Source organism: Pelobates fuscus, chromosome 5, assembly GCF_036172605.1.
Source record: "Pelobates fuscus isolate aPelFus1 chromosome 5, aPelFus1.pri, whole genome shotgun sequence".
NCBI classification, from domain to species: domain Eukaryota; kingdom Metazoa; phylum Chordata; class Amphibia; order Anura; family Pelobatidae; genus Pelobates; species Pelobates fuscus.
Window position 1 is genome coordinate 155,327,974 of NC_086321.1, and position 72,089 is coordinate 155,400,062.

Genomic DNA, 72,089 nt, shown 5'->3' on the forward strand with positions numbered 1-72,089 from the left:
AGAGGCCGATGATCTCCTGGACAACAGACCAGTGGCGCCGAGACGAAGGGAGGTCCACGCAGAAGTTCAGGGGTGCAGCCGTAGAGAACGTGGGCAAAGATAGACCGTCTCACGCCTCTGCCTCTCAGCTACCGTTGAACGATGAGCTTCCCGGCCAATGCACCAAATGATACCGGAGAAACTGACGGAAGCCAAGCACAGAGAGATGGACACAGGTTTCTTCAGGAAGGAAGAGATTCTTTATTGGATCACCGATCGGGACTCAGAGGGACTAGCGTCACCAAAATACAGCAAAGTCTGAGTACTGAATACATAGAGTACATTCCTTATATAGCACTGTAGCTCCTCCCACAATTAACTACACCCACACATACCCTTAACCTATTTAATAAATAGAGTCTAAACTCATCCATCCGGTCTAACCACGTGGCTCATCTGATACAAAGGAGAGGGACGCGTAATTCCAGTTCTTACATTCCTGCACCTGGTCAGTACAGTGATAACAGTATCTTAGCTACGTGTACTACAAACACATATACATACATATGCCTTGTGGCAATCTTAGCCTGCTAAACTTGTATTTTACTGGAATTACATCACAGTTTCACATTGAAATTTTATACCTTGTAGTTTGTGACCTGTAACTTTCAAAATAAACTGAAATCCTACACATATTATGTACTTTGTAAATCAAGACACATAAATGAATTGATTTTGAATTACTTTTCCTAAGCTGTACATATTATGCACACATTATTATTGCCAAAACGTGGGGGGAAAAAGCGGTTTTTTCCCCACATTATTTTGCTTTTTTTTTTGTAATAAATGAGAATTTATACATGTATTAGTCACATCAAATTAAAGCCCTTTTTGTTGTCTAAAAAACGGTATATAATATGTGTTGGTACAATAAATGAGAGAGATGCAAATTGCAGTTGAACACAAACAGCAAAAAATTCAAAAATTGCTTGTGTCCTTAAGGGTATGTCCAGCTTCTGAAGCTGTGTCCTTAAGGGGTTAATTTACATGTTACTAAATCAGTGTTAATGCAGTCTGCATTCACTTGACTTTTTGCATACTTCATATCTCCCCATTATTTTACACACCTGCATCATATTCAGTGAAATAGATACCAGCAATACGTAATATTATTATTATTAAAGCAGCACTTACACTACTAATATCCAGGTACAGCATGGGCTGTAAGGCTTCTCCGCCTGGTAAGGAGTAAACACGTGTAAAATTCCCCTACCTCGTGAACATCCCCTACCCTCGTCACTTCCGGTGAGGGGAATCAGCTAGAGCAGGGGTAGGCAACCTTTTAGCAGCACTGTGCCGATACAGGATTGTGATGTCCCGTAGCGTGCCGGTCCTATTTTTTTTTTTTTTAATCAAGGGGTGTATGCTGCCGTATTCTGCTTGTGTTATTTTTACTGTAATTGCTTTGTATCGTTGTATTTGTGCGTATAAGCAGGGTCGTCTTTAATAGTGACTGGGCCCTGGGCAAAGCATTTGCTTGGGGCCCCCTGAACCATGTCCCCCCTCCTCAGGCATGCAATCACGTCCTCCATCTCAACACAGTGGCGGACCTAAAGTAGAGAGGTGCAAGAATTTTTTTGGGTCTCCCTGTTGCACGGGTGATTAAAAGGTAGATCCCCATCTGTCGTGCAACTCCAGAAATGCATTGACAGCTGGGGCTCTACCATTTACCCATGTTTGCAGGTCTGTATTTAGCACTAAGCAGTTTTTGTGTGTTTGAATGTTGTGTGTTTGAACACACACACACACACAGATCTATACACACTGAAATGCGCACACACACACAGATACACACACAGACATACTGACACACAGACACAGACATGCTGACATACAAACATACTGACACACAGATATACTGACACACACAGATATACTGACACACACAGACATACTGACACACACAGACACACAGACACACAGACAAGCTGACACACACACATATATACTGACACACAAAGACATACTGACACACACAGATGACACACACACACACACACACACTGACACAGACATACACTTTAAAACCCACCCTCCAGTTTCCTACCTTTCCTGCTGGTGGCTGAAGGTGTTGGGAGTTGGAGTCTAGAGCTCTCGGCCAGCCCCCCTCCAATCAGCCTACTCTTCTTTCCCGCGCGCTCCTCTCTTTGTGGGAGGAAATGATGCGCGGTCGTCACTTCCTCCCAGCCTGCTGCTGAAAAGCAAGGGGCCCGCTCGCGCTGTTAAAGCGCCTCAGCGTGCAACGGGGCCCCTGCTGACAGAAGCCCCCCGGGTGGTCCTTTGCGCATGGGCAACGCGGTGGGCCTCCTTAGTGTGCAGATTACCGGCCAGAGGGTAAGAAAGAGTTGAGGCCAGCAGGGCTCACGGTGCAGCTGGCCAGTTTTCCCCGCGTTAAAGACGGCCCTGCGTATACGAGCTATTATATTGTATATGTTCATGAGTAGTTTATGGTATTGTGTATGATACATATGAAGGTGGGCTGTGTATGGGAGCTGCTTGTGGAATTGTGTATGTGTGTGGATGGATATGTCACAGTGTGTGTTTGGTAGTGTGTGGGGGCTGTTTGGGGTATTGCATGTGGGGTTGTGTGCATGTATGTGGATTGTTAGTGGTGTTTCGTTTGTGCATTGTGTGCATGTTTGTGTGTGGGCTGTCCGTATTATTTGTATGAGGGGAGGGTTATTCTGCATTTCTGTGTATATCTAGCAGTGTGGGTGGCTTCCAGTGGGAACTAGGCCGGCCACGGGAATGTCAAGGATAGGAGCTGCAACAGCAACTGCGAGCTGCTCTACTACAGTGTGGATTCCTATTCAGAAGTGCTGGGAGGAAGTGATCTGAGATTACTTCCTCTACGTGCTGCAATGCATAAATTGAGGATTGTCCTTCACTACCTTTTCGGATTAGCAGATATCTGAAATTTTACTGGGACTCCTGATAGGTCAGAGCCTGTTTGGCTCTAGCAGCCTTGAGTGCCGTGCAAAGACACCTCGAGTGCCGTGCATGGCACTAGTGCCGTAGGTTGCCTACCCCTGAGCTAGAGCCTCCTGCTACTCCTCCACAGCCAGGCCCTGGATGGTAAGTAAAACTAGTTTTACACTTTCATTATAGTTAGTGCATTCAATAAGCTTAGGCACACGGGACATTTAGGGTTCAAATTAGGGTTAGGTAAGTGCTTCTAACCTCTCTCACACTCTATTCTTATCCTAACCCTTGGGGTAAGGGTTAAAATAAAGTGTGAGAAATCACTATTTAGAGATATTCCCCTAATGTGAAATATCACTAAATATGAACAAGTCCCTAATCCTAACCCTAATTTGAACCCCAACATTAACCCTAAATGTCCCATGTCCTAAGCTTAGTGAATGCACTAACTATAATGAAAGTGTAAAACTAGTTTTACTTACCTTCCAGGACCTGGCAGTGGAGGAGTAGCAGGAGTGCTAGCATGTACAGCACAGGATCCAGCTGATTCCCCTCACCGGAAGTGACGAGGGGAGTTTCACGGGTAGGGAATTTTGATGGTCATAGACATGTATGTCTATGGTTTGAGTCAGGTATGAGAGCAGTATGAGCATATAGAGCTGCAGCCCTTTACCGGATATTACGTCACATGCCAGTGAGTGCCAAACACTAGAGTCTGCAACTACAGTGCTGCACTAACGGAGACACAAACTTTGCCTTCTCTTGTGTTTCGAACTCCTTGCTCTGAGCTAGGTAGAGGTGCAGCTGGTCTCTAATGCTCGGTTACCATGCGGTTTAAGTATCGGTAAGCCCAATACACAGTGTGTGTGCACTGCATGCTGCCATTAGAGCTAGCCCCAGGCCATGTGAGTGGCAGTGGGCCGCCGGTTTGGAGTGCGGTTGCTCAGTAAGGTGTGATTTCCCTGCAGGTACTTACTGTGTGAGCTGGTCCTGGAGGATCCCCGGCTCAGGCAGAATATCTCCCAGGGCATGATCGTACATAACGTGAGGGAGGCTCTGACCAGGACACATGGCGACTATGGGGCTGCTGCCTGTGCTGTGTCCCTGTCTGGTAAGTGCTACAGACATCTCCTAGCCTGCATCACCAGGTACAGGGTGCTCCATCCCTGACTGATATGTAGGTGTCAAATCACTGGCTATGATAATGATATGCTGCTATAAATGTGTTTACAATTTGCCTCTGCTTCTGCACACAATAGCTTACAACTGCAGCAAATCATTTTGGTACAAGACCAGACTGCAGACAGAATGATTGGCTGACCCACTTCCTGGTCTAGAAAGAATTCTGTGCAAAACCCGGAAAAGCAGCAAGTAGACACAATTGCCATTTATTATTTAATGTGTAATCAGTATGTTGTTGTTTTAATAAATATATATATTTATTATACACCCAGCATGGAAAATGTTTGATTTTTATACCTTGCAGTATATGTGAGCTACATACTAAAGGGCCGGGATTTTCATAGTTTGAAGCTTGGATATATGGATATGTAAAGCAATGTATGGTGGATTTGGCGATCTTGGTGTGAGGCAGTGGGATATACATTACCCAGATGTAATGATAACCTGTCACTCTAGGGAGAGGATCGCCTGCTGTTGTGACATCATGAGAACAATCCACAAACTCTATTTAAATTAACTATCTATGCTATCGGTACAAAGTGCATGCTTTTCGTTTCCCTTGCAGTGAAATACCTGAATGCATACACTGGAATCATTCTGCTACGATGCACTAAAGATTTCTACCAGATCCTGTGGTCTGCTCTTCCATTTATCACTAGCCTAGAGAACAGAGGGCAGCGCTTCCCATGTTTCCTAAACACTTTACATGTTGGTGGTAAGAAACTTATATTTCTTTTATATAAATATATATTTTAATTGGTGGGATGACATGAACCACTTTAGCTCATTGAAGGGGTCTCGGTGTAGTGTCCTAGGTTCCTTAATCCAGCAAAGCTAATTATTGCAGTTTAAGAAACTGCAATAATTACCTTTCAGTGTTAACTCCACTTCTAGTGGCTGTCTACTTTTGGTCACCTAACTGATGCTGGACGTCCTCACACTATGCATGAAGACTTCCAGCGTCACCCACATCCCCATAGGAAAGCATTGTTTAATGCTTTCCTATGGGGAAATCCTAGTGCGAGCGCAGCCACTGAGGGACATCTGTGTCAGACCCAAGTAAGTGACAGACTTTTTTTTTTTTTTTTTTTTATAAAGGGACACTATAGTCACCAGAACAACTACAGCTTAACCCCTTAAGGACCAAACTTCTGGAATAAAAGGGAATCATGACATGTCACACATGTCACGTGTCCTTAAGGGGTTAATGTAGTTGTTCTGGTGAGTATAATAGCTCCATTCAGGCATTTTCATGTAAACAGAGAAAAGGCAGTGTTTACATTGCCCCTAGGGACCACCTCTGAGTGGCGACTGGATGGGCTTCCTGGCTCATTGCTGAACAGTAAGCAGCCACCCAAATGGTGGGTTTTCACTATAGGGTCAGGAATACATGTTTGTGTTCCTGACCCTATAGTGATCCTTTAACCCCTTAAGGACACATGACATGTCATGATTCCCTTTTATTCCAGAAGTTTGGTCCTTAAGGCGTTAACCACCACACAGGGGACGCTATATTGCCAGGAGAAAGTTCGTTTTACTGGCACTATAGTTTCATTTTAAGGATAACCACAATATATCAGAACTTAATGAAAACCTAAGGTTGCGCAAGAGAAGTAGTTTGCTTTTGTCAATGTGACTCTTGTAGAAGAGTTCTGTATCTTAGTGATCAGAATTTTTATTTTTTTTACACTCCTAAACTGGATCACAGGATTTCATGAGTGGGTTAGTCATTTTCTTAGAAAACTCCAGACACCTTTTATGTAGTGAGTTATTAAAGATCACTGGATCAATCAAGGAGGGCCTTATAGATGGCACACAAAGTAGCTTGTATATACCATGTGCAAATGTAAAATAAAAACATCTTACAAGTATTCTATGAGTGTATACTACAGCACTGTTAACAAAATGCTGCAAAGCATATAGAATGGGGCTGCCCAAAAGTTAGAGCTCCCAGATGTTTTAAAACTTCAACTCCCATGATGCGTTGCATGCCTTTAGAATGACAAAGCATCATGGAAGCTGTAGTTTTAAAACATCTGGGGACCTACCTTTTGGGCACCCCGATATAGAAAATCTCTCATCTTTCAGGAGTCTATTATATAACCATTTTTTGCTAGCATATATTATTGCATATGCATTAACGTTTTAGTGAACAGAACACCAGGCGTTAACTGTGCATATTGCATCTTTTTATATTACTGTCACATTAAGGGGAAAACAATACATTTACATGACATGCCCAAGCAATTGTGACGGTATGGTACATCCCTTTTTGTAAGTATCCTTTAATTGTCTTATTCCTGCTTACATCGCTTCAAGGAAGATGCAGATTCCTATTTGCAAACTATGGGTTAGCGCTAGCTGGATTCTTTTACAAGAAACATATGACTCTTGTAACACAGTAGTGGTTTTACAATTGAAATGTGTGAGGAAATTGCTATTAAGTTGCCATATGCTTCTCTCTTCACTAAAGTGTGATCTGTGGGGAATTCAAAGTGAATTTAAAATGTAATGACAAAGTAATCGAACTGGAAGCATAGCTGACTTGGAGAGTTTTTCCAGTTTGGCTACTCTGGCCTTAAACTTGAAATTCACATAGAATTTTTGACAATTCTTACTAATTAGTAAAGAACACTGATCGTTTTGGTTGTTTGACTTCTATGCTTCTGCAGACCAAAAAAAAATCACTTTTTCATTATAGGGACAATACGCACGTGTCAAAAATTCCTTATTCAATACAACAAGCAGCAGTTACATCTGTTATTAACGAAGTGCACCAGTGATGGTAAGAAACCTTTTCCCAACAATTCCTAACGGCACCATAAAAGGCGTACTAAGATGAAAATGGATTTTGAAGGCATTTATATTGATGACTCGTTACACAGATTCTAGTGCTATTGTGTTTAGCATACCTATACATAGCTTGTGCATCTTGGTGTTCTATCCATTCTGTGATTTTAACCCCTTAAGGACACATGACGTGTGACATGTCATGATTCCATTTTATTCCAGAAGTTTGGTCCTTAAGGGGTTAAAGTACCATAGCCCTAAAACTTTTGTTTTCAAACTGCTCAAACCGTTGTGATATAAGTTGACAACCAAACATTCATGAATCCATAATTAGCTTTAGTGTGCTTCGTTTCTCCCTTAAGAGTGCTATAAGGAACACAAATGTGTATTCCTGACACTATAGAGCTAAATAACCCTTTAGGCCCCCTAACCTCGAGTGAGAAAGTTGACTTACCTTTTTCCAGCACCACATGGGTCCGGCTGGCTCTGACCCCGTGGCTATGATTAATTGTGCTGCCCTCTGCCAAGCCAATGCTTTGGAGGCTATTGCACATGCACAGCAATCTGCATCTATATGGGGAAAGTTCAGTGTGTCCTTCCTGAGTTTACATTAAAATGCCTGCAGGGACAGGCTAGAGAGGTGGAGTTGTTCTGGTCACTATAGTGTCCCTTTAAATGCAAGATATATTGAGACCTTTATAATTAAACAAACGCATTGATATGGTGAAATTTAGTTGTGCCAGAAGTTTGACGTGGTCCTGTCCTATAGAGAACAGTTTACTAAAGGAAGTCTCCTTTATGTATCCGATATTGTCAGTACATCTAAAATACCACTAGCCATTAGAGCCTGCCCAGCCCTGCACAACAAGTTAAAGCGCTTGAGTGTCCTACTACTATTCAATGTTTAAGGAAAAAAAAACCTAATTCTAGTGTGCTTATGTTTTTTTTTTTTTGTCACAAAGCCGTTTATATTATTTAACCCCTTAAGGACACGTGACATGTCATGATTCCCTTTTATCCCAGAAGTTTGGTCCTTAAGGGGTTAAATGCATGGGATTTTCACTGAAGTGAGCTTACAGGTGAATTTGAAGGGTTACTTTAACCCCTTTTGAGTAGGAACCTTTCTGGTGTAAAAGGCCCTATTGGACACTGTGGGGAAGATTCCCCCTCTCAATTTGCAGTAAAACCTGATGAAGATGGAGGTTTACACACCTGGAATCCAGCACCTGGCAAAGCTCTGCACCTCCAATGTCACAGGCTTTTTCATGCACGTGGTCTAGGCTAGAGAATTAAAATAAATAAAGCAGCAGGAAATGGTGGGAGAGAGCTTCTACTTGCAGGCTCTCTGCCTGCAAGGGGAAAATGGCAAGTCATTCAGCAGGCAGTGTGTGTATTTTATGCACAGAATTGACATTGTCAGCCTTGAACAGAGTTCTGGGCTACCAATGTCACGGATGATAGTGTGTTGGGGGCTAGTTACACTAACAAATATTGCAGAATGTCAAGCTGAAACACTGTATACTGGCTCCTTCCACCATGAAGTGGTAATGGTGCTTGGAATAACTTTAAGGTCAATAACTAAACTGGAAAAATTATTTAAGGCAGCTATGCTTTCAATTACTCTGGCCTTAAGTTTGAAATTCACTTTTAGTAAATAGCCCTCCCTCTATTTTGTAGTTGGCAATCTGTTAAGTCTATTGATTGTGTTTTATACTTTTTCTTTTATACAACCTTTTCCATGGGAACTATGCTCTGTAATTTTCCAGCAGAGAGAAAAGAAATCCAACAGTCAATAGCCAGCTGCACCTTACATAATGTGGAAGAAGCGGAGTTTGTAATGGGCAGTGAAGACAACAGCATGGAGTGACTGTTGCCGCAATAGATTCCAACATTGCATGTCCTGGCAGTGACAGCATTTATCTATGAAGGTTCAATTCCCATTGAAAAAGCATACAGTGTTTATAGTAAATGCAATTTCCACACTGGTTGTGGCAAATAGCAATATATTTTGAATGTTTTGTTTAAGGTAAAGACTTGGATATAAACTTATTTTGTAATGCTCAGTTAAGTTTTGCTGTATTTGATCAATGTCGAAGTTTTAGGTTTAGTTATGGGGGTCTCCATATTTGGCACAGATGGCTTACTGGAGCAGTACTACGTGTAGTTAGAGACTGATACCCAGTGAATGTACTAAAATGTGGGAGAATAGTAAAATTGAAATTAAAGCAGGTTGTGATATTAAGTCGTGGTATTTGGACAATGTTCTACATATGATAGGTTACTAAACTCAATTCAGCAGGATATGCTTTTCTCTTGCACTGAAATGAGCTTGAATCACAAATGGAAAACAGGACTTAAAATAAGCTGTGTAACCAAACAGCCCAAGTATTGGTTATCTTCTAGGGCAGTGGTTCCCAAACCAGTCCAGGTTTTCTCCATTGTATTACAATAGGGAAATACATAGATTCAGGATTGTTAATAAGGTCATGAGGAATGGTTTGGGATCCGCTGCTTGAGGGAGAACCTTAAAGCAGACCTCCCTAAAAAGACGTACATATTAGGATGGTTGTAGTTTTATAGAAATAGCCGACATACTAATGTGACTAGTTGAGAATTTACACATTAGTAGCAATTTGCTGTAGAGTTCTGCAAAACACTACAAAGTTAACTTTGTGATTTAAAATCACATGTAAACATTTGCTACAAATAAGTATACTTTGCTCTGAGCCATCAGACCACCCCCTTCAACTTTCTATATAAAAGTACATAAGCATGCACCCCTATCAGAGCCAGTAAATGTTTGTTGCAACATGGCTTCAACAAATGTACTAGAGTGACTAGTCTCAGGTGCATGTGCCACTGTATATTTTACATAGTACACTTGCTGATGATGTAACTCATGTGGTCTGACAATGAGGGACTGCTCAAATTTCCAGGTAGCCTGATTATCACAGCCTTTTAATTGGGAATCCATTGAAGATAGATAAGAGTGTCAGCAACTGCTAACCCATCCTACTGCAGTGCAGAGTTGTGGGGAAACCCCAACCTTAGGGTTAAACTGTGGTCAGGCCCTTTTCACTTCCGAATGTAAACGTCTGGACACTACTGCTCCTATAACAAGAGTGCTTAACTTATAGGGGTGGCAGTGTTTCTTCATGGAAACCTCAATTCTCTAACTGCTTCTTTTCCCATTTAATGTAGCTATATGTTGCACTTACATTTTAAAATGGTTCAGAATGTGTGCTTTGCTGAGCAAACCATATAAAGGAGTCCACTTTTACATATGGCGCAAAGTAAATCCACATACAGCATTACTGTTAGATGCCTTTGCGCAGGCATAGGTCAGCAAATCGCAGTTTTATTTTTTCTAAATTTTCCTCTTCTGCATTATTCACACAAGTAAAAAGAACATTTACTAATATAGAAGAGTTCTGCTGTATGACAGTAGCAGAAATCTAGGGATCTTTTATAATTTACTCTAGAAGTCACTTAGCAGAATCACTCCAGATTAGTACTGGAAAAAAAAAAAACACACACATTCCTGACATTGTCAGTTTTAGAGTTAAAGGGGACACTATAGGCACCCAAACCACTTTGTATGAAGTGCTCTGGATGCAGTTCCCTGTTCCTTAACCCTGCAAAAAAACTAAAAAAAAAACCTTAAATTTAAGAAACTGCAATAATTTTATTGCATGATTAACTCTTTGGCTGTCCAGCCCTTAGACAGTTATGCAGTTTCAAAAGAGTTTGACGCTGGATGTCCTCATGCTTTTCATGAGGACATCCAACTTCCGATGGGAAAAAAAATAATGTAAAGCCATAGAAAAGCATTAATTCAGTACTTTCCTATAAGAAAGGCATAATGCGTGGCTTTTTTATTTCATAATTGCTGTGACCAAAGGCCATCATCACTGGATCAGGTAAGTTAAAAAAGGGGCTATTAACCCTTTGCATGGGGTCACCGCAGATGCACTATATATACACACACAAAACTGCATTCCCGACACCAGTGTTTCTTTAAGAGCATGCCTTTGTTAAAGTAGGCATAAACACTCCACTGTCGAGTAGATATACCCCCACTGAAAACATGCATGTATTTAATTATGCTTTTTATTCATTGGGGGCATATCTAAAAAAGTTGAACATCCAACGCCTAAAGCCTTTTCAAGCCCTCTCCAAACTCAGCCCAGACTTTCTTACAGCTGTTCAATTACAGATTTCCCAATGCAACTCAATGAGAAGTTTTCAAAGAAGGCACTCTAAGCAATTGCCTGCCTCTTGAATTTAGCTGCACCGAGCTGAACTACCATGAAGCAACCGTACAGCCGGTCTGATTAACAGCCATGGGTGTGTAACATTGTTCATTTATAAAAAGTGCCAATTTTTAATAAAATCTGTAAAACAAGGTGGACATAAGTTTCACACATACAGCACTTCCGTTTGCTTTAGGGGTCTGGAGTATCCCTTTAATGAATAATAATTAGCATGTCCCGCAAATAATGAAAGCAAGGCACATCAATAGGTAAAAAGTACAAGGCAAACTATAAATGAGTAGCTTGAAAGAAGTAAAAAAAAAAACACCAAACAGTTAGAATGTCATCTACAATTTATTTAGGGAGAAAAAGAAAAAGTCATACTGGACTTGGCCCTTTCCTGTCAAATCACATGGAACAGGAAATAAAGGTCCATTTAAAGAAAAACATGGGTTTCAGCAGCTTTTAAAAAAAAAAAAAATTTTGGTGCTCTGTAGCCCAACACGGTTTGCCTCCTTAAATCAGCTAAATGGCACTGCTCCACTCCAAGTCAGTCCAACTAAACGCTACAGTTCCAATTAGGGTTCTTCCCCTGAAAACATTAGCTTTGTTTAATAGTGTGTGTTGGCTCAACCCACACCAGACGACCCAAAAACAAAAAGAGGGAGGAAAAAAGTCAACCATAAATACTGCAGATAAAGTGATTGAAAGCAAAGTGTTAAGATACAATTAGAAGTTTGATTGGGTAGATGTGATAGAGGGCTGCTATGCTCATTTAGTGTGGACCATTGAGGTGCTGAACAGAAGTTTCTGCTGCTTCTTTTTCTTCTTCCCTCCTTTCTCAACTGCAACAAGAGATTCAGAATTAGCTTGCAATCAACTAGACTGCTCATCCCCTGTCCCAAAATAGCCATCTTACCTGAAGGTGAAGGAGTGGGCAATGCAGTATCCAGCTTTAGGAAAGCTGCCTCCATGGCCTGACTAAATGAGTTCTGAAAGCTAGGTACTGGGACTCTCTCAGAGCTGTCACTCTCCCCATCACTATCTGCAGGAGCTGGGTTTATCAGAGTATTTTCTGTGCAAAGTGAAAACTGGTTAGTATCCCGCACATACATTAATGTGCACATTATAGTAGAAACACTCAACTCACCTTTTTTTGGGACCACTTTGGGCCAAGACTCTGCTTTAGCTTTACCAACCATCAGCATCTATAAAACATAACAGAGGGTTGTAGGGGATGAAGTATGCAGTATGCAGAACATTGGCAGTTACATTCAGACAGTAAAGTCTTTATAAACAGCATTTCTCAAAGAGTTTAATTAGGATTCTCGCAATCCAAGATATTTTAAGCAGTAACTACAGCAACAGAGGCAATATAAAACCAGTTATGGTCAGAAATATTTTAATACACAAGAAAAGGGGACTAAACCCCTAAATAACTTCACTTAGGAAAATTTTCAAATTTGACAAAAGTTCTATTAACTTTAAAGTGACAAATACAGTTTGAGGAAATTCTTTATGGGTTAACTGCATGTCCATGCACTCTTATTTTAGAATAAATGCACATTTCATAGTTAATTGGCACTTTAAGATATCCCCCTCAGTAACAGCAGGGAGGGGTTTGTGCCTCACTCGCTTTAAACTGCTTTCTTCTAGAGAAGCATTGGTTTCAATTAAATTTACATCCACTGCAACATCCTGATCTGTACTTATAAATTTTAAAAATAAAATTGCAGTTCACTGAATTAATCTAACTGAAGCACAATGTGAAGTCCAGGCATTTTGCGCAATACATGTTAACTTTGGCTAAAATTAATTTGCTGAAGGCGTCAGCTGATACGCAACTTACAACCTAAAAAAGCTAAAGGAAGTAATCTATAGGTTTCTAGGCTAACCTGTGCAAAGGAAGGAGACTTGCAATCCTCCTCCAGGGTTAGCAGACGGTCAGCAGGAGACTCTGCACCTAGGCATGAAACAAGAGACAGGTTTCTTAGCTGCAGAAACAGAATTTAATTTCTCCTCTGTGTATGCTTACTCTACACAGATAGCAGGTGCAAAGGACGAGCTTACAACAATGATTGACAGGGAGATAATACAATGCACCCAATCACAGGATGTAGATTTCTAAGTTTTATTTTTCACATTTAAATACATATGTTATACAGGGAATAAGAAATTAAAAAGCTTGTAAAATTACATTCACCTTTAAAAAGGGTTATTCTAAGAGAAGTGTAATTAAGTCTTACTAAAAGGGATTAAAAAAAATAAACTGCAATATGTAAACACGGGTGCCATAACCAGACCTAAAACGTTAAATGAATTGTACACATACACAGTCCCTCACCTATCTGGGAGACTGGGCTGCTGCTTATAGGAGAAGGGGAGAATGAGCCATGTGTTTCTGCTATGGATATCTGGGTGCTTTCTCCTGGCACAGGGATCCCTGTTGTGGAACTGACTGCAGGAAACTGTTGCAGATTTTCTAATGCCATGTGAACCTCAGGATCTGTAAATACACAACAGCAGCAAAATTAAGAGTTCAGGTTACAAGAATGAAAACACAGAGCAGGACACAGACTGAAAAGACACACAAACACGGACGAAGCACACAGATAAGGAACAAGCAAACAGAATATAACTTATGTAAATGCTTCTCAATCTTATACTACAGATATAAGCAAATGTAACCCTAAAAGCGAATGTGTACCCTGCGATGGTACTCAAGCTTACTGAAATGCATTGAAACAATCCTTACCCACCCACCTCCCTCCTTTTCCTTCTGTACCCTCCTCCTCCCCCCTTACCTAATTTTATGCCAAACCAAACAAAGAATTAAATTAAAAAAAAAAAAAAAAGCTACAAGACTGAAAAAAATCATATGAAGCATAAAACAAGGCTATGGAAGAGCTTACACTTTCCCTGCTTCCTGTTCTCCTCAATCTCTATTCTTTTCTCCCTGCGTCTTTCATCACGTGCCTTCCGCTGACGCAGGCGTTTTCGCTTCTCCACTTCATCTAGATAATACAAAAAGTATGCAAGAATGGAGATTCCCACATGGGCCTTGAGAACATTACAATAAAGCAGGTTGAATGCAAAACATTTTAATACATAATATAAGATAATTTAAAGGACCACTATAGGCACCCAGACCACTTCAGCTCAATGAAGTGGTCTGAGTGCCAGGTCCCTCTAATTTTAACCCTGCAGTTGAAAACATACTTTCAGAGAAACTGAGGTGCTTCCGCGACTCACTGAAAATCACAGTGAGAAGACGCTGGACGTCCATAGGAAAGCATTGAGTAATGCTTTCCTATGGGCAGTTTCAATGCAAGCTCTTGCCGCACATGTGCATTCGGATCTGTTGTCGGCAGGGGGAGGACAGTTCACCGACGCTGGAGAAAGGTAAGTGGCTAAAGGGATTTTAACCCCTTCAGTCCAGCGGGAGGGGGGACCTAAGGACTACATAGTGCCAGGAAAAAGGAGTTTGTTTTCCTGGCACTATAGTGGTCCTTTAACCTTTGTTGAAGTAGTACAGGCTTTTTATAAAAAAGTTTAGGTAAAACCTGATGAAAATCACTTCAGTTTTTTTTTCCCCAACTAGAAAGATACTGCTGAAGGCAGCTGCAGACATTGTGGTATTTTCATGTCAGGTACTGACAAGCTCACATTTAAATAAATGAATTTATTTTGTGCCCATTAAAATAAATAAATAATGAATTGTAATGGTCATTAGCATCTGGGATGTAAACACCATGCTAATGCCATACGACTATAGCAAAGAGCACAAAATTTACTGACATTATTCAGCCACTTCCTTGGTGCTGCCAAATGGAGTATCATAAGGGAAGAGACTGCCTGGAAAAAAAAAGGAATGCTCAAACTAACCATTTTCTTTTTAAAGCATTGTACCATTTATGTACCTGGCAGATATCAGTCCTGGGGTGACCTTTAAACAAACATTTGTCCAGTACTCTTTTAGACTAGTTGTCCAACTGGAGGGATTGTGACGTGGTAATAGGCAATATAAACTAATAAAGCCTACAACTTTCCTGAACTCAGACTGCATTAGTGTTTTAGCAATATAAAAACTCAAACACATAGCCCAGCACTGCTGTAAAAAGACCCACTTTTTATGGCTTAAAATATATAGGCCTTGTCAATTGTTCCACATGTCCAGGTTTCTAGGCCATGACGTGCTGAAGTAACGTGTAGTGGTTTCATTGCCAACTCACCTGCAAAAAACATCAATGTTTCAGGAGAGACTGTTGGAGGTAAAAGTGCCATCTCACAGATGCTGAACTCACAGGTAAGAGGCAGGTGACACAGATAACGATGACGTCTGCGGACCTCCTGTCACACAAGATAAAACGTAACTGCCTATTTGAATACAGCGTGTTCTAGTGAGCAACAAGATAATACAAAAGACAAACAGGATTTACCTCAGTCATTGTAAAACCATCAATCTCTACAACAGCAGCGGTAATTTTCTCTGGGCAGCGCTCAAGACTGCCATATTCATGCACCAAGCATCGTACATTCACTGGATGGAGAAACACATGCTGTCCATCTTCAGCTAAAGTAAAACATAGTTGGAATTTAGCGCCTGCAGACACACACACACATCCTCTCTCTCTCCCCTCCCCCCCCACAGCTTTGTTGTATTTTGGTAATCACATACCTTGGTAAAAGTAATAATAATGTGAGTTTGTTTCATTGGTAGTGGTCTGCTGGTTGTAAGAAGTACACGTTCCATCTGCAGGTTGTACAAGATCACTTCCTTCCAGAGATGCTGCACCTTCCAAAGCCAGCATCTCTTCTGGTGTGACCTCCAGGGCAGGATCTTGTTCTTTACACAACGGTTCATCAATTTCCTCATCAAATGCAGAGCGATACTGCACAACCTGCTGTGAACATAGGCCAGGAAGCCTTGCTTCAGGCATCACATCCAATTTCAAAGCCTCCATAGGAATGGAGACTGCATCAGCATTTGATTTGCAAGTAGAGAGACTGATTTCACGATCCTATTAAAAAAAAAAAAAACACACTAAAAATTAAGACTGTATACATCAGTCCATTACTTTGCTATATCAACATTGTTAGCTATGCCAGTTAGTAGATATTCGTCACACATCCAAAAATGTTACAGTTTGCAGAATTCAAGGCATACAAAATGGTAAGATACACATCTTGGTCTTGAATTAAAAGTTTGCCTGGAGGGGCAGGGCCTGACTGCCATGCCAGACAAAAGCATCTAGTGGGAGCTCTGGCACTTAATTAACAAGTGCAGCTATTCCTGCAAACTGCACCTTCATCAACAACACTGGATACTCCCGTAGTGCTCCTGAACCGGTAAGGGTGTTATTGGAGCTTGTATTGATGCCGCTGGGTGTCCACGCTACCGAGGAACCTGAGCAGGCCCCCATTGGATTGGTGGGGGGGCTATCACAGTCTGCTCTCTCAAAAGCAGCAGACACAGCCTCCCAGCTGAACAAGCAACTGGCACTCACGCAAACAAGGTGGCAGGTGCCCTAACTATGTCCTGCACCACGCAAATTACATACTCTTTAAACTTTAAACTTGAATCTAGAAGAAGTTGTGGACTATAAAAGTCACCCTTAGGTGATAAATTTAATCTACATTTTGTGCTAGTGACATTAACAAAGTCCAAAAGGTCTTGCATTGCAAAGTTAAGATCATGGGCAGTAATCTAGTCAAATAAGTACGAAAAAGTGGTTGCATATTTTCTAGCAATGTGGTGGAATTTCAACCAAACAAACTAAGCCGGCAACAAAGTCAACCCCATTTCTCTGTACTCGACACTTCATAAGAAATGGAACAAAGCTCGCTGACCTTCAAATCTTGAATAGCTGCCTCTATAAAACAGGCCTCTGGTGTATCTTTTTCCGCATTGTGCTGCTCCAAGAGTGCCTCCTTTTCCTTACAAATTACTTGTTTACGTATCTGATCCTGGGAGGCCAGGAGAAGTTTTGAAAACTCAGAATGTTCCACATCTATAACAAAATAAAAATAAAATTTTATATATAAAATATGTAGATTTCATTGAGGCGGTAACAAAAGAGTCAAAAAAAAAAAAAAACAGGGATAGGGAGCTGTATTTACCTCTTAAAGACAGAGGCAAATTTACAAGTTCCGATCAATACAAAACCTATTGAGCTATAGGTCTGTTCAACCATAATGTACCTCTCATATTAAGTGCACCTACATTTATAGATAGTTTTGTTCAGGAGAAACAGGGCTTTCATTTCACAAATATGTGATGCCATTTAATATGAATAAAATAATAATAAAAAAAACTAAGAAATTGGTATTTTCCAAGTTCTGCATGGCATTGTAACTGAATGTTATACTGTCAAATTACTACAATGAAACATAAATTTGTATGTTGTGATGTTCAATGGATACAACAATGCCCCATGATTAGATTTCATTGTTTTTTGGAAAGTTACATAGCCAAGCAAGAGCTTGCCCAGTTATTACACAATTTGCCAAATTGGTTTGTTGAGCCTATGTTTTATTTGAGGCTGTATGGCGGCCAAGGAATGAAAGTTATCTCCCCATCAGATGATACCATTTGCAAAAGTAGACAACCCAGGGTATTCAAAATGGATGGGTGTGTCCAGTCTTTTTTTTTTTTTTTTTTTTTAAGCAGTCACGCCAATTTGAAGAGCATATGAAAAATGCTTTGAGATCCCTATCCCTTCCTCTTTGTACAAATGCATTGAGATACAGTGGTCTGAGTGACTATAGCATCCCTTTAAAAGTAAACCTACAACTAAGGAATATAAAATATAGTCATATCATATAGTCTTATTACTTTGGTGCATACACTATACTTTACATTTTAAAAGTATCTGATACCAGGCTTTTTCATGGAGAGCAAGTGTGTAAATGCAGGAGTGAATATTATGCGTTCCTTTCCCATGTCAAGTTAAATGCTGAAAGTTACCTTCTGTGTCCAAACCTTTTCAAAGTCACATTTACATGTATTAAATTAAGGGAAGAAAATATCAGTTTTAGAACAAGTAAATGATGTTATATTATCACCTCCAAGGTGAATGGGCTCATCAAGCTTAATCCACTTTGATTTAGGCATGGCCACAAGAACTCCCTTTTCTCTCCTCATGAGCTGCATCGTTATTATATCACCCACGGCATAAAGACGAGTTTCAGTGGCAACAACACTGCAATCAAGAGAGGGAACAATCTGTTATGTTTGATGGAATGTAATATCTACATTAGGTCATAGATAGGGAGGCATGTCAATCTTCTTGATCCACTTTCACTTGTTGGCCAACACAGATAAGTGGTATTAGTGGAGTATACGTATGTAATATAAAGAACAGGTTAAAGTCCACAATATGTGGGCGGAGCCAACAGGCATTCTGAGCCCACAAATTCTTGCAAACTGTCTTTGAAGCACTTATGGATGGATACCAGTACCCTCACTCATCAATGAGGAAAATATCAAAGTAAAACAAGCAGGTGGTGGGGTCTAGATCTCAGAAAAGATACTCCACAGCGATACTCCACAGGAAGGCCTCTCTCGTGCTGCATCTAGCATGGAGACTCCTCGATGAGGATTCCTCTTTCGTGGAGAAACCCACACTGAATACACTAGATATCACCAGTAAAAGCAGGCTACTTCACACTTCCTCAGATGAGGATTCAAACAAAGGGCAATATTAAAGCCCTTCTTGGAAATATACACTTGGTATCCCATGCAGATTTTTTCTAAGAGGAACTTCACACCCTCACAAGCAGAATCAAAGCTGAATAGGACACTTGAGAATTAAAGGCCCAACCGAGCTCTGGGCTCCACACAGTAGCACTTAACCCAGGTACAAATCAATTAGCTAGAAACCTTGCGGAAAAGACAACAGGAGCCCCACAGAAACCTCAAGATTGGGGGCATCCCAGGTCGATGGAGATAGCAGAAGCCCCCCCCAGTTTGTTGCGCCACATCTTCCACCACCTTTTCCCATCCAAGCATGCAAAAAAGCATCTTCCTGGAAGGCTATTACAGACACTGCAAACATCAAGCAGGGCTGTATGTGCCAAGAGAACAACAGAGACTGGACTGTCCTATTGTCTTTTCAGTGCTTGCAGCACATGGCATGTTCCCGGGCACTACACTATGCCCTACCCTATGAAGAAATGTGGGCCTATAACTACCTTTGCTTTATGATGGTTTTAGCAGTCTTCTTGTGGTTACCTTATGTACACTGTTGCACTTGTTTATGCTTTTGGGGCATTGCAGGCCTGTTTTGTATCTTTATGCAAAATAAAAAGCAACTTTAGTATTGTAAACTTGTCTGAACAGGGCCCTTTTCACCTACTGTTCTTGTATGACATGTCTTAAATTAGAACTTAAGGTTTGCCTATTGTACAGTGCGGCAGAACATGTTGGCGCTATATAAATAGCTTTTAAAAATGGGGGGGGGGGGGGAGCCAAACAAAACACATACTTCTGTGCTCTCTCTCTTTATTCTCAGATTACATGTCCAAAGATGATGCAATAAATCATTCTGTGTGTCTCTTCATGCCTGCCCCCCTCCTCCCCCTTCCCCTTGCAGACACTGCATTCCCTTAGGCTGAAAGCAGGACACCCAGATGAGCGTTTCCCTAATAACAGACATTTAGAGCAGACATCTTTTCTCTGTTCTGATCTGCATAGACTGTCAGGAAGGGAACTTTTTTCATCCGATTTTAGAGAAATCTTGACATGTTAACCACTGACTCACTAATCATTTAAGATGAAGTTATTTTTTTTCATAACAGGTATTTTTTAAGAGCTCACCTTTTGAGATCCTTTCTTATAATGGAACTGTAGCAAATTGGACAACGACTCCAGTCCTTCTCACTTAGAGACAAATAGTGCAAAATACAAGCCCAACAAAAGATATGTCCACATCTAGTGATCTTTGCTGCAATGGGAGGGTACAGGCAGATCGGGCAAGATGGTACCTCGTGGCTACAGATACGCTGCAAAAACAAACAAACATTTAGTGGGAATGAAACTCATTGTGCTACTGGATAAGGGAGTCAAGAAATGTGTTTCTTTACTGACCACTTGTTCCACAAGGTCCCAGCTAACAAGAGTATCAGGATCTGTAAAGTGGACGCTATAGTCGTGATCTTCAGACACCACAAATTGGCAGCTAGAAAACAATATGGGTTAGCAAGTACAGAAGAAATGTTCATGCTTTGCAGAATGTTTGAAAGATACAATGATATAGTGGGAAACAAGCTTAACATTACAAGGAGACCTATGTTTTTACAAACTTGGAAAGAGATATGGAAAGGTGTATATAGGTATAATACTACATGCAAAATAGAGCTGGAAAGGTGTGCAGTGGCAGTTTAAAGCTAGATCTGTACCACAATAACGAGGAGAGATCATTTACAGTATATGACTCACTTTGCTTGCAGAAAGAGCTCCTTGTTGAAGGGTTTGTGTCCCCACTTATTTCTCCGCCCCCAGTTTGCATGGCCATCACGATGGGTTCCTGGGTGGCCACGTGGTTCAAAAGTGAAGTTGAGAAGATGGTTTAGGCTTATCTTTTTGGGTCCGGAGTACTGGGCTGGGCTAAATTCTGCCCTTTGAGCTTCTGCTACCTGTAGAAGAGAATCAGCAATAATTCTTAAAAATCCCACTTAACAGATAACATGCTTTAAAAGAGACAAGGTTCATTTCCAGCTGCTAAACACCTATGTCATTATTACTGCATCTAAACCTACCATTCAAATTGTAGAAAGTCTTGGTGGTTCAGCATACTTTAGAATTTGTTGCAAAATAAATGTTAAAAATAGACATGTTGGGGGGCGGAGCCTGCAAGCCTGATGAGCAGATGCCATTTCCATGAGCTCCCACACATCAGATCGAATCTACCCAAATATCCATCCAACCATAACCCATCCGAACCCCTCACTAACATAACTGGGTCCCCAGAGTCAAACTGCATCGATAGATGTTTTTTTCTACACCCGAAGTACTCCAAGACGCGGCGAGAAACTGCGGCCTACAGCACACCCCTAAGCCTGGGTCTGGAAGCACTCCTCCGCGGCAGCACCATACTCCCCCCGCTGGGACCGGAGCCAATAACCCCCCTGCCACAACCGGAACACAATGGGGCAATGCTCCCAAAAACCTAATGCTGTGGCTGACAGCAGAGACATAGGGGACATGCTGAGACAGCCAGCACAGACTAAGCTGACTCCTGCTGCGGACCGGAATGAGGAAAACCGGGCGCAAGACGGACTGGGAGCTACAACACCCACCCAGGCAAGTCTCATGCACCCAATTGACAACCCAGATGGGACTGCTCCCACAACAAAGCAGGATTTAAAACTCCTGCTTAAGGACATCCAGCAAGTCTGGACAGCTGACCTTAGGGCACTGAGAACTGACATACAGGCCATAAATGACAGAGTGCAAACCTCTGAAAAGGACATATTAGATGCCAAAACTGACATCTCAGCCCTTAAAGAGACAGTACAACACTTGCAAAAAATCCGTGGCATCCCTGCTGCAGTGACCGCATAGGAACTCCCTCATTATGCACGCAGACTAATTGCATCCATACTGCCCCACACATCAGCCAAAAAGATGGTTGTGGACGGAGTGTTTCGTGTCACGGGCACACCTAAAACACCAACTGGAGTGGCACAAGACGTTATTCTCCGCTGCGTAACCTCACAAGATAGGAACCAGATCATGATGGCACTGAGGAATAAAACACCTCTGACCTTCGAAGGCTCCACGTTAACATTTTATCAAGACCTCACCAAAAATACCCTACTCTGGCGGAAATCACTGAACACAGTTACCTCTCAACTAAGATCTGCAGCCATACCCTACCGCTGGGGAACCCCAGGGACCCTTGTGGTAACCCGCAATGGAACCACTCACACACTTACGTCAATAGAGGGGGCTCCGCCCTTCCTCCAAGCACTGGGACTAACAGACAGTCATCAGGACCCACAGCAGACCACCCCCAGGAGCACATGGGACCCTGCCCGCATCACCACCTTCGTCCCGAGCGCCGGAGGCTCACAAGCAACTGATAACTGACAACTAATGGGGACTGGGCCAACACCCATGGACATGGCACCTGAACAAACACATATGGGCCAAAACTCAGCACGAGTCGTTATACCGGTTTTTATTTAAGTTGCAAATGTATATTTGTTTATTTCCTGATTTCTCTTTCTCTCGCTCTCTTTTACACACACTCCAGACCACCGCTCCATTAGAGCGCCATAACCCGCAGAGACGAGAATCTTGAGACACACCGACATATCATCTCCCCCCCCCCCCCCCCTGGTTAGGGGCAACACAACACATCACAAGGAGGGCACAAATCTCCCCCCAGACGTCCTGGCAGAGCACCAAACGACACCCAGCCACACACTCCAACATCTCAGCCACTGGGCAAACGACACCCCATACACCGGGGATTTCCTACAGAACACCACAAGCATACACAAGAGATGCCCCTGCAACCCTCCAAGCAGAACCTCAACTGACACTCCCTCACATCACAAGGGCACACCTGAGAGCCCATCTCCTAGAGACACCACACACTCAAAACTCCTCTCGGAAGCACTCACAAAAATCTATCCCTTGTTATCAAACGTACAAAAATGTTGACAGGCCTGTTGCATATCTTTCAATATTACTCTTGCTATGAAAAAAGAAAAAAAAAAAAGTGCAGCACACCATGACTATGCTAAACAAAACATTGTCAATCTCTCTGTAACGCCATGTAATATTACCGAAATGTATACTCAACTCTGCACTCAAAAATAAAGAATTATATATATAAAAAAAAAAATAGACATGTTGTGAAGTATACTGATAGCCAGTGACTTATGAGAGGTTCAGGTTTCCTGTACAGTTCACCCAAGGTTTGTGTGATGCATCTACTCATTGCATGCACAACTTGAACTAAGCAGTATCCTGACATGATTAAGAGGCAAGCTGTGGACTGTACCTGTGTCAGCAGCTGCTGATAGCATTGTTGAATATCTGGCAAATTGGTAAACAGAGTGGATACAGAAGGGATACTATATGTGCCAATAATACAGAGCTGTATTCCTGGCACTACAGTCCCTCTGCCTCCCCCGCGAATAAAGGGTTAAAAACCCTTAATTTACTTACCTTATCCCATTGCCAATGTCGCAGCTCTGTCTCCTCCTCTGTCCTACAAAGAGCGCGCATTAGACCACCCCATAGGAAACAGCTGAGAGACAACCGCTGGAGGCAGACCTTAGCGTTTCTCTGGACTGCAACATTTTACATTGTAGCACCAAGTTCAATAGGGACACTGCACCTAGACCACTTCAATCAGCTGAAGTGCTCTGGGTACCTATAGTGTCTCTTTAATGAGTGATTTTGGTTATAAACTAATCACCAATTGTAAAAGCATTCATGGCAAGAGAGACTCTCCTGGATAAGGAAGTGTCAACATGCAGAGCCAAGAAACAGTACAAGAATGGGATACTACAAGTTCCAGGAGTACATTGCTGTATTCCTGACACTATAATCCACTTTATTTCCAGTTCTCTATGAGTCTGCAGGCACGGGCCCCTTCCCACAGAGAAGAAAACATTGGATTGGCAGAGTTTGCCAAGGAGGCGGGAAGGTACAAACACTGCTTATCAGCATATGCTCATAAAAAGGAGTTCTGCATGGAGATGCTGAACGGCAGTGCTGTACAATGTAGCACTGCCCCAGGAAGCACCTCTAGTGGCCATCTGAGGAGTGGCCACTGGAGGTGTCGCTACTAGGCTGTAATGTAAACACTGCCTTTTCTATGAAAAACAGTGTTTACATTAAAATGCCTGCAGGGACTGACTATACTCACCAGAACAACTACATTAAGCTGTAGTTCTGGTGACTATAGTGTCCCTTTAAGAAATACTTTGAATGCAGTTTTTTTTCTTCTTGTGTTTTTATTTTAAATATTTAAGTACACCTTAAAGTTTTCCTCATTCACCGACAGACAGCCAAAGTTAGAAAGTGTTGCTTCATAGTAGTGTTGACAAACTGCCTCTGTTGAAAAATTGCTTTTGCCAATGCAGTTGATAATTGTACATTGCACTGGCACACGAACAATCTACATGCAACAGATTAGTGTGTCGGCTGAAGTTTGCAGGTGCAAGCGCGACAGTTTTATGCAGGTGCCAATTAGTATGACGCAACATAGCAACCCTCTGATACACAAGAAGGGGGGGATAATTATTGGGTCTATACATACACAACATTGGACTGTTCTTTCGTTCAGTGCATCGTGCAAAAACTACTCTAGTTTTATGCCAACCTTAACCACCACACCAGCTCTAAAGTGTCATGCTTTAGATAATGTAGCTTTTTTTTTTAATAGGTCGTTTAAATAAGCAAGTCAAATAAAATTAAAACCTGACCATTTAATAACTTTTGCCTTTTAAAGAAACAGTATGTTATTTTTTTACGTTATCACAAATTTTACTAAACGGAGAGCCCCTTTTAAATTAAAGTTATCATAAAACTTAACTCTGGAGTTGTTGAACAGTCTCACTGCACCCTCTCCTGGTAAAGTCATCAATCTTTATGACATTTTCCTATTAGATGCATGGTTGGCATAATACACCAATCCAATAGATCTCAAAGAGAAGCACTAAATCCACTGCTTCTCTATGCCAAGCATTTGTCACATATGGTGGCACTAAAAGTCCATAGAAAGCCAAAGAATATAAGGAGGAAGCGGCTCTAGTGGCTGTGTGAAAGACACTAGAAATTTTTCAGCCAAATCTAAACATTTGTCATTTTCAAGAAATGTATTGGGAAAAATATATGAACTAAAACCACAAAAAAAATTAAAAATAAATTAAGATGCATTGGTGTTGGTGCTTAGACTGTGCCTTTATCTTATTCCTATATTTAGTGGCATAGAAGGATTGTTGTGGGTACAGCACTCTCGAGTATTTTAAAAACACTAAACTTACTATGAGACTGTATTTAGAGCAAACTTTTATAGAGGATTTCAGTGCTCCAGCATGAGATTCAATGAAGTGCTAGACACTAACATTTGCCAAAATAATTTGATCTCAACTTGAGCTCATCCTTTTCACTGGTCGTCAACACCTCTTTCAAATACACCTTTGTACTTTCCTAGTTCTTAATCATTGTGCTTACATTGGATGTTACTTGGCAGGGTATGAAATCCTTAAGGAGAGATATCACTGTTTAGTAGCTATACTCCCAATACATAGCATTTTCATACATGTATTCATTGTGGGTATATCTTTGCTGAAAGCCCTCCCCACGCACACTGTATTGCATTCAGAAAGAGTGATTGTCTGATCGGAGATGGAGGTACGCAGGAAGGAGGCAGGTGTGCTCAATTAGCACCCCTGAGCTAATGGAAGTGGCAGGCATGCTCTAATAGAATCAGGAAGAACACAAATAGAAATTGGAACTTTTATAAAGTGCCTTTCTGATGCGATGATACTCAAGCAATTTCTGAAGTGCTGCATGGGTTTGGAGTAGCCCTTTACAAGCTAGCCAAGTCTCAAGCTCTACTACATATTTCATGTCCCCTAAACTGCGGTTTCCTAATCTATAAGCTATTTTAGACATTGTTTTCCCCTCCTCTATCAGTGCTTGCTTGAAAAAAAAAAAAAAAAAAAAAAAAAAGAAGCGGCAAGATTATTCCAATATTTTCTAACCTAGGTAGTTTTAGCCTTCCTGACATGGATGTGTGCTATAAAGTTACATTTAGCACATTACAGCATAGATGTATTCCTTTTCACCTAGACATCCAATGGCCGCAAAACACATGCATTTATATCTGTTGGTAATGTTCGGTGGATACTGGAAACTTCCTCCTGGAATTCTTGTTCCATGATAGCTTATGACATCCTAATGATATGGAAGGAAGTTTAGTTACACCTCTGGCAGAAAACGGGTAAAACTCCCCATCTGCAGTGTTTCATTGCAAAATGCTGCACCGAGTTGACTCCACACCCACTTCTGCGTGCATGATGATTTCAGCAATCCTTTAAAAGGGACACTATAGTCACCAGAACAACTACAACTTATTGCATTTGTTCTAGTGAGTAGAATCAATTCCTTCAGGCATTTTGCTGTAAACACCGTTTTTCAGAGAAAATGCAGTGTTTACATTACAGCCTAGTGATAACTTCACTGGCCACTCCTCAGATCCTTCCTGGGTCATGGCTGCCTAAAATGCATCCAAACATTCAGTATGTCCTCCCTCTGCATGCAGACACTGAACTTTCCTCATAGAGATTCATTGATTCAATTCATCTCTATGAGGAGATGCTGATTGGCCAGGGCTGTGTTTGGATCATGCTGGCTTTGCCCCTAATCTGCCTCTTTGTCAGTCTCGGCCAATCCTTTGGGGAAGCATTTTTTTTTAGGCAAACAGCATGCAGAGTTACAGCTTCAGGCTTTAATACAGTAAGATTTTGCTACATTTATGGAGGCATGAAGGGCCCAGGGGAACTACATGGTGGTTTTAACACTATAGGGTCAGGAATACATGTTTGTGTTCCTGACCCTATAGTGATCCTTTAAATGCCTCAAAAGCAGCACGTCTGATGAGGTGAAATGTTTTGTACCAGATAGCAGGAATTATCAGGTCTTTGGCACAAATGCCCCAAATACAACTCTGCCATTAAATAGATCTCAAATAGTAAAGAATGCAAACAACTGAGACGTAAAGGGATTTGCAAAATTGAATATTGAACATTGACTCCAACAATGAGTTCAATCCCTAAAACTGAACTGCTTACCTCTTCCCTCCTTCCATATGTATACTGTTTGGTGGCTCCTCTTTGAGGTGGAACCTTGTTAAAAGTCTTGCTTTTCTGTGGGCCGGAGCGGCGGGGCTGACTTGTGAAGCTTTCATTTTTGGGGTTTTCACGTTTTCGGCTGTAGCGCTGTTTCGAGCTACTGCCGTTTTTCCCATCTGCAATAGATAGTCCAATAAGTGAGGACGTAATATTTCACACACATCTACCCCCCAAAAGAGACTTTAGAGAAAACAAAAACAAAAAAACAAAACAAAAAAAACAACAAAAAAAACACACAGACTGCTACTAGGCAGAAAGCAAGTCTTCTGTACAGGAATACTACTCAATGCAAAAATTGTGACAATCTTAACATAGAAAATTTAAGTTGAATTGAAGGTGAATTTCTAATTTATGGTCAAAATAGCCACAATGGAAAAATTATCTAAGTCACCTATGTTTTCCAATTAGCTACTCTGGCCTAAAATTTTAAAAATTAACCTTCAATTCTCAAATTAATGAATAGCTCTGATAGTAAGTCAACATATATGCGCGTTAGTGAGGTTATCTGAGGATGCAGAGAAGGGTGGAGGTATTAGAAAGACCAAAATATTCTGCCTTAACCACATGGTGATAGCAGCTGATAACACGGCAGAATATGACATTGAATTGAACCTTTAACCCCTTAAGGACCGGCCTGTTTTGGCCATGTTGTACGTTAAGGACCAGAGCAGTTTTAACACTTTAGTTTGTGTTTAGCTGTAATTTTCAGGACAAGAAGGGCTTTCTTTACATACCATTATTTATATCATGTCATATTTTACTTAAACATTGGAAAAAAAAAAAAAAAAAACACAAACCTGTTTTTGCACTTTTACTTGAAAAATCTTATCTACAAAAGCTAATGAAAAAAAACGGCCTAAATCAATTCAAAATTTTGTCCTGAGTTTAAAAACACCCAGTGTTAACATGCAGTTTTTTTGCAAGTTATAGGGCTATAAGTACAAGTAGGAAATTGCAGTTTCAATATATATATATATTTTTAAAATGCATCAATAGTGACATTGTAACACTGTTATCTGTCATAAATCTCTGAATCACCCCTTACATGTACTTTTTTTTAATTAGACAAGCAACATAAACAATCTGACAAATTTCAATAAAAAAAAAAAAAAACAACAAGCCTTATATTTGACCCTGTAACTTTCAAAACCACTATAAAACCTCTAACATGTGGGGTACTGAACAGAACAGTAAAACATGTCACAGCATTAATATCATCAGTGAAAGTGCCATTTGTGTGTGAAAAATGTAAAAAAAAAAAACTGACGTTTTTACAGACAATATCATCGCTGTGATATGCTTTACGATTTTGAAACACTAATATTTGTGTTCAGCTAAGACTCCCGAGTAAGACAGTACACCCCATGTACAGGTTTTAGGGTGTCATAGAAAGTTACAGGGTTAAACAGTGCTAACAAATTATATTCTCTGGACTTTTGGCCTAGGTTGTCAGGCATGTCCCTCAAATTGCAATCAATACAATTAATTACATAAAAATATTACATAAATATGCATGTAGAATTTAAATATATATTATATGAGAGACATCTAATTTCATTCTAAGTGTATTTTGATCTAAATATATATCTAAATACAGTTCAAATAAAATTAAATATATATTTTTTTAATTTAAAAAATAATTTTTACATTTTTTAATTGTACTTATTTATGTTTTATGATACTATATATATATATATACACACACACACACACACACACACACACACACACACACACTTTTTTACACTGATTGCTTTTTTTTTTTTTTTACAGCAGCAGGGAGACTCGAGCGATCACGTGGCCACGGGGTCCTAATCTGCCGCGGGGAGACTGTCTGGGCAGACAAACAGTCCCCCCAGACAGGGAGAAACGCTGATCGCCGCCGGGGGAAAGGGCAAGTACCCCAATACCATTATGACTGTTTAGGACCGTCACCGGTCCTCTAGGGGATGTTTCCGATGGCAGTCCTGAACCGTCATCGGTCCTTAAGGGGTTAACCCTGTAGCACTAGTAATGTTTTGACAGTTAACGGATCCCACTGGTTTAAGCCAAAGTTCTAAATGTCTCATAAGTAGAGCCAAGGGTTTGGATGACTATGCAGCACAGGTAACCTACAGAATTAGGTTAAAGGTCAGTCAATGGATTTAATGCAGACCGTAAACAAGCCAAGGATGAGATAAACACAAACAAGAAGGTATGCAATTAGAACTCAGGGAGGCATTTACAATGGCTTCTCTCCAATGCAAACATTAAGCCAACTTTCAAATAATGCTATAAAAAGATTTAATGAACCATCACTTTCCAGGATTTTTTAACCCCTTAAGGACTGGGACTGTTTTGGCCATGTTGTACGTTAAGGACCAGGGCTGTTTTAACACTTGTTTTTAGCTGTAAATTTTCCTCTCATTTACTGTTCCCATACAAATGATATACCGTATATACCGTATATACTCGAGTATAAGACAAGTTTTTCAGCACATTTTTTGTGCTGAAAAACTCCCACTCGTCTTATACTCGAGTGAGTGTCTATATTATGGCAATTTTCATTGCCATAATACAGACTGGGGGGAGAGGGGGGCTGGCAGAGCTGTAACTTACCTTCACAGCAGCTCCTGTCAGCTCCCTTCTCTCTCCTCCGTCCGTGCAGCTCCCAGGTCAGCTCCCTCTGCAAGTCTCGCAAGAGCCGCGGGGTCAGAGCGTTGCCACGGGTTACCATGGCAACGCTCCGCGCGGCCGCGAGACTTGCAGAGGGAGCTGACCTGGGAGCTGCACGGACCGGAGGACAGAGAAGGGAGCTGACAGGAGCTGCTGTGAAGGTAAGTAATAGCTCTCTGCCAGCCCCCCTCCTACAGCCCATCCACTGGACCACCAGGGAGTGAGAGCCCCCCTCCCTGGCCAGCTAGCAAGCAGGGAGGGGGGACGAAAAAAAAAAATCAAAAAATTATAATAAAATAAAAAAAAATATTAAAAGAACAATAATTAAATAATAATAAAAAAATGCCCAACCCCCACCAATGCTCTGCATCACACACACACACACACTGCTCTCATACACACACACTGCTCTCATACACACACACTGCTCTCATACACACACACTGCTCTCATACACACACACTGCATTCATTATATACACACACTGTAAATAAATATTCAATTAATATAATTTTTTTAGGATCTAATTTTAGTTAGAAATTTACCAGTAGCTGCTGCATTTCCCACCCTAGTCTTATACTCGAGTCAATAAGTTTTCCCAGTTTTTTGGGTTAAAATTAGGGGCCTCGGCTTATATTCGGGTCGGCTTATACGGTATTGATAAATATTCAAAAGGATTCATTTTAGTTTCTTTCATGTTATGTTAGAGCCGCGGGGTCAGAGCGTTGCCACGGGTTACCGTGGCAACGCTCCGCGCGGCCGCGAGAGTTGCAGAGGAAACTGACCTGGGAGCTGCACGGACGGAGGAGAGAGAAGGGAGCTGACAGGAGCTGCTGTGAAGGTAAGTTACAGCTTCCTGACAGCCCCCCTCCTACAGCCCATCCACTGGACCACCAGGGAGTGAGAGCCCCCGTCCCTGGCCAGCTAACAGGCAGGGAGGGGGGACGAAAAAATAAAAATATTAATAAAACAACTAATAAGAAAAAAAAATATTAAAATAATAATAAAAAAAATAATACAATTAATAATAAAATACAAAAATAATTACCTAAAAAAAAAATATTAAGATAATAATTAAATAATAATTAATAAAATGCCCAACCCCCACCAATGCTCTGCACACACACACACACTGCATTCATACACACACTGCACTCATACACACTGCACACTGCATTCATCATTCATTATACACACTGCACTCATATACACACACTGCACTCATATACACACACACGGCACTCATACACACACACTGCACTCATACACACACACTGCACTCATACACACACACACGGCACTCATACACACACACTGCACTCATACACACACACTGCACTCATACACACACACACACACACTGCGCTCATACACACACACACTGCACTGCATTCATTATACACCCACTGCACTGCATTCATTATATACACACTGCACTCATACACTCATACACACTGCATACACACACTGCATTCATTATATACACACGCTGTAAATAAATATTCAGTTAATATAATTTTTTTAGGATCTAATTTTATTTAGAAATTTACCAGTAGCTGCTTCATTTCCCACCCTAGTCTTATACTCGAGTCAATACGTTTTCCCAATTTTTGGGGGTAAAATTAGGGGCCTCGGCTTATATTCGGGTCGGCTTATACTCGAGTATATACGGTACTTTTTTCAGGACAAGTGCTCTCTTTACATACCATTATTTGTATCATGTCATAATTTACTTCAAAAAATAATATGCCCTATTCTATGTGGCTCTAAACACTGCAGGTAATAGTAATAGTACGCCCTCACGGTTTTTGTTACTTACCCGGTCGCAGGTGATCGCGGTCAGGGGACTCACCTGGGATCCCAGGGAGTCACCCGTGGCGGATCCTGCCTCCTCCGGCCCCCCCGGCCATGTGAGAGTGAGGTCCTTGCGAGGACCTCACAATCACATGGCCGGGTTAGCTGGCTGCTGCATTGCCAGCAGGGGGACTGCCTGTAATGACAGTTAGTCCCCCTGCTGGCTGGAAATCAAATAAAATAAAGTTAATCAGTGTAAAAAATTAAAAATAATTATATATATATATATATATATATATATATATATATATATATATATATATATATATATATACACACATACATACACACACACACACAGTCTAGGTGTATTTTACTATTAATATATATATGAATATCAAATTACACGTAGACTGATACTGATTAAATATATAATTGTTTTGTATATAATATAAAAAATATGTAAATACTTTAAAAAAATATATAGATGTGTGTTATTCGTTCTAAATTTATTGTGATATTAATATATATATTTATATCAAAATACACGTAGAACGAAATAATATATCTATATACACACACATATATACATACACACATTAATTCTACATATATATTTATGTAATATTTTTACATAATTAGGCATTTTAATTAATTACAATTAGCGGGACCTGCCTGACAACCCATGCCGAAAGTATAGGGAATTTAATTTGGTAGCACTATATTTAACCCTTTAACTTTCTAGACACTATAAAACCTGTACATGGGGGGTACTGTTTTACTCGGGAGACTTCGTTGAACACAAATATTAGTGTTTCAAAACAGTAAAATGTATTACAACCATGATATTGCCAGTAGAAGTGATGTTTTTTGCATTTTTCACACACAAACAGCACTTACACTGACGATATTATTGCTGTGATACTTTTTACTGTTTGGAAACACAAATATTTGTGTTCAGCGAAGTCTTCCGAGTACAACAGTACCCCTCACGCACAGGTTTTATGGTGTTTTCAAAAGTTACAATGTCAAACATAAGGCTTGTGTTTCATTTTTTTCACATTATAATTTGCCAGATTGGTTACGTTGCCTACGTAGCCCAAGAATGAAAATTACCCCTATGATGGCATACCATTTGCAATAGTAGACAACCCAAGGTATTGCAAATGGGGTATGTCCAGTCTTTTTAGTAGCCACTTAGTCACAAACACTGGCCCAAATTGGCGTTTTTGCATTTTTCACACACAAACAAGTATTAACGCTAACTTTGGCCAGTGTTTGTGACCAAATGGCTACTTAAAAAGACTAGACATACCCAATTTGCAATACCTTGGGTTGTCTACTATTGCAAATGGTATGCCATCATGGGAGTAATACTCATTCCCAAGCTACCATACACTCTCAAAGGCAACATAACCAATCTGGCAAACTGAAAAAAATAAAAACAAATTAAAGGAAAATCAAGCCTTATATTTGACCATTTAACTTTCACAAACACCATAAATCCTGTACATGTGGGGTACTGTTATACTCGGGAGACTTTGCTGAACACAAATATGTCTTTCAAAATAGTAAAACTTATCACAATATCAGTGAAAGTGCCGTTTGTGTGTGAAAAATGCAAAAAAAGTCACTTACACTGACAAAATCATCGCTATGATACGTTTTACTGTTTTGAAAGACTAATATTTGTGTTCAGCGGAGTCTCCCAAGTAAAACAGTACCCCCATGTACAGGTTTTAGGGAGTCATTAAAAGTTACAGGGTTAAATTCACTGCAAGCAAATTAAAGGAGCACTATAGGGTCAGGAACACAAACATGTATTCCAGACCCTAGTGTTAAAACCACCATCTAGCCCCCTTGGCCTTCCTAAAGATAGTAAAATCTTACTTGTATTCAAGTCTGAAGCTGCTGCCTCTGACTGTGAACTTCCTCTGACATCATCAGAAGTGGTGGCCTAATCCAATCACAATGCCTCCCCGTAGGATTGGCTGTGACTGACAAGGAGGAAGATCCAGCACAATTCCAACACAGCCCTGGCCAATCAGCATCTCCTCAGAGATTAATGAACTCAATGAATCTCTACGAGGAAAGTTCAGTGTCTGCATGCAGAGGGAGGTGATACTGAATGTTTGGATGCATTTTAGGCCGCCATGACGCAGGAAGGATCTCTAACGGACATCTGAGGAGTGGCCAGTGAAGTTATCACTAGGCTGTAATGTAAACAATGCATTTTCTCGGAAAAGACAGGTTTACAGCAAAAAGCCTGAAGGTAATTATTCTACTCACCAAAACAAATTCAATAAGCTATATTTTTGGCGACTATAGTGTCCCTTTAAATTCTATGGACTTTCTGCCTTGGTTGTCAATCAAGTCCCTCAAATTGTAATCAATAAAAATTACTTAACTATGTTAAAATATTACATAACTATGCATGTAGAATTAAAAATATACATATTTATATATTTTAAGTTATTTTGAGATATATATTACCGTATTTATTCGAGTATAACGCGCACGCGTGTATAACGCGCACCCCTAATTTTCGATTAAAAATCGGTATAAAATTTTATACCGATTTTTAATCTAAAATTAGGGTGCTTGTTATACTCGAATAAATATTCGAGTGGGTGCTCGATAATACCGACCGCCGGGCTCATTACAAGCCCGGCGGTCCTGGGGGGGTGGGCAGCAAGCGTTTACTCACCTCCGTGCAGCTCCTCCAGCTTCCCAGTGTACATCTCGCGAGACCCGCGGCCAGCTCTGACGACGTCAGAGCGTCAGAGCTGGCCGCGGGTCTCGCGAGATTTACACTGGGAAGCTGGAGGAGCTGCACGGAGGTGAGTAAATGCTTGCTGCCCACCCCCCCAGGACCGCCGGGCTTGTAATGAGCCCGGCGGTCCTGGAAGGTATATTTATTCGAGTATAACGCGCACCCTTAATTTTAAATTAAAAATCGGTTAAAAAAAATGCGCGTTATACTCGAATAAATACGGTAGTTAGAATAAAGTTACACATAAAACTTTATTTTTACATTTATATTTTATAATATAGTTATATATATATATACACACACATACATACATACATACATATACACTCACACACACACACACACATTTTACTAACATTTTTATTTATATTTTCCAGCAGCAGGGAGACTTTCTGACAGCAGAGGCAGTCCCAATGCAGGTAGATACTTGGACACCTATTGCAGCCATGTGACTGCTCTGTTAGAGCGATCACATGGCCGCGGGGACCTAATTTGCAGAGGGGATACTGTCTGGGCTGTCAGGCCCCCCCAGACCAGAGGCAACACCGATCAGGCGAGTAATTGACAGTTCAGGACCATCATCAGTCGTCAAGGGGAAGTTTCTGATGACTTGAACCATCATCGTTCGTTCAAGGACCACTCTAGGCACCCAGACCACTTCAGCTTAATGAAGTGGTCTGGGTGCCAGGTCCTTCTAGGGTTAACCCATTTTTTCATAAACATAGCAGTTTCAGAGAAACTGCTATGTTTGTGAATGGGTTAAGCCTTCCCCCTAATCCTCTAGTGGCTGTCTCACTGACAGCCGCTAGAGGCGCTTGCGTGATTCTCACTGTGAAAATCACAGTGAGAGCACGCAAGCGTCCATATGTGACCGGCTGAATGCGCGCGCAGCTCTTGCCGCGCGTGCGCATTCAGCCGACGGGGAGGAGAAGAGGAGGATCGGAGGAGGAGAGCTCTCCGCCCACCGCTGGAAAAAGGTAAGTTTTTACCCTTTCCCCTTTCCAGAGCCGGGCGGGAGGGGGTCCCTGAGGGTGGGGGCACCCTCAGGGCACTCTAGTGCCAGGAAAAAGAGTATGGTTTCCTGGCACTAGAGTGGTCCTTTAAGGAGTTAAAGTTATGTTTACTTCTCTTTTATAAATAAATTTGGTGTGAAAAATAGAATTAAATGCAGAAATGTACAGCAGTGTTTTACAACTGAATGCCTCTATCATATCTTCCCATCAGTTAAAAGCTGTATTTTTGCACATGGCACTCAACATTCTTTTCTCTATGCTTCTATTCCCACTCATTTGCCATGTTTACTGTAGCTAAACTGGATTGTTTAGCTAAATCCGCGATAATCTTAAAGGGACACTAGTCACCAGAACCACAACAGCTTAAAGGCGTCTCCAACCACTAGGGGCAGTTAAGTGATTTAAAGTGGTTATAGTGAAATGAGCCTGGATGCTGCAGCGTCAGCTTGAAAAACAATGCACGCCAGAGATATTGCCAATTATGTGTTATGACAAGTTGCATCCCCAGCTCACGTGACATTGGCAGCCCAGAACTCTGCTCCAGACCAACCAGATGGCCTGCAATGATAAGCTAGCTCTCCCCTCCCACCATGCAGCATTGGGTTTCGCTCTGAGCCAGCGATATGGTCCAATCACAGGATTCTATATGGGTAGCATGTGATTGGGAGTTTTGGATTCATAACACTATAGTGTTCCTTTAATATCCATTTTAAGAGTTTCACGCTCTACTTGCTGAGCATCACTGGATTATTAACCCTCAGCAGATGTAGGTCCAAGTTAATGTTATTACATGGAGCATGGTACACCTAACAAGAGGCTGATATGAAAATGGGTGTGAGGGAGAGTACCCATAATACAGGAGGAGGAAAACCCCTTTATTGTAACCTGTATCATCACTTGCAGTAACACAACGCATGTCATAGCTGCTCTATAAAGCCATGGGGCCCAGTGTGGGCTCACAGTAGACCAGCTCTGGGCCTTACCAGCACCCACAGACACAGAGAGACACACACAGACGGTCAGTCCCAGCACTACAGACCGGCCATAACAGCAGCAATCAGTCCATACACACAGGGGCCAGGTGTGGACAGCTCGGGGCTCTGTATAGCAGTGGCCCAGCACACACACAGCCCTCACCGATTTTGGGCTTAGACTCCCCGGCAGGTCCAGCGGAGCCCGAGCGGTTCTGGTTCTTGTTGTTGGATCCGGGCTCCATGTCTGCCGCAGAGCCGGGGCAGCTCAGGGGCATAGGCCGGGGGGAGCAGGGGGGCAGCACGGCTCGGGGGGCAGCTGGAAGCCAAGAGCATGGCGTTCAGGAGCGGCGGACAGCGGAGAGCGGGACTCATGGCGACATCTTCCGAGAGAGAGACCGACACAGGAAGAAATCACCGGGCGGGGGGCCTGGAAACAGAGAAATCGGGGGGCAGGCGGGGGGCCTGTGAGGAGCTGGGCGGCTCCGGGAGCAGGAGGGCCCTCGGTGGGTCACGGCCCGGGGTCTGGGGCCCAGGCGGGTGTCGGGGGCTGGGTGTTTCCGCTCCCGGGAGCGGGGCTGATATTCCGAGCCGCGTTCGTAATGGCGACTGCTCGCCTGACGGTGCCAGGTCCCCGGATGAGGTGGTTATATAGGGGGGGCGGGGCCGGACCGTGAGGCCTGCCGGGAGTTGTAGTTCCCTCCCCAGGGCCAGGCCGAGTTAAAGGGTTAACAGGCCGTCCTAGCCGTGGCACGGGCCGGGGTCAGCTCTATGATGGCGGCGCCCATGACAGCCCTGCTTCGGGGTCGCCTGGCAGGAGCCTGCAGCGGGGTGAGGCGGTGGAGGCACACCGAGCAGGCCAGGAAGGAGACTCACTTCGGCTTCCAGACCGTGTCCGAGGAGGAGAAGGGGGAGAGAGGTGAGACCTAGCGGGCTTATTCACTAAAGTGCGAATTCAAAGAGACTTTCGGAGAGACCGGAGCTGAATTAGAGAATGTTCCCACCTCAGCAACTCTGACCTTACATTAGAAATTCACTGTGAATGCTCACTTTAATGAAAAGCCCGGCATTGGCACAATGTGTGAATATAAATAGATGTTTTAACACTTTGATTGGAGTCCACCTGTGGCATATTCAATTGATTAGATATGGTTTGGAAATGCACCCTCCTATAGGGTCTCACAGCTGTAAACCGGTATCAGAGCAAAATCCAAGCCACGAGGTCAAAGGAACCACCTGCAGACCTAGAAAAAGGATTGTGTGGAAGCACAGATCTGGGAAAGGCTACATTGAATGTTTCCAAAAGCACTTAATTCTAAAATAGAAGTTTGCAGTACCCTGGACTCTTCCTAGACCTGGCATTTGATAAGAGATGTGACCAAGGACCTAATGGACATTCTCTGTGAACTTCAGAGGTTGTGTGTGGAAACAGAAGAAACTTGCCATCACTGTAACACTCCACTCATCTGACCTTTATGGCAGACTGTTAAGCAAGAGCCTCTCTCCTAACTGCAAGACACAATAAAGCCAACTTGGAATTTGCAGAAAAGCACATAAAGCAATGGCAGAACTACCGCGGTTGTAAGTGCGACTAGGTAGACAGCCACTGGGGGCAGACTTAGAGCTGCAATGTAAACATTGAAGTTCTCTGGAATTGCAATGTTTTACATTGGAGCACTAAGGGCAAAAGGGTCCCAGCATCCAGACTACTTCAATTAGCTGAAGTGGTCTGGGAGCCTATAATGCCCCCTAGTGTTCTGGGTGCCTATAGTGCCCCCTCCCGAGCCCCCAGCCATGCCGCGTGAGTTGGGGGCTATTAAACCGAAGGGGGGGGGCCTAGCGTTCCTGGCCCCCACCCATTAGTTGCGGGTGGGGGCTCTAAATAAAAATGGGGGAACACCTATTTCCCCCCCACCCGGCCTCCACCCATGAGTGGCAGGTGGGGGCCCTAAATGAAAATAGGGGGGACCTATTGTCCTTCCTCCCCCCTGCTCCCCACCCATGAGATAAATAAATAAAAACCCGATGCTAAAAAAATAATCCATGTTCACCCAGCGAGGACACCGCTGAACTCCGAATGGTGGGGAAAGGCTTCCCATGCCCTGCAATTTGACTCAGAGCACTCTGATTGGCAGGCAAGTCTCTACATTTACCTGTCACAGCACTCTGATTGGTTTTGCTTGAAATCCAACCAATCAGTACTCTGTGTAAATTTACACAGCGTGAGAAAGTTCTTTGGAATTTTCCCATGCTGTGTAATTTGGCTCATAACACTGTGATTGGTTGCTTTCTATTTGACTTGGGTCCCCTAGTCACCTGGGGCGGGTTTACATTTAGCCCCCACCCATCACACATGGGTGGGGCCGGGGGACATTAGGGCCCCCACCCGCCTCCTCCATTTTAATGTAGGATCCCCACCCGCCGCTAATGGGTGGGGGCCAGGGGGGAAGGACAATAGGACCCCCGCCCCCTCCATTTTCATTTAGGGCCCCCACCTGACGCTCATGGTTTGGGGCTGAGGGGCAGGGGGGCGCTAGGTCCCACCTTCAGTTTAATAGCCCCCACTCGCGCAGCTCGGGAGAGGGACCACTAGGGGGCTTTTTTTTTTTTTTAACAGTGAGTAGCCACTGGCTGCTCACTGTTTAGTAGACATGCCCCTACTCGCGGCATAGCATGTAGGGGCATTAGTGAGATCACCCCATAGAGTGAGGGAGGCTTAGGAAGTGGCATGGAGCACTGCTCCCTGCCACTTCTATTTTTACATATTACAAATAGGGAGCTGCATGCCGGTAGCTCCCTCCTTGTAATAAACTAAATGATCGAAGAGGCCTTCGTTCATTCAATCAAAATTTCTATTCATTTATTCGTCTTTCTGACGAATAGATGAAATTCCCGTTCGAATGCCCCAGTGTTTAAATGGGCATGCACTGGAATTTCACAGCGCTATCTAGTGTGGGCAGATGACGTGCCACACAGGGATTTCATCTACCCACACAAAGATGGCGGTGCCTAGGACCTAGGTCCGGGCACGAAATTAAAGATGCAAAAATAGGTAAGATGGGGGGCTGGGGGTGCTTAGGAGAATTTAGCGGTGACTAGGGGGCAATTAGATGTAGTGGAGTCGAGAGGGGTGGGTTAAAATTAATAAATAAATAATAAAAATACGGGTTTCGCCCATGACAGTGCTGCTTTAAGAAACTATAATATTAGGAATACATACAGTGTTTCTTTAAGATTTGCATTGCTCTCTGCTGTGAAGGTTTCTTGACTTCTGTATTATAATGTATGCATCTGTCCATTACTCTTGGAATCAGAGCACATATTTTTTTTTTTGACTCTGACATTTTACATTATATATATATATATATATATATATATATAATGTAAAATGCAAAGCATCTTCTACAGCTTGAGACTACATAAATTACAAAATTCCTATCTATGCATCAGAACAAAATCAAATACACTGACGACAGTCCGTTCCTTCAAATGTCTAGTTTATGTTGCTAGACCCCAATCTTTTGGCCTCCACATGGAAAAACTCTCATCAAAACTTTATTCAAAACTAGGTGCCCTGTACAGAAACAAATCCTGCCTAAGCCCCACAGTAAGAAAATAGATTGTACAACAAATGCTAATACCAGTCATTGATTATGGGGATGTAGTGTGTGCACCTGCGTCGCTAACCACCATAAATTTACTACATTGTAGAACTCATTCTGCAGCTGTGCTCCAATGTAATTACATGACCCAGCATTGTGACCTGTTAAAAGAACTAAACTGGCTGGAATCCTGATGCACCCTTCATCTTTCAAGCCTTGTGTTTAACCCCTTAAGGACGGCGGGCGTGCTATGCTGTCCTTAGGGAACCTGCTCTAAACGCCGGTGGGCGGCATAGCACGTCCCCACGGGTCAGGGTACTTACCCGGTCACCGGCAATCGCGGTATGGGGACTCACCTGGGAGCCCAGGGAGTCCCTCTCCTTCCTCTTTGGCCCTCCTGGCCCATGTGATTGCGAGGTCCTTGTGAGGACATCGCGAGATCACATGGACGGCATAGCCAGCAGGGGGAGTGCCTGTAATGACAGGTACTCCCCCTGCTGTCTATAAAAAAATAATGTTAAAAACAGTGTAAAATTACATTATATTTCCTTAGATCATATATATATATTTATTATATACATACATACACTGTCTAAGTCTATTTTAATATTTATATATATATATATATATATATATATATATATAATATCAAAGTACACGTAGAATGAAGCAAAGAAACAAAGTATATACACTAAAAAAATACACGTATACTGTGATAGCTCCAGGTGAACTTCACAACCACCTGTGGAAATATACAGCAAATAGACAAAAGTGGAAACCACCCAGAATACGTATAATAGATAGAATACAAAAGGACAACCTGATATAGGTCAAATTTCCTTGATTGGAATCTGTGTGAAAATTGAAATAACTTTCATAGCGTAAAAAAGTAGATATAAGTAGTGATTAAAGTGAGATTAGAAATGCACTCACAAACAAACGATCATTCAGGCCTTTCACCCTCTCAGGGGTAGTGTGATGAGTAAAGATATCCTCCGACACGATATATGTAAATGTAAAAAAATGCAATATAGTGAAGTATGTTTAGAAATATATAAATTCGGGGCGGGGCCGGGCCGCCATGCCGAACGGACGCACAATGGAGTAGCTCCTGAGATACTCTCCAGTTTTGGCAATTTTAAAACTACCTGCATACTCATCCAAAGACTGGTAGCTGTGACCCAGTGCCTGAAGCCACCCTGGCCCCGGGGAGAGGCTTGCTGGGAAGTTTAAGTCCCTCGGAGGGGCGATCCCCGTCATCCACATGGGGACCGCTCGGGCGGTGAGTGGGGTGGACGGCCGCTGCCCGGCTATCCTGCCCGCCAGCGGCAAGGCAGAAGCACAAGGCTCGGCGGATCCGGACCTGTTCCCCCCCCTCTGGACCGGCGGGGGTGATCACGGTCCCCACCCCGCGGCCCATCAGAGCGCAGCAACAACGGCACTCAAAGCGCCAGCAGAGCGGACACAGCGCAAAGAGGCCGCTTCTAAAATGGCGGAGACGGCACGACAAGCCACCCACGATCAAAAGCCGAATGGCGCCCCCTCCTCTACTGACTCCACACGGGCGGACTGCCGATGCGGGCTGCAAGGGCACAAGCAAGTACAAGCCATGACCCCACAAGCCAGGCTATGGCGGAGATGCGCTACACCGATCGAGCCCAAAGCCATGAAGCACGGAGTGAGACACTACCATAGTGCACTGGCCTTACCTACCACACCGCCCAGATCATCACAGGGGGACAGAAACAGAAGGATCTGCATCAACAGCCGACTGGTCTGCCGCCGAAGACAGGCACCCGACTGGATCACAGGTCAACCTTAAAGAGCCATACCGCCATGCTACTTTGCCACTTAACGGGACTAGAATAAACATAAGTCTCCAGACCTTTTGTACCTCTCCAAAATTAAACCTCCTTCATGACCAACGAAAGGTCTCTAAATGTACATCCACGGATCGTCACCCTGCTGGCATGGAGTCCAATTGGGGGTGGTAAAGCTGCAGGGCAATCTCGAAAGCTGATGCTCCCCCTGTTTTATTGCCTTTGCCCTCCAGCTACTAAATGTCTAGGTTAAAGCACAACATTCAATTGCATAGTCAAAGCCTAGTCAGTCAAAAGCCTGTTTAACTACACCGCTATAGTATCAAAGCATGATAGTATTAATCGACTAAGAATGGTATTAAAGCGACTAACTGAAATCTAGCCTGACCATTTACTGTAACCAAACTGTACCAATATGTTAATACAGCTCTCATAATATGCATGCATAACCTGTAACATCTATAGAATAAGCATTGAACAAGCCTTCTTACAGTACATCTTTAAAAACCTAACTTAAGCTGCATAAAATGTTAAAAAATTGTGCCTGTTAATCTTTTGTCCCGCATGTTGCGCGAGGAAAATGCCTGAGGACTGCTTTTGGGGCACCTCATGCCTGCCTGTAATATCTATGTGCACTACAAAAATAAAGAATTTAAAAAAAAAAAAAAAAAGAAATATATAAATTCACATTTATTCATTGCACTTACAAAATAGCAGCATAAAAAGGCATCTCTCCATAAACATATGGAACTCCTGGTGATGACAATCGAGTATCCACAATCCAGAGTAAGGAAGAAGATACAGCATTCAAATAAATAAAAATAAATAAAAACAATATAAGTACATAAGTTCTGTAACAGTGTTACAGAACTTCTTATGTACTTATATTGTTTTTATTTGTTTTTATTTATTTGAATGCTGTATCTTCTTCCTTACTCTGGATTGTGGATACTCGATTGTCATCACCAGGAGTTCCATATGTTTATGGAGAGATGCCTTTTTATGCTGCTATTTTGTAAGTGCAATGAATAAATGTGAATTTATATATTTCTAAACATACTTCACTACATTGCATTTTTTTACATTTACATATATCGTGTCGGAGGATATCTTTACTCATCACACTACCCCTGAGAGGGTGAAAGGCCTGAATGATCGTTTGTTTGTGAGTGCATTTCTAATCTCACTTTAATCACTACTTATATCTACTTTTTTACGCTATGAAAGTTATTTCAATTTTCACACAGATTCCAATCAAGGAAATTTGACCTATATCAGGTTGTCCTTTTGTATTCTATCTATTATACGTATTCTGGGTGGTTTCCACTTTTGTCTATTTACACGTAGAATGATATTGATTAAATATATATATTTATATATAATATAAAGTAAAAAAAATACAAAATAAATGTCATTAACTGTATTTTAAAATTAATATATATTGATATCAAAATACATCATAATGTATATATCTATATACATAAGTATATACGTATATATCACTATAAATATCTAATTTTTAAAAAATGATATATATATAATAATTCTACATATATATTTATGTAATCATTTTACATAATTGGGTCATTTTATTAGTTACAATTTGCGGGACCTGCCTGACAACCCAGGCCAAAAGTCCAGGGAATTTAATTTGCTAGCACTATATTTAACGCTGTAACTTTCCAAGACACCATAAAACCTGTACATGGGGGGTACTGTTTTACTCGGAAGACTTTGCTGAACACAAATATTAGTGTTTCAAAACAGTTAAATGTATTACAACGATGATATCGTCAGTGAAAGTGACATTTTTTGCATTTTTTCCACACACAAATGGCACTTACACGGACAATATAATTGTGATACGTTTTACTGTTTTGAAACACTAATATTTGTATTCAGCGAAGTCTCCTGAGTATTACAATACCCCTCATGTACAGGTTTTATGGTGTTTTCAAAAGTTACAGAGTCAAATTGCATTTCAGTTTGTTCACATTGAAATTCGCCAGATTGGTTACGTTGCTTTTGAGACCGTATGGTAGCCCAGGAATGAGAATTACCCCCATGATGGCATACCATTTGCAATAGTAGACAACCCAAGGTATTGCAAATGGGGTATGTCCAGTCTTTTTTAGTAGCCACTTAGTCACAAACACTGGGCAAAGTTAGTGTTAATATTTGTTTGTGTGTGAAAAATGCAAAAAACTAATTTGAAAGCCAATTTTGGCTAGTGTTTGTGACCAAGTGTCTACTAAAAAAGACTGGACCCCATTTTCAATACCTTGGGTTGTCTACTTTTGCAAATGGTATGCCATCATGGGGGTAATTCTCATTCCTGGGCTACCATACGGTCTCAAAGGCAACGTAACCAATCTGGCCAATTTCAATGTGACCCTGTAACGTCCCAAAACACCATAAAACCTGTATATAGTGGGTACTGTTTTACACGTGAGACGTCGCTGAATACAAATATGTGTATTTTATTACAGTAAAAGCAAACAGTAGTATGACATTCACAGTTAGAATGTCACATAGAACTAAAAAATAATTTAAATTCTTATTTTCTCCCATTTTTTTTATATTCATGTTACATTATGTTTCATATCTAAATATTTGATGTTAAATTAAAGCCATGTTTTCCCTGAATAAAATGATATATAATAAGTGTGGGTGCACATAATATGAAAGAGGTGAATTACGCCTGAACAGACATATAGCGCAAATTCAAGTTTTTGTTTATGTTTTGTTTTGATCACAACGTGTCCATTTGGCTCAGCCCTTAAAGGGACACTATAGTCACCTGAACAACTTTAGCTTAATGAAGCAGTTTTGGTGTATAGAACATGCCCCTGCAGCCTCACTGCTCAATTATCTGCCATTTAGGAGTTAAATCCCTTTGTTTATGAACCCTAGTCACACCTCCCTGCATGTGACTTGCACAGCCTTCCATAAACACTAACTGTAAAGAGAGCCCTATTTAGGCTTTCTTTATTGCAAGTTCTGTTTAATTAAGATTTTCTTATCCCCTGCTATGTTAATAGCTTGCTAGACCCTGCAAGAGCCTCCTGTATGTGATTAAAGTTCAATTTAGAGATTGAGATAAAATTGTTTAAGGTAAATTACATCTGTTTGAAAGGGAAACCAGTTTTTTTTTTCATGCAGGCTCTGTCAATCATAGCCAGGGGAGGTGTGGCTAGGGCTGCATAAACAGAAACAAAGTAATTTAACTCCTAAATGACAGTGAATTGAGCAGTGAAATTGCAGGGGAATGATCTATACACTAAAACTGCTTTATTTAGCTAAAGTAATTTAGGTGACTATAGTGTTCTTTTAAGGGGTTAAGGGCTTTTCTGGGATGCTCCCACCGTACCTGAGTAAAATGCTCTCCCCAGCTGTTCCTTCCTCTTATAACCTCCGATTCAGTACCAGCACTTTATTATACCACAATACAAAAAGAAAGTGGCTCGATCCTCATTTTCATACAGAGCAACGCAATTCTGGAATAACCTCATGGAAACAATCAAATCTTCCGTCAGTCTAAAATCCTTTAAGAGATGTCTGCCAATGTATCTCAATACAGAATGCACTTGTAATCATATTCTATTTTTTATTTGTAATGTGTTACATTTATATATGTGTATTATTTTTAATATTGTATCTTACCCTGTTTAACAATGTAATGGTTGTGGGGAAAGGGAAAAACGTAAAAACTAGAGAAATCTCAATGTATCCTTCCTCGTAAAATACTTTGTAAATATAAATATTGCGTGTTTAATGCATCTGTTTTCTCTCTGCTCTTTTCTTTTCCTAGTTTATCAGGTGTTTGAAAATGTAGCTAGAAAATATGATCTAATGAATGATTCTATGAGTCTGGGGGTACATCGACTATGGAAAGATTGGCTGATACAGTACATGAACCCTACACCTGGCACTAAACTACTAGATGTGGCAGGAGGAACAGGTAAAATATCTCATTTCTATCCAGTCTGTGTAAATCTTTACTACAGCTGAAAAATCTATTATGGTTTTCATATTTTTTTTTGTCTTATTAAAATGTTTCTTCTACCTTCAATTTCCATCCCTACTTTTTTTTTTATTTTATTTTTTTTTATAATTCTTACTACAGAAACATTTTTTTCAGACCGATTTTTGTTTTTTGACATTCGTTATTTAATACGAATTTTCAAATAAAGGTAATACGAAAATCATGTGATACAGGTTGTTAAGGTAAGCAAGGGCAGGAAAAGTACACACATCAAACATCATAGTAAAAAAAGTCTCAAACAGCAAATAAATAGCACAGGAGACGTAAATGGTTGCACAGTTCTGTTTGAATTGTATTTGCTCTTACCCTTGAGGGTTGTGTCTCCTAATATTATCTTATGACTGCATTGTCCTGAACAATACTTAATCTACTAATGGTGTGCTCTGCTGTCTGTACTTAAACTGGCTCTGTCACCTCAAGGTTTACCTTTCTCCTATTGTTTCCTCTGCTCTTCCTCTTTCAGAATCTGTTCTTTTTTTATTTTAGGTTTAGTTCTCTTTTAAATGGAAGACAAAGTAGGGACTACTTTGTATTATGTATTTTTCCTACTCCATTATTTTGGCTTACATGTCAACGATTCTAGTGAATAAAGTGAAGTGTATAAACCCCATAATGCCAGCAAGTAAATGACAAATGACACCGTCATGAGTTATGAGTGATAGTAGTAAGTACTTAGTAGTTATACTGTGTATATTTGGAGATAAAGCTGTTTCGCCAGGGTGTAAAACCAAAATTTCCTGCATTGTTTGGCTTTCAAATAGGAGTTTGTAGTTCCTTAAATACATTTATTGTTTGGAATTGTGGACACTTTTTTGAACAATCAGTTGTTCAGTGATCAACAGGACAAAGTAAAAAAAAAATTAACACAAACAAACATTGTGCCTGTGTGTGTGTTTCTCTTTCTATATATCTATATGTATGTGTGATATATAATACAAATACACATAGATGAATTCTGCAGACATCTTAATAAAGCACTTAGGGCTCTTTTAATCTTAGGGCAGTGACATCAATTCATCCCCTCTCCCAGTAATACAGAATTTTTATTGTCTACATCTCTTCAGGTCCACTCCCTCTTTTAACTAATTAAAGAGGCTGAAATAATGATGGCAGGTGCTGCCCAGGGCACAAACTTTTATTACTCTTGGGCAAACCCAAACAACCCGCAGTAAATGGTAAAATGTTAAAACTTGATCTGTCTCTTGAAATGTATCTTTCTAGTTATTGTTGCATTTAGCAATTTCTGTGTGACTAATTCGAACAGTACCTGCTAAAGCAGATTTCAAAATAAATGGAGTTGTTCTTCTATAGCTCATATGAATATGCTTGAAAACAAATGAGATCCATACATATAAATTGGTTTGGGTACTCAGCTGATATACAAATGTGACTAGGAACAATTAAATGGTTACTCCAGGCACCATGACAATATCAGGGATTTAAAGTGGTCATGGGGCCCGAAGTCTGTATGTGTTGCGTTTTGCTATGAAATACTCTACATATGGAGAATTACCCTAGTCTAGAGAACATCCAATTTTATTTAGTAAGTGTTTCAGGGCACACTTGTATGATTTATCTTTTTATTTAGGCGATATCGCATTCCGCTTTGTAAATTACATCCGTGCTCAAAAGGAAAAAATGATCAGGCATAAGTTGAAGTACCAGCAGAATTTGTCATGGTCAGAAATCTCAAGAGCCTACCAACAGGAGGAACAAGGATCCTTGGGTGGATCCCGAGCTGTCATCTGTGATATAAACAAGGAGATGCTAAAGGTTGGGAAGCAGAAATCACTGAAACTGGGATATTCGGAAGGTGAGTTTTGTATTAATACTGTCTGATGATCCTATCACTTATGGCAAATAGGCATGCAGCTACACTGAGAGACTTTCTGTGGTTCATAATACATTTTGCAATCAAGTTAAGGAACACTCCAATCACCATAACCACCAAAACATTCCGTAGTTATGATGCTTATAGTTTTCCTTTAAATAAATTAATGAATATTGTATTCTACCTGCACTCTAAAGTAGATCTTATGGGCACCAGAACCACTGCAACTTAATGTAATGGTGCTGGTGCAAATAGCCTGCCCCTGCACAGAGAATATGCAGTGTTTACACTGCTGTCAAGGACCACCTCTAGTGAAACAAAGTGATCTAACCCCTAAATTGCAGAGAATTGAGCATTGATACTTCAGAGGCTTGATCTATACACCAACACTGGTTCATTAAGCTAAATTATTTTGGTGACTATAGTGTCCCTTTAATAATAAACTTCATCGTCACTGTGGCCATCATCCACAAAGTAGTATTAGGTCGTTGCATGGACTTCAGGCCTGTAAAAGATGTTACAGGCTTTTGGAAGAAACTCCCACAAGATAGTTGGTGTTCTACATTGTCTGGTTACATAAAGCCATTATGTGGATAACATCATACATTTCAGAGCCTGGCTAGAATGCAGCAAACCTCAATATTTTGTTTTTGTTTTTCTTCTCCTGCCAGGACTGTCGTGGGTTGCAGGCAACGCTGAGGAATTGCCTTTTGATGACGATAAGTTTGATGTCTATACCATTGCATTTGGAATCCGCAATGTGACACACATAGACCAAGTGAGTGGCACACATGAAATCCGAGAACACAGGAGTGCTATATTTAAATACTAGACATTTTGGGCACTCATACATTGCACATGTTGATGGTATGCTTAACAAAGTTACTATTGGAAGATGTTTTCTAGGTGTATGTTAAGCAAAGAATGCATTAATTTGCAAATTGGAATTAAACAAAATTGAACACTTGACAGATTAAAATCTTGTTTGAAATTGTACACGTTGTCTGGGTTTATTCCTAAACTCTGAAATGAAATCCAAATGGAAAACAATGGCAAATACAGATGGTTTGAATAAATTCTCTAAGCCTTTTATAATAGCTACTTTAGTCACTTATCATTCAGATTGCTGTTTGCTACATATTGGAGTTTAGAATATAAACCTGTGTGACAGCAAAGGAGAATCAGAGTGAAAGGAAAATCAGGATGGTTAAAAATAATATTGGGGTTGAGAGGGTATATGCTACACAATTATCACTGTAAGTCTCTTTAAGATGTAAAATGCTGGGATTTCCCAGCTACATTACATAGATATTGTGTATTATAACATTAAGTGTGTGGGTTTTTTGTTTTGTTTTCATATATATCCTTTCTGTTTCATCAATGCAAGGCATTACAAGAAGCATATCGTGTGCTTAAACCTGGAGGAAGGTTTCTGTGCCTCGAATTTAGTCAAGTGAACAATCCTCTGCTGGCCAGGTAAGTCATTTATTAAATCGTGGACACCGCAGCTACTGAAGGAAATTGTGCATCAGCTACAGGGGTAAAGCCATTACTGCTACAGTAATAGCTACTTACCATTCTTCCTATACATTACCTCAAGTATACTTGTGAATGGGATATCACTATGCATTATGTCCTGCAAGTCCCATATATATTTTTTTGAAAGTTTATTTAAAAGTAAACACTGGAATTGTAATTAAGCAGCTGAAGGGATACTCCTGAACACCACTTTCACCAAAGCCACTTAATCTTTTTATTTCAGATAAATGCAGAACTTTTGACTCCAACGCAAAGCGTCTGCTATCGTTAACTGTATACATTTCCACTGGAGTGCCTTGTTTATGGATTAAAATGATCTCCTTTTCCCACATTATTTAAATGGTGCAAAGTTTTCAAAAAGTACCCAGTGAGACCAACCTAAAGGCTGCTCTGGGATATAATCCACATCTGTGCCTTTTCCCTTTTCATAATTGACCATTGACTATTTGACATTTTTCTCCCCTAGCACTAGGGATCGACCGATATTGATTTTTTTTAGAGCCGATACCGATAATCTGTGAACTTTCAGGCCGATAGCCGATAACTTGCCGATATTCCGTACATTTACCATTTTGAAAAAATAAACTATTTCTAACGGTAAATGCACAAAATATACATGCCACATGTAGTGGATGAAGTGTATTTAGACAGGGGAGCTGTGTGTGTAGTGGATGCAGAGTGTATTTGTGTAGTGTGTATAGTGAATGCAGTGTGTATTTGTGTAGTGTGTATAGTGAATGCAGTGTGTATTTGTGTAGTGTGTGTATAGTGAATGCAGTGTGTGTTTGTGTAGTGTGTATAGTGAATGCAGTGTGGGTAAAGTGAATGCAGTGTGTGTGTTTGTGTAGTGTATGTAATGCAGTGTGTGTGTGTGTGTTTGTGTAGTGTGGATGTATGTAATGCAGTGTGTAGTATTTGTGTGTAGTGTGTATGTATGTAATGCAGTGTGTGTGTGTATGTATGTAATGCAGTGTGTTTGTGTGTTTGTGTAGTGTGTATGTATGTAATGTAGTGTGTATGTATGTAATGCAGTGTGTGTGTGTTTGTGTAGTGTGTATGTAATGCAGTGTGTGTGTGTGTGTGTGTGTAGTGTGTGTTTGTGTAGTGATGTAATTTGTGTAAAATGGGGGGGGCGGGTTATGTTAATTATTTTTTTATTTTACCAGGGAGGAGGGATATAGTATTCCCTGGTGGTCCGGTGGCTTGTTAAGTCCTGGGGGGCCCAGCAGCAAGCGCTGGCTTACCTTGCCAGCAGCTTCTCCAGTTCCCCGGTGTAAATCTCGCGTCCCTTAGTGCCGCGCGGAGCATTGCCATGGAAACCCGTGGCAACGCTCTGCCGCCGCAGGTCTCGCGAGATTTAGACATGGAGCTGCTGACAACGTAAGTCAGCGCTTGCTGCCAGCCCCCCCAGGACCGCCAGGCTTGTAATGAGCCTGGCGGTCCTAGGAGATATTATCGGCAATATCGGTAGCTATATTGGCCGATATTGCCGAAAATACAGAATATCGGCCGATAATATCGGTAAAACCGATAATCGGTCGATCCCTACCTAGCACCCTTTTTTTTTCGCACTAGGATTAATTCATCCCTCTAACATTAGAAATGCAAAATATTTTGAGTATTAGAACGCTTTCTTACCTATCCCCAATCAAATATGAAGAAGATTTACACACCTGTAGTTTATTACTGCAACAGTCTCCAAGGCTGCTCAGGTGGCCTGGTTGAGATCATCCATGATGAAAACCTCAGCCATTCCAATAGTGCCACATCAGGAAACATTTGGGTGTTGGTATGTATGCAGGAAATTAAACATTTAGGACAAATTCGAAAAAATCAAAAAGTTAATTCTGCTTTCTGTGTGTCTATTTTGGCTTTGAATTTTAAATTCACCTTGAATTCCCAGAAATTCTCACCTTTGTTAATAACCCTGAATGATTTTCCAATGAGAGAGAGAGCCTACATGGCTTACATACAGCATTCTGTATCTTGAGTACTGCAATACAAAATACTGTGGTACTGACCTATGCCATGATTCTAGTCAAGCTTACAGCTTAGTGAAAATTATAGAATGTTAGTGCAGCAACGTATCGAGAAGGATACCGTTTGGCACTGCAGCGCTAGATCAGAGTATTCAGTAATTAAAGGGGATGTTATAGGTGTGTGTGTTTGTGTGTCCAAATTTTTTATTTTTTTTAATGATTGTGGCATTTGTAGAGTAGTCTGATAATGCATCCGAACTTGTGTCATGTTTACAAAAAAGGAAGAAACTTGAAGAGTTTTCATTTTTCATGGGAGTTACTCTCAAATGTTTATTTAAAAAATATATATATTTAAAAAAAAAATACAAAAGAAGAATTTGAGTATTATTTAAGTACAGCAACCACACACGTTAACCTAGAGAGTAGACCATTGTATTATAGCATTGCAGCGTTTCCATATCTTCCATTGTTGATCTGTGTGTCACATGACATGTCGATGCATTCAAATATATCTTACAATAACAGGAATTCTGAGTCTGATGTCTGATATTACATTGTGTGTCTGGACCTGTTCTTAATCCTCTTTAGGGCTTATGACCTGTACAGTTTCCAAGTGATTCCAGTGCTTGGGGAAATCATTGCTGGTGATTGGAAGTCCTATCAATACCTAGTCGAAAGCATTAGACGCTTCCCTCCTCAGGTAAAACATTTTTGTAATACCAGTCAACAATTTGGTTTAAAACAGAAATTTCATATAATGCTGAATAGCTAGCTTGTACACAGCTAAAAAGCGGCAATTATATATTTAATATTAAACAGGTTTTTTTTTTTTCTCCTGTAGGAGGAATTTAAGGCCATGATTGAAGATGCTGGGTTTTTCAAGGTGACGTACCATAACTTGACGTCTGGAATTGTTGCAGTTCACTCCGGGTTTAAGTTATGAGTAGCATACTTTCTACACTGAAGAGAATGGCACGCTTGTAAACTGAAAACCTATAGTTTCCGTTTTGGAACATAATTTATTTTTACTAAAATGAAAATTAATTTTATAGATTTTTTTTTTTTTCTCTTTATATTGTGAACCAGTATTTTGAAATTTATTCCGATTAAGCAATTGAGTCACACCTACAATCGTTTGCATATACACATAATTGTAGTAGGTGAAAACAATTTTTTTCGGACAGGATTAACCCCCTAGGCACCAAACACTTGGTTTTGGCTAAGCCGTGGTCCTTGTTCCTTCAGGGGTTAAATCGAATTTGTGCCCCCTGGATATTACTTTAGCTGCTGTCTAGATTATTCAGCAGAGTGCAAACTGTAGGAAATTGAATGTGAATTTACATGTTTTACCCAAAATAGCTGAAAAGAAAATGTTTCCCTGGCTATTTATAGTTAAGCTATTTTTTAGTTTAGGTGTTTCCTAAAATCTTAAATTCACACGTAATTTCCCACAGGACAGTTTAATGTTTATGTCTGGGTTTTTCTTTTCACAATTGATTTAATGTGGGACTTTCATAAACAAATACACCTTCTGTATATGGTTCAGTTGTATCAGATGGAATTAAAAATAGCAAAATGTATTAAAAATAGCAACACTGTGACTGATGGAGTTGGAGAATTTTTCCAGATCCGCTATTTGCCCTTAAACTTTGCATTTCTGTCAACTGTATAGGCTCCCAAACCACTTCCTTGAGATGAAGTGGTCTGGGTGCCATATGCCTCCCGTTTTACCCCCGCAGCTGAAAACATTGCCATTTTGCAGGAGTTATATGGAAGCACAAACGCAAAATAGTGGAATAAAACTCCACTATTTTTTTTCTTTCACAATACAATAAAAAAATAACACAATGTTTAAGATTTGACTAACAGAAAATCTATCCATTCATTGTAATTCTTATCAGAATTAACATAATATACCTAAATCTGATTTCTTCCCTCATATCGATCCACTTATTATCTGTAGACTTGTCTCAAACATACCATAAGACATAGATAGACATTAAACATTCATGGTCATATTACAAATAAAAAAAACGAAACAAAACTCGCTGGAGCTCTGGAGGAGTTAGTCATATAACATTGAATAGAATATCACATTTACTCAACTGCTGCTATATCCTAGCTTAGAAAGCCATAAATTATAACTATCCTGTTGCCCTCTATTTATACCACGTTCCATTTTTAATAAAAATTTTACTTGTTCCTTAACTACTGGCCATGTTGGCACTAAAGTTAATTTTCAGTACCTAGCAATTGTCATTTTTGCAGCCATCAATATTTTGAACTATCAAGGGGATTACCTTGTTGGGTGCTTGCCGGATGTCTAGTTGTAATAAAAACGCCACTATTTCTAATTATCTGATTGGACCAAAGAGGTGGAGCTACACACCAGAGCAGTTTTAATTTTTGTTCACTAACCATTTTAGTCCAATTTAGTCTACTAAAAATGTGATATTTAGGCGACTAAAACTAGACTAAAACAATTTAGATGACTAAAATACAACTAAAACTAAAATGGCTTTTAGCCAAAAGACTATGACTAAAGCTAAATTGAAATTTGCCAAAATTAACATTGGTGGGTAAAACGCATGGAGGAGGGCGGGAAAGGAAACTAGACACATCAGGGGCTGAAGGGATTGAAACACATGGGGGGGGGCTGGGATAATGAGACACATGGAGGGTGGGGAATGAGCACATGGAGTGGCTTAGGGGGTTGCACAAAGCGACATAGAGGGGCTGGTGGAGAAAGAGACCCGCAAATGGGGCTATGGATTGAAAGGGACACACAGAGGGGCTGAGGAAGGGGCAAAAGATAGACAGGGGCTTGGGGCAGACACCAGTGGACACAAAGAGACACAGAGGGATTGTGGAAGGAACAAAAGAAACAGACTGGGGCTTGGAAGAGACACTCTAGAGGGGCTGCAAAAGAGACATATAGGGGCTTTAACTAAACCCATTAGATTTTAGTCGTGTCGATAGAAATCTACAGGAGACTAAACTAAATTAAAATTTCCACCAAAATTAACACTGCACCAGAGACCAGCACTATGAGGGTGAAGAGGTAAATAAAACTACATATTTTATTTTGTTTTTTAAACCTGGCAGAACGGGCCCATTCAACCAAACATTGACTAGAGCACTATAGCATTAGGAATATGCATTTGTATTCATACAGTTGTACTCAAAATTATTCAATCCCCCTTTAAAACTCAAGTTTATTGTCAAAATGGACAGACTTCCAGCTGTTTGCAAAGAACAAATAAAACAAAAGCAATTGGAAAAGCTCAACATAACAAATGCTTCAAGTGGTTTCCCCGAATTCAACTGAAAATGCAACTTATGACTTCTCCAGTCTCAGAATTATTCAACTTAGTAGAGCACACTTTTGCTGTTATTTCCTGCTGCAAATAAAATGCATAGCCAGGCACAAGCTTCTGACAGTTTAACTGAGGAATATTAGCCCATTGCTCATGAGTAATGGCCTCCAATGCAGTAATATTCTTGGGTTTGTGTGCTGTAACTGCTTTCTTCAAATATCACCAGAGATCTTCAAATCCATTGACTGTGATGCCCACTGTAGAATTTTCCAGGACTTCTTCTGCAACCAAGTCTTGGTGGAATTTGAGGTATGCTTGGGATCATTGCCTTGTTGGAAGGTCCAATGACGCCCAAGCTTCAGCTACCTCACAGACAGCATGACGTTTTCTCCTAGGATTTCCTGATACTTTAGTGAATCCATCTTGTCTTCCACACGATGCAGGTTTCAGTGCCAGAGGATGCCAAGCAGCACCAGAGCATCACCGAGCCACCACCATGCTTAACTGAAGGCAGCGTGTTCTTTTCAGTGTATGCTTTACTCTTTTTTTATTTATTTTTCTCCAGACATGCCACTGATTCATTGGGCTGAAAAGCTCCAGTTTAGTTTTATCGCTCCACAGAACAGAATCCCAAAATCTCTGTGGTATATTTATGATTCTGAGCATATTGGAGCCGACAATTTTTGTGCTTTTGTGTCAGTAATGATATATACGTCATGGAGTTTTGGCATGGAAACCTGTGTTTACTACGCGCCTTACTATGCTCTCTGAAACCTCAGTGCCTGTTGCTGCTAAGTCTTACTGCAGGTCTTTTGCAGTCACTCGAGGGTTTTTTCACAAACTGCCTTCTCAGAAATCTGTTTGCAGGCATTGATGGTTTTCTTTTTCTGCACTGTCCACATAATGTAACCACTGTTCCTTCAACTTTGAACTTGCAAACTGTGGTGAAACCAACCTCGCCACTGGGCATTGGAGAAGACTGCCAGCCTCCTGCCATGTGACTATGGCCCCTCGGATGTATTGCCCTTTAAGGAACTGATTTGGGGCTTATGGACTTGTATTGGACTGTGTATGGCCCTTTAAGAACTGTATTTGGGCATAATGGATTTTTATTGTGCTGTTTCTGGCCCTTTAAGTACTTTGGGAAAGGACCTGCAGTTTTGGCATGGCACTTCGGATGCAGCCGAAGTGGCCGCCGTTAGAAAACCGAACACGTGGCGGCGGCCATTTTGATTCATTCGAATGCAGTCACGGGTGTGTGCAGCTAAACTCATGGAACTAAAATCGGCTACAGAACGGCACGAACACCGCTGAAGTTTTACCTTCCCGGGAACTAATGCATTCGACAGTTCGATAATTCGAATGGTTGTCGTTCGTCTGTTTGAACTGACTTTAACATGGGAAATAGACCGACCACACAGCCTGATTCTCTGGAATGTGCTTGCGGTCAGTCAAAGTTGACTTATATCTATCTCCCGAATGGATGAACGGATTCAATTGATTTCTGGGTATGTTTGTATTTGAAATATGCTGATTTATAATATGTGACTTTATTAATATTGGATGTAAAGTTTTAGAGTTATGAAAGTTGGGTAAAAAGTATGTTTTAAACTGTACCGCTAATTGTGTTACCTCTCAGGCTAAGGGGAGGAGATGTGTGGGATGTAACCAGTGTGTGATTGGATAATTCATAATTGTCTGTGGGCGTCTCCCTTGCACGGGAGAATTGCATAAAAGCAGAGTGTGTGTCATTAAAAATCTGAGTTCTACTTCACCCTTAATTTGGATTGCCGTCTCTTATTGGGGGAATCTGCTACATGGATTGCTATGCTTGTCATACTCCCTTGCTAAATCACTACTAAGCTCTTGTAAGAGCTTTTTCATGCTTTGCTCTCTGTAGGAGTCTACGGTGGTTATGGTGTCGGCTGGAGTGCTTGGAGCCCTCAGGAAGCGCTAGGAGCATCCATCAACAGAGGTACCCAGTCAGGGTGCCAGGTGATCCGTTACGCAAACTATGCTTCCAACTGTGTCTCTAGGAACATTCAGTGCCTTCGCTATCTTTTTATATCCTGTTCCTTGTTTGTAAAGGGCGATCTCCTCCCTTAACCTTGTGGACCATTCTTTTGACTTGGCCCAGTCAAACGTGACAATCAACAACCTCCTAACCAGTTGAGGTATTTCAGCATGAGATCATCCGTGATGATAACCTCAGCCATTCCAGTAGTTCCACATCAGGAAACATTTGGATGTTAGTATGTATGCAGGAAATTAAACATTTAGGCCAAATTAGAAAAATTCAAAAAGTAAATTCTGCTTTCTGTGTGTCTATTTTGGGGTTCCAGCTCAAGCACACTTGGTGCAACTAATTAAGCCCTTGATTAGTTGCATCAGGTGTGGTTGAGTCAACACCTGATTTGCATATCCATGCCATTGTGAGGGATTCTATTCCAACTGCTTTTAAACCATTTTTTTTTTAAAACCTGATTTTCAATGGGGGTTGAATCATTTTAGATTTTTTTTAAACTAAATGTCTTTGAGATACTACTTTGGCAAGTTTTAAAATTTCTGCCTGATTAGATATTCTCTGTTAAACTGTTATCATTATGAAATGGAAGATTCTAGGAGCAACAGCAGCCCAACAAGTTCCAAGCCATCTATACCCACACTGGGGGTATTGAGTGCTAAGTAGCATTTATTTATTTTTAAATCACTTAACTGTTGCATCACTCATTGAAAGCAACATCAGCACAAGAACTGCGCATCCAGAGCTTCATGAAATGGATTTCCAAGGCCAAGCTGCTGTATAAAACCCCTGCTACAAAACAGGCGCACCATGGTGGGGGAGAGAGAATAAAAAACATCTTTAATTTTCAAACTGACCTTTCAGCAGTGTGTTTACTTATTTGTCCCCCTGCTCTGTTAATTTAACTTAGATTTCTCACACACGCTCTTCTTGCTCAAGCAGGCAACAGAGCAGTTGATAAGAAATTCTCAATTAAGACTCACTGCAATAAAAAAAAAAAAAAAAAACGTAAGTTGCTTGTTTGGGTCAGAGACAAATCTCACCTGTGATTCACACCTCATCTATACATACTTCCTTAAAAGGGCTTAAGTCATATATTTTTTTTCCATATCGCAAGGTGTGCTTGAAGGAGCACTCCATGCACCTAATAACCCACCACACAGAGCTTAAACTGAATCTATTAATGAATATAGCAAAGGATAATCGCGTATTACCACAACAAACCCTGCACACAGATTCTGCGCCATGGTCTGGCCAATCACAAAGAAGGTAATTTGTTTTTAAAGACACATGCGCAACCAGGGCGAATTTGCGCCCCTCTGACTTCTTCCGGTATCTGCAGCTTAGAGACTTCGCTCAAACACCAGCGATCCGGGCTATAGCATTAACACCGCCTACGTTCTTCGAGAACATGTGCCTGAAGGAGCAATTCCCGAAAGGCCTTATCACTGCCTTATATGCTCACTTAAGTACCTCCACATCGGAATGGGGAGCACTCACCTATGTAGCACAGTGGGAGGCCGATCTGGGCGAAGAGCTTGAAGGGGTGGACTGGCAGGATATCTGGGAGGCCGCTGCGACTTCGTCGGTATGTGTCTCCATGCAGGAACAAGCCTACAAAACTATGTTTAGGTGGTACACCACTCCGGTTAAACTTCATAGGATGCATAGAACTCCCACAGACTTATGCTGGAAAGGTTGTGGCAATAAGGGAACCTACATGCATATGTGGTGGGAATGCCCGATGATTCAGCAATTCTGGAAACAGATAGCAGAGTTACTGAAGACTATATTCGATAGAGAGATCACCCTGGACCCTTGGGTCTTCCTCCTGGCTAGGCCTATGGAAGGCTGGTCCAGAACGGAACAGCTACTGATTCATAAAATTAATTTGGCCGCTAGACGAGCCCTAGCACAAATGTGGCTACAAAATACTACCCCCCCACTGAACATGGTCCTACACAAGATTAAAGATACATTCCTAATGGACAAGCTGACGGCCAAGGTCAGAGGCACACATGCGAAGTTTGAGAGGGTTTGGGCTCCATGGATAGATAGCGGGGTGGGCGGTTGAGAGGGGGGGAGTGGGCTTGTCCCCCATCGCCCCACCCCTCCCGACGTGTCTGCACCGGTTGAAACTCCTAAATTTTCTATCCTGCACGGGAGTATAGGGTCCCAACCGGGAAATTAGCAAGCTATACGATACCCCTCCGAAGTCACTCACCTTTCCACCGTCAAAATATGGTCCATCCAATGCCCCCGTGTTCTGATACTTAAATGTTCACAGGAGCTGACGGGTCCCTGCACCCCCTTCTCCCTTCCCCTCCCCCCCCCAAAACCCCTTCCTGATCCCCCTTACCATCCCCCCCTTCCTCTTTCTTTCTTTCTATCGCTACTTTTCCACTATTAACTCCATATGGTCCCTATATCCCCCACTATCTGACGGCACAATCCTCACACTACCTCCACGGAGCTATTACTGCCGGAGATTAAAATGGTTAAAACGCACCCTTACTGCGGCTGCCTTTCACTTAAGGTGGGAGTGGGGAAATGTACTTGAATACCACAAAACTCAACAGATGCCGTCATTACGTCATCCTGGTTATCTCGTATCAGGCGTTCGGACCAACTGAGTCTATTTCTTTTCTCTTTTCTCGTTTTACACTTAAAAAGAAAATTTAAGGTGGAGCACCGTGAACCTGGGTGGCACGTCGGGGCAGTAACACAATCTGACTTACCTAGCGCAATAGGTTATGCTCTGTTAATATTATACTCGTTTGCAACCTACATGTTTTTATGCCTGCCTCAGCGTGCTCCTAATGGTTTATGTTGAAAATGTTACTGATGTATGTTATATTGTAACCTTATAATAAATAAAGAATTAAAAAAAAAAAAAAAAAGACACATGCGCAATATCCACCAAAGTAGTACAGGAACAGATGAACACAGGTAACACTCCAGGATATAGATGGTAAGTTTATTCAAGGGTGAGCCACCCCATAAAAGGTGCGATATTTTGGCTCAAGCCGTAATCATGCATCAGTTAATCAGTTGCTTATTGTCAGTCCTTAGGATGGCCAGGCTTAACAGTGCCTATAGTAGGGTAAAATAGCAAGGTCAAAATGCCAAACCAGGTCATGGAGTGCAAAAGATAGGGTAGTCAAACAAGGCAGAGTCAGGAACCAGGAAATCAAACAGTACAGTATGAGTAGGAAAGGCACCAATATAGGGCTGTTTGCATTAGAATTTTATACACAGATGTTAGTTTCTAAAATGACAGCAATATATATATACACTGCTCAAAAAAATAAAGGGAACACTTAAACAACACAATGTAACGCCAAGTCAATCACACTTCTGTGAAATCACACTGTCCACTTAGGGAGCAACACTGAGTGACAATCAATTTCACATGCTGTTGTGCAAATGGGATAGACAACAGGTGGAAATTATAGGCAATTAGCAAGACACCCCCAATAAAGGAGTGGTTCTGCAGGTGGTGACCACAGACCACTTCTCAGTTCCTATGCTTCCTGGCTGATGTTTTGGTCACTTCTGAATGCTGGCAGTGCTTTCACTCTAGTGGTAGCATGAGACGGAGTCTACAACCCACACAAGTGGCTCAGGTAGTGCAGCTCATCCAGGATGGCACATCAATGCGAGCTGTGCAAGACGGTTTGCTGTGTCTGTCAGCGTAGTGTCCAGAGCATAGAGGCGCTACCAGGAGACAGGCCAGTACATCAAGAGACGTGGAGGAGGCCGTAGGACGGCAACAACCCAGCAACTGGACCTCTACCTCCGCCTTTGTGCAAGGAGGAACAGGAGGAGCACTGCCAGAGCCCTGCAAAATTACCTCCAGCAGGCCACAAATGTGCATGTGTCTGCTCAAATGGTCAGAAACAGACTCCATGAGGGTCCGACGTCCACAGGTGGGGGTTGTGCTTACAGCCCAACACCGTGCAGGACGTTTGGCATTTGCCAGAGAACACCAAGATTGGCAAATTCGCCACTGGCGTCCTGTGCTCTTCACAGATGAAAGCAGGTTCACACTGAGCACATGTGACAGAGTCTGGAGACGCCGTGGAGAACGTTCTGCTGCCTGCAACATCCTCCAGCATGACCGGTTCAGCAGTGGGTCAGTAATAGTGTGGGGTGGCATTTCTTTGGGGGGCCACACAGCCCTCCATGTGCTAGCCAGAGGTAGCCTGACTGTCATTAGGTACTGAGATGAGATCCTCAGACCCCTTGTGAGACCATATGCTGGTGCGGTTGGCCCTGGGTTCCTCCTAATGCAAGACAATGCTAGACCTCATGTGGCTGGAGTGTGTCAGCAGTTCCTGCAAGACGAAGGCATTGATGCTATGGACTGGCCCACCTGTTCCCCAGACCTGTATCCAATTGAGCACATCTGGGACATCATGTCTCGCTCCATCCACCAACGTCACGTTGCACCACAGACTGTCCAGGAGTTGGCAGATGCTTTCGTCCAGGTCTGGGAAGAGATTCCTCAGGAGAGCATCCGCCACCTCATCAGGAGCATGCACATGTAAACTGCACATTTTTTTTTATATAATAAACATGGCGGGCTCAAATATGTCATGAGATACGGAAACATAAATGGTAAATTCATTATGCTTAGCTGACTGACAGTATAGTGAGTAGTTATAAGAAGTATCAGGCTATACCAGCTTAAACCAGGAATTTATATGACATGAGTATTTGTAAGATTGGAGACTTCTTCTTGTGATTAAGAAAACATGCTTAGTTACTATAAGGGATATCAGGAGAACAGAGAGTGACTGAGAAAAATTACAAGATAAGGCTGCATTTAGGATCAAGAGTTAGCGGTACCCTCTCAGATCGGCAAGTATAGTCCGATCAGCTCACGCCTGTAAGGGCTAGGCTGGGTCTTGACAGGAGCTTCGGGGGATTCGTGCTTCTCTCAATGCTGCAACATGCGGCTCTGCTGTGGTCCCACGTGTCGTCCGGGGTCTGTACCCAGTGTACATCGGCTCCCCTCGCTTCAGTTAGGATAAGGTCCCCGGACTTCGCACCACCCCAGTGCAGGAGCTTCGTGAGGCTTTACTAACCGGCTTGGTTTCCTGCTGGTGCAGACTCTGAACGCAGGCTGGGATCTGAAGCCGTGTCTGAGGCGTGGGCAGTATAGGTTGCTTCCTCCGGTCTTCCTAGCCCTTCCAAAAACACATGGCGTGGCACATGTCGTCGAATGATGCAAATAATTCTTCCCATAGCTGGGTATTGTCGTCGTCCATTTTGGATATGCCGCGTGTAGGTTGCTTTTGCCCAAGAAACTCTGCAGTGATGTAGGTGAGTACTCTCTTGATGGAGCGGGCCGGATAACCCCCACCGGCCCGGGGGCGGGGGGGGTTGTACAGGGCTCTGAGGATCTTTAGAGATTTAAGCTCAGGCAGCTCGGACTGAGAGAACGTCCGCTTCTCCCGCCCAGAAATCGCCAGGCCACAACAAGCTGAAGGCCGCAACCGCCTGTCACAAGAACAACGGGGTCTGGAGCTTGCTTTATAGGTGCCCAGGTGGTGCCAGACGTGGGTACCAAGAAGGAAAGAGTAGTTTATAGGGTCTTTTCACCCCCCAAATCATGCTTATTTACAAATTAGTCCGGAGCTCAAGCTACCCACGACCCTCCAGTATGGCATCCAAGCCCCGCCCCATTTTGACTTGTTTTAAGATCAAAGTTGGATCAGCCTGTAGTGTGTTTTTCCACTTTAATTTTGAGTGTGACTCCAAATCCAGGGTTGAACAATTTGATTTCCATTTTTTTATTTTTGTGTGATTTTGTTGTCAGCACATTTAACTGTAAAGAACAAAGTATTTCAGAAGAATATTTAATTAATTCAGATCTAGGATGTGTTATTTTTGTGTTCCCTTTATTTTGTTGAGCAGTGTATTTGTGGTTGGACAGATATTAGTAATATACGTAAATCAGGTTAATACTGTGGAAAGTTGGTTGAGGTGTGCCGTAACCAACGTACGGGTAGGCCTATAATAAAAGAGGGCCCACCTAGAGTAAAGGTGTTAATAAAGGTATTAATAAAATAAAACATATGAGGTGAGGTGAAAAAGAACAGCCCAGGTAAGAGGGTAGTGGGAGTTTTTATAGCATAAGATAGATTTAAACTCCTCACACAAATACAGGCATATGGCCTTAAAACCTGTGGTCGGAAACATATTAGTAATATACGTAAATCGGGTTAATACAAAGCTGGTTTAGGGCTGCTGTAACCAACGTATGGGTAGGTCTGTAATAAAAGAGGGCAAAAAGACATCAAAGAAGAACACACTTGATTGTATCACATTTACAATGCCAAACTTTTAAAAGCTTACCTCATTTCTTTTTCGGATGAGGTATGTAACGACTGTAAACTGAGGATTTCCATCTCCCCAATTTTTTTGATGATATGCACTGGAGTGTCAGGGCTGGAAGCGGCCGAAGCTGCCCCTATGCTAAATGAATGACCCGAACAAGAGAACGGGTTGAAAACCCAATCTTAAAGGAGCACTATATAGTGTTAAAACTACCATCTAGCCCCCCAGGCCTCCCTAAATATAGTAAAATCTTACTTGTATTCAAGTCTGGAGCTGCTTACTTTCCCCTTGTTTCCTTTGGACCTGCCCACTGCCCTCTGACATCATCAGAAGTGGTAGCCTGATCCAATCACAATGCTTTCCCATTGGCTGAGACTGTCAAGGAGGCAGATCAGGGGCAGAGCCAGCGCAATTCAAACACAGCCAATCAGAATCTCCTCATAGAGATGAATTGAATCAATTAATCTGTAAGAGGAAAGTTCAGTGTCTGCATGCAGAGGGAGGAGATACTGAATGTTTTGATGCAATTTAGGCAGCAATGACCCAGGAAGGATCTCTAACAGACATCTTAGGAGTGGCCAGTGACGTTATCACCAGGCTGTAATGTAAACACTGCATTTTCTCTGAAACAAGCAGTGCTTACAGCAAAAAGCCTGAAGGTAATGATTCTACTCACCAGAACAAATTCAATAAGCTGTAGTTGTTCTGGTGACTATAGTTCCCTTTAAGAGAAATGTTCTGATGTAGAATATGAACTTAGCAGTAGTCAGAGGGAGTCATTGCAGGGAGAGAAGTAGAAAATTGTGTGACATGATTGAGTGTGGGAAGTAGGAATCAATTATTTCAACTGGGCACCACTTGTTTGGATGAGTCATTTATTTTGTATATTGTGATCCTGATGTTTAGTGATATCAGATATTTTTAAGATAGAGATAATGTCTGTCTGTTTGTCTAGCTACTGTAAATTCTCGGGGTCTCAAAAAACGTAGAAAGCTATATAAATAGCGGTTTTAATTACTTGATTTGTGGGACTGTCAAATGGTCGTGTGTCCAGTAAATCGGAGAGGGCTTGGAATATCGCACCATAGATTGGTAACCTGGATGAAGTAGGGGTCTGTTTTATTGATACCCCGCAATATACTTTTTATAGGATAGGACTTGAGGAAAGGTGTATGATTGGGATACGTGGTGAGTACGTGATGTTGAATCCCCGTGAGAGAAAGTTTAATCGTGTTGTGTGCTAATTTAAGGTGAGGGTGGCAAAAAGAAGAAAAAGCAACCATGGATTCTATGGAGAAATGCTCCTGGACGTGAAATTCCATGGCAAACCTATGATAAATTTTAAGAGCCCTATTGTGACAATACAACCTAATATATCGTCCGTGGGTATTCTTTTTACATAACGTGCAGCACTCAACTACTCCACTAAATGCTAGGACTCCTCTTGGGTAGCGTATGCAGGATATACTGAGCTGATATCTAGTTACTATATGATATTCTATCCATCCAGTCTTCTGGCAATACTCTTATTAGTAATTACTCTATTGAGGACAATGAATAGCCATAACTTGGAAGACCTCAAGGAAGAGACAACACCAGCTTCTGTCTTTTGCAACTCCTTTGAACTCAGACTCACTCCGACTGTTTATTGCATCCAGTTCCAGCAGTTCTGTGCTAATTTAAGGTGAGGGTGGCAAAAAGAAGAAAAAGCAACCATGGATTCTATGGAGAAATGCTCCTGGACGTGAAATTCCATGGCAAACCTATGATAAATTTTAAGAGCCCTATTGTGACAATACAACCTAATATATCGTCCGTGGGTATTCTTTTTACATAACGTGCAGCACTCAACTACTCCACTAAATGCTAGGACTCCTCTTGGGTAGCGTATGCAGGATATACTGAGCTGATATCTAGTTACTATATGATATTCTATCCATCCAGTCTTCTGGCAATACTCTTATTAGTAATTACTCTATTGAGGACAATGAATAGCCATAACTTGGAAGACCTCAAGGAAGAGACAACACCAGCTTCTGTCTTTTGCAACTCCTTTGAACTCAGACTCACTCCGACTGTTTATTGCATCCAGTTCCAGCTTACAAAGATCACAGCATACAGTAAAATAAATATTACACAAAACTTTCACTAATAGGAATACAGAACAGGGGACAGGAGAAGAACTACAAAGCAAAAAAGTGATTCCTTACACTAGTTACCACCTCCCCCTGTGCCAAAACACCCTGACAACAACAAAAGGTTATATTGACTGGATCCACTGTCCCTTCAGAGCAATCTCTGGTTACATCAAGCACAGCCGGTGGTCACTCACAGTGCCGCATTTAACTTGATTAGCCCACAGAATACATTTCACACCTAACTATACTTTATAGAGCTGCTGCTGTCTGTTGACCCACAGCTGCATATACAGACACACACTGAACTCCGTAAAATACAAGTACACAATACACAGATGTCTGTAACATGGAGATACTTAGGTACATGGAAAACAGTCACTAATATGGTGCAGCGAGCTTGTGGCTTGTGCCAAACAAGTCAGGCCATCCATCACACCTATCATAAGCTGTTTTTGGGCCAGCAGAGAGTGTAGAACATGATAGTGACCGGGTGTAAGACAGAATGCTGGCTATTCCATCACAAGCTTGTGGAATAGCAGATTTCTTGACGGGAGCCTGTCTGCTGTGGGGTGAAGCCGAAAAAACACCTGAAATTGAGAGCGTGAAAGTGTGTCACAGAACAAATAAAATTGGTACAACGTTGCAAGCCAGTCAATCTTCGAACCAACCTCATGATGGTCAATGACAATAAGCGCCCATGGTTGATGATTTTGCATGCTGCCACATCTAATAGCCTTCCCTGTCAAAAGATGACCCCAAGTGTGCGCAGCTGCCACAATGGGGTAACCTCAAACAGAGTGGAGGTCTCCCTGAAGGCTGTCAAGGAGAGGGTCTCTGTAGGCCATGAGTCTCTGAACCAAAGATTTCCAAATATAGCAGCAAACCCTGAATAGGCTGTGTAACGGATCACCTGGCACCCTGATGGGTACCTCCGTTGATGGATCCTGTACTTTCTGATGGATCCAAGCACTCAACTAGACACCATAACCACCGCAGACCCCACAAACCACCTGCTGCTTGGTTGGGGTCTCGCCGTCTTCCACCCACTCTGGACCCAACACCAGGATCCAGCTTCCAGTAGGTAAACCTCTCTTAATCCTGAGAGCAGGAACAGGAACAAGCTTTTACAAGAGCTTAGTGATTATACTCTGGGGAGTATAGTGATTATAGCAATCCCCAGAGTGTAGGTAGTTCTCCAATCCCCCAAACAGGGGCAGAAACTTCATGAAGGGTAGAACAAGTCTGAGGCTTTATTGGTACAGGTTTGCTTATATACAATTCCTCAGTCCAGAGGCACACCCAATGGACCTGATGGAACACAGGCACACAAAGGACACAAACTAATCAGAACAATACAACAATGTCCGACACTCCCACTTACAGCATACAATCCTTCCCCTCTGCCTGTGATACAATTAACAAAGACAATGGGCTAACTCAATTAACTCTAAACAGAAAAACCATTAATTTTTACAAACCCCATAATACAACATATCCCCACAACATCCCGATATCCAAAAATCACCCAGATTGGTTCAGGAATTCCCTGAAAGTCTTATTTTTGCCCCACTGTGCACATGGTCCCATGCCCAAAGCAGTTCCATAAACTCGACGACAAAACACCGCCGCCACATGTTTCAATCTATTCCAGTTAAAAGTCCCAGGGGCAGAAACAGTACTTTTGAACATGGGTTATCACAGGGCCCATAGTCCCAGGGTAGGAGGCTGGCAAACAGGCCCCTCCAAAAACCAGTGGCGAAGTGGATTTCGTCACAGGCTGCTGCATCAGTCATGATAATTGGTGATGAGTGAGAAAGAGGTGGAATAAACAGAGAAATTCCATTCCAAGAAATGATGAAATGTTGCCACATTCGTAAATCAGCTATGGCGGGGGGGTCGAGGAGAACGGTCACACGATCAGACAAGCCAGGTAATAGACAAAGAAGCCTGGAAATGAACATCCTTCCCTGCGGGATGGCAAAATTGAGTGACCCCAGTAAGGACTGAAGCTCCCTACGAGTACACAAACCAGCCCGTAGGAAATGGTCCATCTCTTCTCTAATGAGTACCAGCTTCTTCTCTGGGAGGCTTGCCTGAAAGGCAACCGTGTCCAAGGTGATGTCGAGGAACACTAACCTAGTGGAAGGAAATAGGGATACCTAATGTGGTGAAAAGGGCAGTAGTGATGAAAATACTTTGTGGGCTCTGTGTACCAGTTTCTATCAGGAGAAAGTCGCCACGGTAGTGAATCACTGTGGGACATTGAAAAGCAGCCGCCAGAGTGTTTCTGAGAAGATATCGAACAGTTTCGGACTGCTCCTGGAACCAAAAGTAAGTCTAGTGTACAAGTAATCATAATCGATCCACTTAACACCGTGAATATGCCATAGGAACAGGTAAATTGGTAGCAGCTTGAAAGTGTTAGAAATTTCATTTTTGCCAAGCATGCTTACCCACGTGTAAAATGGCCTGTATGGTGTTGTCGACTGTGGCGTACTGGAGGGAAAAATTCATCAGGAACGAGAGAGTTAATGCTTGGGGTGTGTGTGAAGAATGAGAAGCCACAAGATCACTGATAAGCCTTTTCTTATTTGAAAATTTGTGTCACAACACTGATGGGATTTGTGCGCCAAGTCTAAAAAGGTGACTAGGAAATGGGCCTAAGCCAAAACCTAGATCAACTTTTTTGTCTAGTAGAGTATCTACAGTTAAGGGATCGGAATAGGCTGATAACAAATGAGGGCATTCCAGTGTGCCTGAAGGAAGTGCCACAGGACCTATATGAAAACCAATGGCAAACCCAGAAACCAAGAATTCACCCAAGTGGGGTGAGGAGTGGAAACGTGATAGCTTAAAATTGTCCAGATCAGCCTCCGTAAGCCATTTCTTGGGAAAGAGCTTTGAGGGGCACATTGATTTTGCATGTGCCCCTGAAACATATAGAGCAGATGTGCAACAATCTACAGGCACTGTTATTGTCAGTACCAGCAATTAAATTGTTGCACACCTGTGCTTCTCCAAGAAAACTATAGGTCTGCCCAACTTCTCCTTCTAACCCCAATCTTGACCCATCAAGGAATCTGGAGTGGCCACAGTAGCAGTACTTAGGGATATTGAAGCAGTCATATTTCTATATAATAGTTAATGTATACTGGATCATGAAGTATAACCAGTTATTAGCATCTAATAACATGCAGTGGTAGCCCAGTGTGCAGAAAGGAAACTAAACTATTAAGTATGTTAGACCAGTAGAAAGTTTATTCAGAAGTTGTAAGCATCATGGAAGGAGAGAATTCTAGGAGTAAACAATGTTTAAAAATGAAAAGTATTAAAACAAATATTTTCTTGGAATCAGTCACACCTAAGGGACTGGATGGGGCTATATAAACAAAAGTAATTATGCCTAAATGGCAAAGAATTAACGTAGTGGGATTGCAGGGGCATGATCTATATAAAATAAAAATAAATTCATGGTGCTAGGAATGGTTTCCACACTTAAGAGTTTGAGGAATTCTTCTTTGAAGGTCCTTTTCTGCCATTCCCAACGGAGTTAAATGGATGGAGCAGAACCAGCAACCTGTGCAGCCAACCTTGGTCATTCACGTTCATACTCTGACATCATGTATAGAGAAAAATATATAATATAGTAGCGCTATTCTGTAGACACATGATTTACAGTAAAAGGTCAGTCTGAGCACCTTGCAGACAGCTTCCTGTACCCTATACCCACTCATTTGAGGGATCTGAGATTTAAAATAAAAATACCCAGAGACAAATTAAAATGCTGTTATTAAAAAGAAACATTTAATAAAATGTTTAGAAAACAAAATAGAAAATAAATACAATTGTAAGTATTGTTTGAAAACAGCTTTATAACCATTATGAAAACAAGCCAGCACAATAAGGTTCCAGTCCCAGGAACACACAAAAAAAAAAAAAAAAGAAACCCGGGAAAATTAGGGAGTTTGTTCCCTTAACAAACTTTTAAGTCAGTCAGTCTCTTAATTCTTTTTGTACAGTTCTTGAATTTATATCCCTTTATTTTAGCCAGATTTGAAGAGAAGGATTGCTACCTGACCAAGGTAGAAATAGATGAAGTGTTTGGTCTCATGTGTGACATAGCTTCCGAAGTTTCTACCTACAATGCAGTGCCATGTAGGGTTGTATTTTCTGTCAAATTCCTGAAAAGATAAATACTCTGTCAGTAATCCTTTGCAGATTATGCAGTTCCACAAGACTAAAACAAAAATAAACACATTTACACATGATCTCACTATAGGTTGTCACAAAGTACCACTCTGTCTTTGTTCCCTGCACTCATACACCATCTATAAACCTCCCTGCCAAATATCAGCACAGGGAAGACACCAACAACCCCATTTGCTTATGTGATGTCAAGAACCCTGCAGCCTTTTAAATGGCTTCTATTAATGTATTTTAATTAGTTATACAATATGAGGTAAACAACCCACACACATTGAGACTTTGGTACAGCTTGGTCTCATTTTGAGCAAATATATTAATTTCAATAGTTGGAACACACAAACAGCTAAGCTTTTCGGTCACTATGGCAACTGCATTCAAGTACCACTGCCCCCTGCTTGTGTAAGAGAGAAAAAAATATATAAAACATATTTTATATTTTTTAAAGATTGTGGAAACCTCTTTCACTGTAGTTCATTCTCACAGAACCACAAGTCTATATGGCATTAAACCTCACTTGTAAGTGACATGAATCAAGAGGTTTTATCCACATCCCCCCCAGAGAACACCCACACAATCTGTAAGGAGCAAAATCAAGAACATTACCTTTTTGATAGAAGCTGCAATGTCCTTCTCGATGTTGAATTTCTCTAGGGCTTGGGTGGCGCACTCAACAGCATCTTGCTGCATCTCCTCAGACATGTCAGCATTTTTTATGACTGCTTTCCTCTCAGACATGGTGACCTGCAGGTGACAGGAGGCTAGTATCAGGATAAATCAACACCCCATCATCAGCACTCTCAAAGACAGACCGGCCTGCATACACCAACACCAAAAGACATTAATGGCTAACCTATACCAATGAATGGACATGCATTTACCACAAGATGCTCAGCCAGCCACTTGTACTGAAAAGCCAGGTAGATCCACTCTGCTGTGAGATGCGAGTCCTGGGATTTACAGTTATAGCAGCCAGAGAGAGGGTGGTCTAGCTATTGAAGACTAAAGATGAAAATCCCACTGGCTCCCCAGACCCATTACAATGAGACATCTGTGTGTATTGTGTGAAACACTGCCAGGCAGAGAGCTTAACACAGGCTGAGCTCGCAATATGAATGGTTAGAGTCTGATAAGATCCCAGATATTAAATATCCCACCTCATATTTCTATATCTTCAATCAGTAAACCTTAATAAGCACACTGACATGTCCCATCCATCCCTAATACTCACGGCTTTGTAGTTCTAGAGAGGCTGATCCTGCGCTGACCACGTTCTCTCGCACACTGCCTTCTGGCGCGCAGGAAACCTCCTCTTACTTGACGCCCTTCTTCCCCCACTCTCCTCCTGAATGGCTGCTAGCTCTTCCACTCGCTTTGCGATTGGCTGAATACTTTGGCTTCTCGAGGATCTTTTCTTTGCAGTTTGTTTCAACCCACAATGCAGCGCGGCTCAGGCGTCCGTCTCCTTGGAAACGAACGCTTCGTATCCCTCTGGTGGCATCTCCAAAGTAACAGCAGCCTCCACCGTGGGAGGGCGCATGCGCGGTGTTGCTAGGCGCTCCGGGCAAATAGCTGGAAGTGGGACAGGGTTTTAATATTTGCAATACGTGCAGAGGGGGAATGCGCAGATATATCTGAATGTACCTTATTATAGAATAATCACTGACTTCCTGTACACAAGCAGGATGTGTTTTTGGTTATGTTAAACTCTATGTGATATTTTCACTAATAGCAATACACATACAGCATCCTTGGCTGAGTTTATACACATTAGGACTGTAAAGCAATAGTGAAATATGAATATTGAGTATATTTTATATATAGTGCCAAAAGGCCACTGCATTTTAAAAAATATACTGACCCACCAGACAAGGCCTATTGTGATCTACAATTACTAGGAAAGTTTTACACTATTCATTATAACCATATTCCCCCCTCTAGATAATGTTATTTTAAGCATAAATAGTAAACGTAGCTTAAATGGGGCATGATGTGACAAACAAACACATCAAATGAGCAGGAGAAATACAAACGTCGGGGGCCGTGTATAAAATGTGCCACATTTCTAGTTATCCATTTATGTTTTCATTTTCATTTTGCACCTTTACTTTCCATTTGTTGTGCCAACATTGTTCCCTTTGTGTCATTGATACCGGAGAAACTGACGGAAGCCAAGCACAGAGAGATGGACACAGGTTTCTTCAGGAAGGAAGAGATTCTTTATTGGATCACCGATCGGGACTCAGAGGGACTAATGTCACCAAAATACAGCAAGTTCTGAGCCCCGGACAATAGTGCAGGCTCCTTATATAGGCACATAACTCCTCCCATATTAAGCTCCACCCGCACATTCTCTTGACCAATCAATACAAATAAGAATTAACTTCCTGCTTGACCGCATGGCTTGTCCAGCACAATGGAGGAGGGGAATACTATATCCTGTATTCTTGCACATGCTCCGTACACTACTGATCGTATCTTGCCTCGTGCAACCAACTGATCGATACGTCAGCATATGCACGTACACATGCCACGTGGTAATCTCGGCCTACTAAATTAATTTTTTTACCGAGATTCCACCACATTCCCCCCTTTGATGCCTCTTGATATTTCACAATTACTTGAGGCATCACTGAACCTTAGTTTGCATACACCGCAAGTTACCTTGAACCAGACCAGACTTATCTATGATGTGAATCTTCAACACTCATCTTCCTGCATTGGTTCTCCCTGATCTAGAGCCTTATATTTATAAATTGCCATTATCTGTGCAGCAGCCTTCCTCTCTGCTATATTTTCTATCAGGCTTTGCACAGACCTAACTACTAAGGGTATAAGACACGGCAGGAGTAGACACAACATTAAAATCAGTAGGACTCCACCTACCACTGCCTTAAGCCCTCCAAACCACTCATACCAGCTACCAAACCAACTGCTTGGATTATACCCTTTCCATACCTGAGTAGGCACATGCGC

General features: G+C 41.6%; 4 protein-coding genes across 4 annotated transcripts; 2 read left to right on the plus strand and 2 right to left on the minus strand.

The window, feature by feature from the left end:
* The first annotated feature begins 3,675 nt into the window (after nucleotides 1-3,675).
* On the plus strand, nucleotides 3,676-9,175 carry POP5 (POP5 homolog, ribonuclease P/MRP subunit). Its single transcript, XM_063457058.1, has 5 exons — nucleotides 3,676-3,805; nucleotides 3,930-4,072; nucleotides 4,709-4,858; nucleotides 6,845-6,928; nucleotides 8,700-9,175. Exons 1-5 carry the CDS (start codon nucleotides 3,789-3,791, stop codon nucleotides 8,798-8,800), a joined length of 495 nt encoding a protein of 164 aa, XP_063313128.1. The 5' UTR covers nucleotides 3,676-3,788; the 3' UTR covers nucleotides 8,801-9,175.
* Nucleotides 9,176-11,521: 2,346 nt separating this feature from the next.
* On the minus strand, nucleotides 11,522-36,919 carry RNF10 (ring finger protein 10). The gene is made up of 16 exons (XM_063454588.1): nucleotides 36,438-36,919; nucleotides 27,006-27,181; nucleotides 20,626-20,822; nucleotides 20,275-20,365; nucleotides 20,005-20,189; nucleotides 18,252-18,388; nucleotides 17,037-17,197; nucleotides 15,865-16,207; nucleotides 15,626-15,759; nucleotides 15,419-15,536; nucleotides 14,099-14,200; nucleotides 13,531-13,692; nucleotides 13,082-13,149; nucleotides 12,337-12,394; nucleotides 12,106-12,261; nucleotides 11,522-12,031 (listed from the first exon to the last, which is right to left on the minus strand). The coding sequence occupies exons 1-16, from the start codon at nucleotides 36,547-36,549 to the stop codon at nucleotides 11,958-11,960; spliced, it is 2,274 nt and encodes a 757-aa protein (XP_063310658.1). The 5' UTR covers nucleotides 36,550-36,919; the 3' UTR covers nucleotides 11,522-11,957.
* Nucleotides 36,920-36,963: 44 nt separating this feature from the next.
* COQ5 (coenzyme Q5, methyltransferase) lies at nucleotides 36,964-52,688 on the plus strand. Its single transcript, XM_063454593.1, has 7 exons — nucleotides 36,964-37,190; nucleotides 45,505-45,654; nucleotides 47,327-47,551; nucleotides 48,241-48,347; nucleotides 48,957-49,045; nucleotides 51,676-51,787; nucleotides 51,929-52,688. Exons 1-7 carry the CDS (start codon nucleotides 37,043-37,045, stop codon nucleotides 52,028-52,030), a joined length of 933 nt encoding a protein of 310 aa, XP_063310663.1. The 5' UTR covers nucleotides 36,964-37,042; the 3' UTR covers nucleotides 52,031-52,688.
* Nucleotides 52,689-68,692: 16,004 nt separating this feature from the next.
* Nucleotides 68,693-70,449, minus strand: DYNLL1 (dynein light chain LC8-type 1). The gene is made up of 3 exons (XM_063457060.1): nucleotides 70,345-70,449; nucleotides 69,720-69,857; nucleotides 68,693-69,091 (listed from the first exon to the last, which is right to left on the minus strand). The coding sequence occupies exons 2-3, from the start codon at nucleotides 69,849-69,851 to the stop codon at nucleotides 68,954-68,956; spliced, it is 270 nt and encodes an 89-aa protein (XP_063313130.1). The 5' UTR covers nucleotides 69,852-69,857; nucleotides 70,345-70,449; the 3' UTR covers nucleotides 68,693-68,953.
* Between the last annotated feature and the right edge of the window lie 1,640 nt (nucleotides 70,450-72,089).

What these genes read in the sequence shown, in the direction of transcription:
- POP5 (XM_063457058.1), top strand. An exon ending in CTGTGCTGTGTCCCTGTCTG is followed by an intron (nt 4,073 to 4,708) that starts GTAAGTGCTACA and finishes TTTCCCTTGCAG; the next exon opens with TGAAATACCTGAATGCATAC. An exon ending in AACGAAGTGCACCAGTGATG is followed by an intron (nt 6,929 to 8,699) that starts GTAAGAAACCTT and finishes GTAATTTTCCAG; the next exon opens with CAGAGAGAAAAGAAATCCAA.
- RNF10 (XM_063454588.1), bottom strand. Translation starts at nt 36,549, where the DNA reads ATGCCCCTGAGCTGCCCCGGCTCTGCGGCAGACATGGAGCCCGGATCC. An exon ending in CATATGGAAGGAGGGAAGAG is followed by an intron (nt 20,823 to 27,005) that starts GTAAGCAGTTCA and finishes TCTCTTCTACAG; the next exon opens with GTAGCAGAAGCTCAAAGGGC. An exon ending in GGGACCTTGTGGAACAAGTG is followed by an intron (nt 20,190 to 20,274) that starts GTCAGTAAAGAA and finishes TTGTTTTTGCAG; the next exon opens with CGTATCTGTAGCCACGAGGT.
- COQ5 (XM_063454593.1), top strand. Translation starts at nt 37,043, where the DNA reads ATGATGGCGGCGCCCATGACAGCCCTGCTTCGGGGTCGCCTGGCAGGA. An exon ending in AGATGTGGCAGGAGGAACAG is followed by an intron (nt 45,655 to 47,326) that starts GTAAAATATCTC and finishes CTTTTTATTTAG; the next exon opens with GCGATATCGCATTCCGCTTT. An exon ending in ATGTGACACACATAGACCAA is followed by an intron (nt 48,348 to 48,956) that starts GTGAGTGGCACA and finishes CATCAATGCAAG; the next exon opens with GCATTACAAGAAGCATATCG.
- DYNLL1 (XM_063457060.1), bottom strand. Translation starts at nt 69,851, where the DNA reads ATGTCTGAGAGGAAAGCAGTCATAAAAAATGCTGACATGTCTGAGGAG. An exon ending in TTGCAGCTTCTATCAAAAAG is followed by an intron (nt 69,092 to 69,719) that starts GTAATGTTCTTG and finishes TTATCTTTTCAG; the next exon opens with GAATTTGACAGAAAATACAA.